Below are 60948 nucleotides of genomic sequence, written 5' to 3'. Positions count from 1 at the left end.
GCTCATGGTAACTGAATACGGTCCATGACAACAAATCAGATATTTAAAAGTTATTACAAGTGTAAGATATAGCTTAATAACCATGTATGGAACAGTAATCTTTGCCAATGGAAATATATTTTCAAATATTGTACAGAAACAATTAGTTGTCAACAGCTTACTACTCAACAATTAGAGAAAATTTTTCATAACAACAGCTAAATGTGCATACATGAAAGAGCATATAGGAGAAAGGCACATCACATTTCAAATATACCAATTATTGAAGAATTATAAATAACTGAAAGTTATACACTGTACATCACTTTATATAAGCTTCAAAGAGACTTATTTAATGAAGAGGCACTAGGACACACATAGGTCCTTTTGTGTGGGACTTTCCACATGTCAGTCATTGTATTTACTGAAACCTCCTGTGCCAGTGTCATGTTCATCTTACTGTCATTACTAAAAATATAAATTTTCACCAGAAAATTCTGCAAATACAAGGAAGAAAATAGTCTAATGGCCTATCCAGTCAGCAATATACACTGTAAAACTTTTCTTGATCGCTTACATAGCAAACTCGTAACAGGTGAGATATTGAAAATCCACCTGCTTGCAGTTTTACGATTTTTTTTTTTTTTCATTGTCATACTACAGGCTTCAGCTCCTGAAAGTGAAGTGAAAGGATGCTCATTCTACAGCTCCTAACTATTTCACCCTGAATGCTAAAAATGCATTTATAACTACCTGCATAACTACAGTATTTATTTCGCCAAACCACAAATATCAACCAGCACTGGCCTGTACAGTTGTACAGAAAGTGTCTGCTTTTTCCTGACATCAGATCACCATTCTGTCAAATAATGAGGCAAAAATAACATGAAAATGTAACAGAGATGTATTATTTGTGATATGCAGTAATTATCATGAGTCAATCAACTTTTGTTGTGTTATACTGACTGCTTTTTAGAAAAATGTAATACACTCAACACAAAAGAGTTTCTCACCATTATAGTATCAATTACTGAACTTCTTATACTCTGGGCATTAATCATAATTGTAGCATTTAAGTACTTACAAAAGTGATATGTCAATATACAGAAAAAGAAGTAAGGAAAAAGAGTGAGGAACTTAGAAAATCAAACTAACAGTGAACACATCACAGTTATTTTGCTGCATCTTGGATGTCATATTAATTATGCCAATGAAAACTTCAAGCAGTACAGGTCATATAGGCTTAATTACAGGTCTGAATGAAGTGTATATGCACAAAATACACGCTACTGGAGTTCACTGTATGACAAAAAACTGCCTTCCAACATTTCCCATTTATGATAAAACCTGGGACGGATTTGAACAATGACAGCTTTATTTCCTTATTTCTTGCTGTGTCCATCTCACCTGCTGTTCTCCCAAGACACATAATGTTACAATAAGAATTATCAGAAATGCTCATTCATGATAATATTCCTCTCCAATAGAATACATGTTTATACAACTTTTATTTTATTTTTTCAGTACACAATTGTAAGACAAAATGTATAAACCTAAAAGAAGCACACACAGATTTATAGAGTAACACAAAATAAAACTAAGCACTTTTTAGACAGTACATCCTATTTAATCTTCAAAAGATTTTTTTTAAATTTTCCAATGACTACCTCTGGAAGGGCACAGCTCTTACAGACACACTGTTTGTTGAAATCCGAGGGTTGGGCTGTCACACTCTGATTTTTGATGTTGACATACTGAGGAATCCTCCCTGTGCAAAAATACACTTTGCAGCATAATAAATGAGAATAAAAAACCACAATTTTTTATTTCACTGAGAGTGATTGGCCTAGAATTTTGTTTCTATTTCATACAAAACTGGTCTGATAACCAGAGCATTTAAAATATATTTTAGCAAAACAACCAGAGAATTCAGAATTCCACGACAATTTCCTGTCAGAAATGCAACTGGCCTTCTTTGAATGTGCATATCCTTCACTCACATTCTAGTTTAACAGAATTTTCCTCCGTATTACATGTCCTGGAACATCATCCGAAAAAGACAAAATACGCAGTGTTCCTTGTAGACAAGTTTTGCAAACTTTGCAAGTAACAACCAGGATTATTCATTGTCACTGATAACTTGTAAAGTGCCTTACAATCACCTCAGTTTAACAATCTTCAGCAGAAACACAAAAGTTAGCACCTGAGTAATGCGATGAGCCCAGTACAACCTGAAAAAGAAATATTTGTCATTAAACTGTGACAGTTTCATAATATTAATTTTAAAGTGTCCTACTTATGATCAGACCTTCATATCAGCTACAGGTGTTTGTTCATTCAACTATTACAGACTTAGAATCATTACAGCAATGAAGTGATAACGCTTGGAAGTGAAACTACCAGAGAACATAAATGAATTGGTCAATATAAAGCTGAGAGCTGCTTTGTGTTATTGGTTCAAATGGCTCTGAGCACTATAGGACTCAACATCTGAGGTCATCAGTCCCCTAGAACTTAGAAGCACTTAAACCTAACTAACCTAAGGACATCACACACATCCACGCCCGAGACAGGATTCGAACCTGCGACCGTAGTGGTCGCGTGGCTCCAGACTGAAGCGCCTAGAACTGCTCAGCCACGCCGGTCGGCATGTGTTATTGGTGTAATAGTTTAATGTCAGATACAATATCAGAACACTCAAGGATATAAAATGAGTTGGCTTTTTCATTTTTAATGTGTTATGAGTCTACACACTCAAAATTTTCATGACAACAACAGACAAAGTAGTTCCTTTAGTGAACATTGCTCACAAAATTGAAACTATCTACGAAGTTGGAACCTTGTAACACACCCTGAATTTCTGCTTATCACAGTGATCATGTTGATATCCATCTGAAGTGACAAATAAAAATTTGTGCCAAGACCAGTCCTGGAATCTGCATTTCCTGAATTTTGCGAACGGTTGTGTTACTAGTAGGCTACCCAAGCATTCGACCTGGCTCAACCCCAAGTCTCACAGGCACTCAGTGTTAAGAATGCTCACACATCATAGTAACAACACCATTTCAAAGGAACCAAGGCAGAGTGCCTGGCTGACTTAACCCAACTGACGTATTCTGCAGTGTATACAATGTGACTTGAGCCTTTCGAGTCAAATTTAAACAGGTGATAATGGGCCCACATCCAATTATATTGAGATAGGGAACCAGTGGTCAGAAATACATATTTATTGTGTTATTATTATTTAACTGGATAGATAAAAAATCTACTCACCAAGTGGCGGAAGAACGCACACATAAAAGACTGTTGTGACTGACAATTTCCGGAGCCAGTGGCTCCTTCTTCAGGAAGAAGGGTTGAAGGGTGAAGGAAAAGGTCTGGGAAAAGGATTGGATTTTCGGAAAGTCACCCAGAACCATGGGTCAGAGGAGACTTACGATACGGGATAAGAAGGAAAGACTGATTGTGGGAATGCATCGGACGAGATTCTACATCGACATGACTACCACCAAATTATCAATTAGCACGAATGGCACGGGCAGAGGGTATATACTGGCAACTCGCAATATCCTGTTGCAGAACATGCTCTACAACATGACATTCATGACCCTGGAGCCTGTTTCACACACACGCACCACTGGGATTCTTCCCCCAGGTACCAGTTTCTCAGAACTCCACAGGTGGGAAGTAGCACTGCAACATGTTCTTGGTTCTCGCCACCCACCTGGCCTTAATTTATGTTAATTTCTTTCTTGAGTCTCAGCTTTTCTTCACTGTAACTGCTCTTTGCTTCACTCAGTTCTAGTTTTCTACATCTTTCATTGTCATTCCAGTCTATTTTTCACCGCCCACTCCCACTTCTGTTACATACAGTGCACTTGGCTTACTCACTCTTATTAACTCGTGCACGATCTTTTAGTAGTACTCTCTGCTTGCTTATAACCCTGTCTTCCACCTTTAAGCAGTTCTGGGTGACTTTCCCAAAATCTACCCCTTTTCCTAGACCTCTCCAGTCTTTTTCCTTCACCCTTCTGCCATCCTCTTCAACCCTTCTGCCTGAAGAAGGGGCCACTGGCTCTGAAAGCTTGCCAATCACAACAGTCTTTTATGTGTGTGTTCTGTCACCGCTTGATGAGTAGATTTTTTTAAGTATACAATTAAATAATTTCATCAACAATTGATTATTTTTGGTGTTTTATTGTGTTATGGATCCTTCGAAGCGTGTGTTTCGCAGGCAAGTTGATGGGTACTTGTTGCTGGGGGTAAGACACACGGTCCAAAACAGTCTCCTCAAAGTCTTGGCCGGCTATCTGTGGCATGAATGACACTGTCTCTCAAGAGGTGGTATTCACACAACTTCTTCCAATTAGGATGAGGTGTTGGGAAAGTGTTCTCTACACATTCATGTTGCTATACAGACACACTCCATCCCATCACACCATTCATTAAATGCACATCTGCCTGCTGTCATGACGAGTTGCGTTCTGTCTTTGACTACGCACCTTGCACTGTACACAGTAACACATCTCACCGTGGACACGACAAGCTGTCTCATACAATGGACAACTGACACCAGAGATAGTGATGTGTATGCGGCACAGGTTAACGTGCCGATGCGACACATGGGGTCATCGTATGACACATGTGTACAGTACGTCTGTTTGATGGTCAGGGATGTACATTGTTTATCACCTGCTGTCTGTTACAGTGTACAACAGACAGCCTGCATCTTTGCAAGAGTGCAGCCGAACTGCATGCTACATTTCAATACACGCATTGGGACTGGCAGTTGTCACTTTAAACAATTACTATTAACTACATTGTTCTTGTATGGCATGCACTGTATATGTCCAAATACAATAAACATGCATTTCTGACCATTGGTTCCCTATCTCAAAATAACTGATTGTGGACTCACTGTCAACTAATTTGCCCCAAAAGAATTGAGACACCCTGCACAAGATCCATTCAAAAAACAACTGAACTTTTTGAAATAACATTTTTATTCAGCTACAGATTTTCAGCACACATCTCCTTCAAAGTACTCCCCATCTCATTTCACATACTTGTCCTAATGGCGTTTTCATTTTATTGTGATTCTTTTGAATGTCCATGAAAAATCCACTTTGAGTCCTAGTCTAGGTACAAAATTTCAACTGTCACTTCAAATGTACGTTATTGCTATTAGTACATGGACTCGTGTAAACCTTTGCCTTTTGGTACTGGTTCATTTCAGACCTTTAGGATCATGAGTGATTTGTTCAATTCATCTCCTTTCTCCCCAATATCTCTTCATTCTCTCACTTCTCTTGGTTTTCTCTTCTTATTATGTTAATTCTAATAGTGGTGTCAGTCCACCACAGCTGTTCCCAAGTTTGCCAAAGGAAGGAAGAGGTGGTGTGACAAAACCTCACAAGAAATCTGCGTTTGTCATGCTCTGGACAAGAGTAAACAGTAAGAGCTCCTTGTCTCGGGTAACAAATGACAGGGGGGGGAGATATGTTGTGATGGTGGAAGGAAGTGAAAATCTCAATTGCAAAGATGGTGGAGAAATGCCCTTCATTGTAAACATGAATTTAATTCAGAGACGTCTGTTACCCCGGAGAATCTGTGCTTTGGTACTATGTAGGTGATGGCAGAATCAAATCTGTACCATCTGTACTCCATTGGTGCACATGAAAAAGTGCCACTTCTCTAAGATGACAGTCACCTGTATGAGTCCAGCAGGCTTCACTACCTCAGTTTTAACCTCATTGCTGCCACTGTGGTAACTCAAGATATGCAAAATCATCCAATTATCCACCACTCTCCATTTGGTGTATTCCCACAGTGGAAAAAACCTTTGTTTTGCCCATAGGAGGCAGAACCAGTTAATACTGAGAATTTGTATTGTGCTATGAGCTGAGGGCGGAGAGCCTAAAGTAAGGTTACTGATTGTGAAGCACACAAAATCCACAAAGTCTGGGTCCCGGCACAAATTTTCAGAGGTTGAGACATATCCGGGTGGAATTGTTCCACATGCTATAATACCACCTGTTCAATAATTTTGTTTACTTTAGTTTTTTCCACTATGCACTTAATGCATATACCATGATTACACATAATTTCTGAATTCTTATCGTGCAATATGTCACTAAACTTTATTATTCACAGGATACCGTACTTACTCAAATATAAGCCGCACTTTTTTTCCGGTTTTTGTAATCCAAAAACCCGGCTGCGGCTTAGAATCGTGTGCAAAGTAAGCGGAAGTTCTGAAAAATGTTGGTGGGTGCCGCCACAACTAACTTCTGCCGTCAAATATATGTAGCGCTACACAGGCATGCTTTGCAGGTACAAAGATAAATACTGGTGCCAAAACCTCTGCATCAGTAAAAAAAAAAAAAAAAAAAAAAAAAAGAGAGAGGTGGAAGACGAGCTTTTTTCTTCGCCCCGAGTTTCGACCACTGCATTTTCATACATTATCCAACGAAGTAAATACAAATTCCGTATTGTTCCTCTTTGAATGTAGCAGCATTTCAATGTACTACAAAAATCCGACTGGCAAGACTGTTTGGGATGTTTGTCAATACGGCCAACTCTACGTTCTGAATTTTTTCGTACCTGTGAGAAAAGATAGTTGCTAATAGGAACTTTTATGAATTGTGAATCACATGCAGTATTCTCTTCACCATAAGAATAATACGAATATAAACATTTTGCCATGTATTCTTTCGTGTTTGCTGCTCTCTCATTTAAATCCTGTCTGCCAAATAAACTACGAAACTAGAGTGAGACAAAAGCAAACGCGGAAGAGTACACATATCATGTCATGTTTATATTCGTATTATTCTTATGCCTAATAGTGATAGTCAGAAATGAAGCGCAGCAATTGACTAAATTTTTAAATCTAAGATGACTAATTTCTGTGAAGAATGTAATGTAGTAAAGAGGCGTCTGCAAAGATTTTCAAAAGGAGAAAAATTTTCGCTAAACTCTCGTTCAGAACATCATCTATCACACGCAACGATCATTATCAAAGAAAGCAGCAGTGTAAGTAACAACAAATAGCAGTCTCTTGCCATTGTTTCGCTAATGAGACTATTCTTCTCTTTTTTAAAAAAATTAGAAGCGGCGGTAGCGTGCACAAAAGCAAGCCATGCCGCGAGCAGCGACAGGTCGTAAACACTCATTATCAGAATGTGACAAACAATGCATGACACAGTACAGTAATGCATTTTCAGCTTAGAGTGACAAACGCCTATAACAAAGAGAACGGCATTTATCTGATCAAAGAAAAATAAGCAATCAATTCAAACCAGACAAAGCACGTGAAAAAGGAAGGGTACCCGTATAAATACGGAGCACCTGACGCATAACAATGGCTACCTGGTAAAGCTTAACTGCTAAGCTTACGACTCGAACCAAACTATTGTAGCTGTATCATCATCATTTGACCTAAATTGTGTCTCATATTACAATGGACCAATTTTGTTTTGATGTGGAGGTGCGGCGTAAAATTTTGCTCTCCCCTTGAATTTCGAGTCTCAAATTTCAGGTGCGGCTTAGATTCGGGAAAAATTTTTTTCCTCGATTTAGAGTCTCATTTTTCAGGTGCGGCTTAGATTCGAGTAAATACGGTAGTTACTGATATTATTATACTAATATATATTTAGTTTACTTGCAGGTGTTTTAAGGAAGTATTTACAATCTTAGTGGCTTGTAAGACTTTCTGGAATTTTATATTTCAAACAAAACAACATGGAAAGAAACGATTGCTTCTCACCACACAGAGGAGACACTGAGTTGCAGACAGGCACAATGAAAAAGAATTCCAGAAATATTTCAACCTTTGGACAAAGTTGTTCTTCTGAAGCAGAAAAAATACACATATTCACAAACAAGCACAATTCACTCACACTTGGCAAATGTCTCCAGGTGCCAGGATTGAACTATGTGTGAGTTGTGCTTGTGTAAGTTTCCTACTGCTTAAGTGAGACTCCTGAAAGCTGAAATAATCGAAAGCATTCTTTTTCATTATGCCTTCCTACAACTCAACACTTACTCAGTGGTGTGTGTAGCAAATCCATCCTTTCAATATTGTTATTCTATCCTGAACTATCTATTGTTTTATATTTTGTTATTCATATTACCTACAAATTAATGTATTCCAGAATGTTCATGTCATAAAATGCAATCCTGTCAAAATTCTACTGTTATATTTTCTAGCCATGATTTTTCTGATTCCAAAAATGTAGGCTAAAACTTTCCTAAAATAACACATTAGTTTATGAAATATCCAAATTATAAAACATTACTTTCAAGAAAATTGTTGGCGAGCTTTGGAATTGCACATTAAAATTTCTGCAACACACAACAGTATCTGCCGTTTTGCCATTTTCGAATTATACAGCTTACAGTTAATAAAAATAAATTCATTGCCTAATCTGTTTTCATATTTTTTAAATTTCTGGAGTGCTTTAAGCTAATAGCTAAAATGTAATAGTTCTGTATTTTCCCATTTTAACATTCCTGTGCTACACGCATCTTTACACAGACATTCTGCAAAAAGCTATAGTCAGTCAGAGTTTGTAAATGATCCTGTAGTCAGTCATTGCCAACCATTCCATATGCAAACATATGTTAGTCAGTCAGCCCCTGCCACCTGTGAGTTTTGTGAAACCACCCACAGTATATGTAGCTTACTGATGTTTGTTGTAAAATCTATAGCACATTACAAGCAGCTGATCAAAGGTCTAGTAACATTAAATATGAATGAACTGAAAAGTACAATCAAATGTGGTGTGTTGCATGATTATTAACTATTTGAATCACTTAACAATCGTTGGGAGGAAACTGAAAATATTCCATGAGACTTAGGGGGCACCAAATAGTTAACTCTGCAAGGTCACTTCATTTGGTTAGATTTGTAAGTTCAATATTTATTTGATACTATGACATAATGTGAAATATCTGTCAAGGCAGTAAGCTGATAACATTCTCATATAACAGATCTTCGCATGTGGCTAAATATCTTAGAATTACACCTAAATGATTGTTTGAGAAACAGCAGCAGATCATCTGTTATAATTGTCCTCTGCATTTGCATTGCTATAGAATACTCTATTTCACTTTTAAATCATAATATTAGCATTGTGTAATGAATGTTGACCATATTCTTGATATTAGTAGAACTTACCAAGTATAGCTTAACACAGATTTATGAGCTAGTCATTGTCATTTCTTTTCCCCTCTATCCAGCATCAGGCTGGGTTAGGACATTTATGATACTTCTTCAATTTCCCCGGTATTTCCAAAATTGTCCTTCTATAACTGTTTTGTTACAGTTCATATTTCTTCTTCTTACACTGGTCTTAACTGAGCCAATCCATCTTACTGCGTGTCTCCCTCTTGCCCTCATATTTGGCCTCCATCATTCACTCTTATATTCTTCCACTTTCCATTCTCTTCATATGTCCAAACCATTTTAACCTATTCTTCTCAATTCTGTCAATCAGCTTTTATACTCCAATTTTGTTCCCAACATTGTCATTTCTCAGTCTGTCCCTCTTCATTTTCCCTAACATTCTTCTTAAGAATTTAATTTCACTGGCTAAAATTCTGCTCTCTTCCCTTTTTATTATTGGCCAGTTCTCTGATGCATATATGTTAATATGGGTGTGAACTATGTCTTTTACAACACTTCCTTCCCCAGACTAAGCCCTGCTCTGTTTCACACACTGGTACACTGTATTGCTCTGTTGTACTCTTTTGCTAAGCTTTGCCTCCGTTCTTGCAGGCTCCATTATTACATTTCCTTGATATTTAAAGTTATCCAAAATTTCAATATCCTGTTCTTAAATATTAATTTATCCCTTACCTTCTCTGTCTCCCCTGGTTGCCACCATACTCTTGTTTTTCTCCACACTGTGTTTAATTCCATATTTCTTGATTTTTCATTTAAAATGTCTAGTTGTTCTTGCACCTCCTTACTGTCACTTGCCCACAACACAATGTCAAAAGCAGATAGATCACCTTTATAAATAATGATGGTGACACAACACTTTCTTGTTTCAACTCTGTAATATTCCTAAGCAAATCAGTTCTTTCAACTTGGTCTGGATACAACTGAGCTGTTATGATACATTGCTTAAATAATTTCAAGGTGTTTGCTTTCCAATTTCCTCCTCCTTTTATCTGGGGACACTATTGTATGCCTTCATTAAATCAGGAAATGTCACCACCAGATCTTTTCCATGCTCTCAATGTTCTTTCAACTGTCCCATACTAAATATTGAGTCCACTGTTGACCTCCCTTGTCAGAAGCCATAATACTCATCTTCTAACTGATCTTCGATGCTTCAATAGTTACAACATACTTTTCTGTCTCTCTTCTTGAACAATGGAATTATTATTCCCTTTCCTCATTCTTCAGGAACACATTTTTGAGTACATTTGCATCTTTGCAATCTGTATAATCTCTGTAGCCTAGTAGGTCCAGCTGCCTTTACACCTCCACACTTATTTCACCTGTCCCAGGCGCCTTTCCTGTTTTCATTTTCTATGTGCTAGTTCCACTTCTAACACAGTAACCCATTTCTCTTCTTCCATGACTATGTCCCCTCACTGTACTTCTGTTACCTTTCCATTACTGTTAATCACATTTAGTAGTTTGTCAAAGTACTCTTTCCATCTTTTCCTTATCTCCTCTGATCGTGTTATTAATTTTTCAATTTCCCCTTTCCCGGTTTTGTGAATGTGCTTTCCTTCCTCTCGCTTCTCGTACTTCCATATAGCATCCTTTTACACCACATTAAAATCCTTTTCCAATACTCATTTCAATTCCTCCAAATTTTTCCCTGTTTTCTTCTGCTAACACATTCTTTTTACTTTCCTGGTATTTCTTTTTAATCTCTTCCTTTTCCACATATGACATTCTTTCTTTTCTTCTATTGTTTCCTGCACCTGCTCATTCCACAATGGTGTCTTCTTGTCCGCTGCCCTTCCAGACATTCTGTCACAAGTGGTTCTCTGCAGAACTTACAAATGCCTCTTTGAACTTACTCCATTACAAACTAGTGCATAGCAATAACATTAAGGCATGTGAACCTTTCATTATTATTTACAAAAATTTCATAAAATTTCAAACCAGTCTAAAAAGAAAATTTATCCTAAAATGAGTGTATTCTCTGTTGTGAGTTGGACAGAAAAGCTAATTTTTATGTGACAAAAGAACAGCTCTCTTCTTGATCTAAAATAAAAGCAAATACCAAGGGGAGAAAATAGCCTGAAGGTAACAGGGACAAAGACAGGTTTCCAGCAAAAATAAAGAGTATGAAATTGCTGTAGGGATCAAATAATAATCAGCACATATATGAAATACATGGAAAAACTACACACACCTCTATACACTATGAGCAATTTGTTCAGTAGGTAAGTGTTAGATTGTAAGTCTACAATGTCATTATCTTTTTCCTCCATATAATGTGATTTCCTCTGAGGCATTCCAGTGCATGTCTGATAAATGCTTAACTGCTTCATGATTTGGATTCCACATTCAACTACATACCCCCTACCAATCAACTGGCAAACGAGATATCAAGATCAACAAGCGCATTGACAAAGCATGCACAGGAGAATACCTTGGTCTTCAGACCAGCTTTCTGGTTGGTAATGTTTTTATAACCATAAAGCGCAAATTTTCTCACAGTTCTCATAATGTTGTAAAAACAGTTCATATTGAGTACGCTGTTTTCATCGTTTCTTATTTATTTCCAAGCTACTTTCTGAACACGTATTTCATTATGCTTACAAATGTAAGAATACCGACATAAATGAATAAAGAAAGGAAAGGAAAAAAAGGATCTATGTTTGACTGATCATGAGTTAATGAATCATAGTGCTAATACTTATAGAAAGGCAGCTGCACATACTTCTGAAGTTTTCGCCGTGCTCCAGGTATAGTGTCTGCAGAATCTTTCAGGATAAATTTCCTTATTCCTAGCATATATTGTTTGACATATTGGTCCCAATCTAGCTCAGAAATGTCCACATCAAATAATGCTTTGTCCTGGGCGTCTTCCATTAATGCCATCAAATTATCACTATGAAATTTCCACTCGTGCAGGGCAAAAAATTCACCAGTCTTAGCAGCCATTTGAAATCGCTTCGAAATCTTCATCATGCTGGAAAATACGAGAATAAAATCATTATATCTAAATTAATTTTATCAAATTATCCACAAAAAGAACTAACTAAAGAGCTAATAAAATTATATTCTATGTAGATAGACTGAAGTGGTGAGTGAAAATTTGTACCAAGGCCGGGAATCGAACTTGGGTCTCCTGCTTGCTAGGTACGTGCGTTAGCCGCCTCAGTGGTTGATACACTTCATGGATTACCCGGGCATGCCTCCCTTCTCAATCCAGATTTTCACTGCCATCCCAGTCTGCTTTAAATTCCACTGTATGAGACCAGTAAAGTCTCTTCATTTGTATAAGTACCTGGACCTGGGTTTGAGGCTGGATACCCCAAATACATTTGATGCTGAGGTGCTATTCCAGAACATGGAGAGCCTCGGCAATTCTGTTGTTGTGTAAGGGAGAATTTAAAGTAGAGTGCGCTGGCAGTGAAAATTTGTATCGAAGAGGGAGGCATACCACGGTAATCTGTGCAGTGCAGTTGAACCAACCGTTGTGCCAAGATGGCTCAGTGGCCAATGCACCTACCTAGTATGCTGGGGACTTGAGTTCAATTCCTGGCCTTGATACAAATTTTCACTTGCTGTTTCAATCTGTATAAATAAAATCATATCTGCATGAGACCAGAAAAGTCTCTGAAATTGTATCATTTCATTTGTAAAACAGTGGTCACTGCATTAAATATTTCTAGTCTTTTCTCACTAGTTACTTTGAAATAATTTGTAATCCTCAGCCTATTACATAAGACATTCATAAAAAGTGTATTGATTAACAATTGATTCATTAACAGGCAAAAACAAGAAAGAAATTCAAGACATTTATTTGCAGCATTTTCAGCTACAGTTGTGAAGGGCGGACCGTGGAAAAGCAAGAAAAGGAAAAAATTAAAAGCAACAGAGATGTGGATGTGAATAATCACAAAAACATCCTGGACTGTATGACAATTTAATGAACATATTTTAGAAAGATTTAAAGAGAAAAGGACATCCTTTAATTTGATATATAGAAGACAAATTAAATTAATTAAGACACCTAATTCAACATAACATTTTCATAAAGAAAAGTCTTACAAGGAAAATTGATGGGGAAAAGCAGACATCTGCATTACAGAGTGTTATATGTTGAATGAACTGCAGCAACAACAGCCAAATATTTGACGATAAAATCAGTCAAAGATGTGTGAGAAAACTGATCACATAACAAAGTGAAACACTGAATAGAGTACATACAGTTCTTTAATAGATGAACCACAATTAATTCCATATAAAATATTGCCAGAAGCAGTAGGGCATACTGTGGTGGCATACATGATAAAATTTTGCTAAACGTAGTTAATTTGTTCAAGGATCTCTATTATTTTTGGTGCACTTCTTAGTACATTAAATATGGATAGAAACTTTAGTTACCTCTTAAAACTTTGTGTCAGACCAGGGTGTAAATCAAATTTACTTTTGCAAATACTTTTCGTACAAATGGCTCATTTTACAATAGGTCATAAACTGACTCAAAGTTTCAGTCTGCTACCTTTATAACCTCCTGTAGCACCAAACAGAGGTTTATTCATAAATTTATTTTATTTTATTCATAAATTTATTTTTTCATAAATTTATACTATGTTTGTTAATCATTCCAGTGACACACCAGGTTGGAGATATATGTTTGGTAAAACACCATGTCCTGCTGTGTGAATATGCCCACAACTGCCTGCTGCACAGGCCTTTTTTAAGAGACCAAAGGTGTGATAATCAAATGGGGAGAGAGAGAGGGACGATATGATGGATGCTTAAGTATCTCCCATTTCAGTTGGCGTAAGTTCTGTGTCACGACATTTGTGATATGGGGACATGCATTATCACAAAGTACCAGCGCCCCTTGTTGCAGTTTTCCTGGTTTTTGACAGATATGCTGCCCACACACACCCTTCATTCTCTGATCGAAGTCTACTGTTGTTTGTCCTTCAACAGCCAGGAAAAGAATAACAGCACTCTGGTCTCGTTTGGATGCATTTAGTAATAACATCGCCACAGTTCCTGTTTCCACATTTACTGCATACACGTTTGAAAAACATGACTGCCACACCAATCCCTTGCCTACACATCAATGCTATGTTGTATGCTACGTTGCATATACACTGCAGCAACAGCCTAAAACGGAAACTTTTTCATCACCCCATACATATAAAAAGCAACAGAATGAAATCAGATACAAATATGAAACATAAATCAGTTTTTACGGCATATTCTTACATTGGTTTGGCTCCTTGTAGTCGCAGAACCATGTCAACAACAAAGGCAGGCACAATATGGAAAAGTGCCTCACATATCTTGTGCATCAGCCTGTTTGTTCTGAAGGTAAATCCAGGGTACCACATAACGTGTCGTGTAGGTGATGTGCAGGCGTGTTTCTGTGTCAGCCTTCCAAACTCAGCCCACTGGACAGGGTTCCTCATTCCTGATGTGCAGTTGTAGACTCTGACTGTGTTGGGTCTGTTAACATGGTGAACTGTCAGAACAATAGCTTTCTTAAGGTTTAGCATTTTGACGTTGCAAAACTATATGAGCAGCAGCTGCATCTTACATAGCTTTTCGTATAGAAATTTATATTAACGTTACAATGGTAAATTGTTTCAACTCAGATTCTACTCTTACACTATTTTTAAAAGTATATGTATCCTAATATAAAAATGATTCCACCTTTGTTGGAGTTCTGTTGAATCCAAATGTAATTCAGCGATTTATTGGTACTACAGAATAGAAGAAAACAACATTTTTAAATTTAATAACATAAGGAAAGCTTGTAAATAAAAATGAAATTTGCTGCCAAACAGAAGGTGATTATAAAGAAAAAACCATTTCTCTATCACTTATTCTTGATTAAATATTAGTGTAGTTTGATGTTTGTTTTTATTTATTTATTTATTTATTTATTTTCAAATTCCACAGATCCACGGCACAAGAGTATCGCTAGGATGTAGAACATGTTGCACTCAGTAATACTCTGCCAATTTATTTTTCTCAATATTAATCCATAGATCTCCAATGATTTTTTAAAAAAGAAATTACTATTCAGAATAGAAAGCAATTTTCATTCTCAGAGAGCAAATTAAATCTGCCTGCTTGATATGTATCCATCATGGAATAACAAATGTTAACAGCTGTGTTCAGGACTACAGTTTTGTCAGCAGTTACACTATTAAATTCAGCACAGGAAGTAACGGAGACAGTTTATCTTTTTCATAAGTGATATTTATACCAGTAGACCTTCAAGTCCCAGGAATCTGTTTTTCCCCATAGCCAAATGGGATTATAAACCTTTTTACTTTTGTGTTATTGGTTCTCTTTCTCCTACTTTCTGTGCCCACATACTTGCTTTAACCTGTTGACCACATTTTTCCTCCTGGATGCTTTACTGTATTTTGTTCTAATCTTGTTTTCTTTGCACCTGCTACACCAGTATTCCACCAAACCTCCCCACAAATGATCGCCTGTGCTATTTTTATTTATCATGGTTTTTCTGAACCTTATTTGACAGTATCATTCATTATTAGCCTTTCTTTCCAAGCCTCATATTGCAGATCTTTGTTTATGTTGCCCAGGTGATCGTGCAACAATGTCCATGTATAAATGCATGTATATGCTACTATTATTTCTTTTTTAGATACTGAAAACTAAACAGATAATAACTTGTTCACTCTGCTCTACTAAACAGTGATAAATAAAGTTAGAGTAACACATTTTATCTACTTCTTCAAACATTTTGCTGTGTCATTCATAACTTCTGGACCTGTATGTAACTTATTTATGATTTGAAATTTTTCTGTTTATTTTGCAAAAGTTTTATTCACAATTTGTGATTCTTACTACGGTACTCATAAGTTTAACATTTCTCGGAGTACCTGTATGTCGCTGTGTGCCAAGCGACAGCAATCAATGTGTTGACAACGTAGTCGACAGGTATCAGGTCCATGATAAGTGTCTGGTCACATATGATGCTGCGAATGGTGCCGCGTCCTATCTCCATCATGATTCCTGTGATGCCACAGACATTGTCAACCCATCCAGGGAAAGGTTCACGCCACGCTGCTGTAACTGTTAGGACAATGTATATCATTATTATTGATACTCCTGATTGGCATTTTTGGTACTTACAGTGAACATTTTTTTACTGCAAAATTTGACTGTAGGAATTATAAACAAAAAGTTCATTCCATTGTAATACTGTGTTTGTGACACGTGTGTTAATTGTGCATAAAATACATACATTTTGTTATAAACTACCTATTTAGCTACAAATTTAGGCTGTAGAATTGCCACTGTTTAAATACCAGTTCAATTTAATTACAAACATTTCAAAAAATGCTGTTTGGCATTTGTTACCAAATCTGATTTTTGTTCACTTCATAGGAAAAAGAACACTTTAATACATTCAAAAATTTTGCAGGTTTGCTTACCAACAACTATATTAATCAAATGAAATGGGCAAATTAGATTATACAATATTGTAGGAACTTGTGTCAAATAGTGAGTGGTAGTAAACATCATTAAAATAAACTGTTAGGTGCTTTTAAATAACTTCCCTTACATTATAGCACAATTCATACACATATCATTGTGTAACATTCTCATAACTTCATTTTGGGGTGAGTTCCCTCCTTGAAACTCCTTTGGGTCCTCCGAAATTGAGTTCATTTGGGACCACAGTCCACTTTAGAACTATTGCAGATGAGATTGTATTACCCTCTTAAATGTATTACATTTAAATAGTTATTCCCCTACCAATAGTTATTTCCTACCAATAGTTATGTCCCACTCTCCTGGCAGTACAACGAGAATCATCCATGGTTTTTTTTCCCCCCTTTTTACTATCCTGAATTCATGATTAATTAGAAATAATGTTTAAATAAACTAGTATAGTAAGAAGTATGTTCAGTTCTCCAAATGTTAGATACTAATATAGATGTATGACATACACTCCTCTATTTCCACAATGTGGAGAGGATGATGCTATCCACTCTTTAAAATATATTTGTTTCAAAAACAATCACCCAATTTTATCCAAAAATTTGTTACTTATTAATATATCATTCTACTCACAAGCAAAAGGAGTTCCCTTCTATTTAATGCTGTGAGGACAAAACAACTGAAAGTTGAAAGTACTTTTCTATAAAAGTTATCATAACACTACTGCAAATCTCTGCAGTTATTGTTATCCATCAATTGTTATGACCTCCACTGAAACACACATTAAGCCTGAGTTTCAGACAGCAATTTCTTTTCACTCATTCACTCACTGATTCACACTTTGTGTTCCTTAGATGTAGCTTAGAGAAGTATACGAAAAATAAGTTATGATTAGTGCTAATCTATGCACATTGGTAATTATGAGAATTATTTCTCGATTAATTTTCACAGAGAGAAACAGAATTGAGGCAAATATACACACTAAAAAATTGGGTTAGCTCACAAATTTTTATTCTAGCAGGTCATATAATCATAATTTCCCCAAGGACAGACAACTGTTTCTGAAAGTTGTACGATCAGAAAACCATGAATTTTGCATATCATTTACAATGGTTGAAATTTTGAAACAGATCTTAGTATTCTGGGCACAATATCTGATATATATATAGTCGATACTGTTTATAGCAACACCACTTTTAATGATTCAGTAGCTATAACAGCGAAAGCTAACAGTTCCATCAAAATTGTTTCCATCTAAACTGGTTAGTACAACATCATATAAACGATATCATACCATATAAAACAACATATTTATTGCATTTTTGAAGAAATATATCAGCTTTAACATCCAATGTTTATTTTTGTTTCATACATATTTGGGGATTACTAACAACTATGTACCACTTATTTTCAAACTCATGTTTTCTGTACATTGTTGGTTTCATATCAGTATGTGTATTAACCAGTTAATGCCAGATGTTGCAAAAAAAGAGTAAAGCAATTAATATTGAAGAAAAGTCACAGATAATATCATGATTATAAAATGGGGGGAACAAATGTCAGCATCACGAATGAATTGAGTCTCACATTCAACAATTGCAGTAGCTACCAGAAAGATCGCGGGAGGCGCACATTGGCACGGCGCGTCACGGACAGTAGTTGTCGCAAGTAAAGTCCCGCCCACCAGAGGGCAAGCAAGAATTCGGCCGCGTCCTCTGCCGGCGGAACAACAACTCAGGCAGCATAGGCTGTGCCCAGCCAGTTCACATTGGGCATGCCTAGCAGACAGTTCCCGGTCTACACTAGGTGAAGTGCGACGGGACGGAAACGTGAATCGTGTTGCTACAGTCTGAGAGTCCTAGGTTGGCGCCCGTGGAGGAGCTCTGCGGGGCTGTGTTCTCCCATCAGTGTGGTCCGGTATGCCATCAGGAAAAACGTCAACGTCTGCCTCTGCAGGAAATTCGTGCACATACTTTTTCATCTGTATCTTAAATGTGAGCCTCCCATGATCTTTCTGGTGGCTACTGCAACAATGTCTACAATTTTGAAGGACAGAGAGAAAATACAGTACCTTTTTGAACATAATTCTTTAAAAATCAAGTGGGTGAGATCATCTGAGTACAACTATACTGAAGAAGCTTTACTTACACGGTTTAAGTGGCAAAGATCAAATAACATGCCAATCAATGGACCTATCCTGCACGCAAAAAACAATGAATCTGTGCACCTATGGGCAATTCCAATCATCAATTGTTCTTCGTCTAGGATACATTTCTGAGCTCACTATGATTTTATCACTGGGAAAATTCATGGTAAAATGGCCAGTGTCCCTGACAACACAACAGACAAGTGGCTATCTAAGAAGTAGCCAGTTACAAGCCAGATTATATATTCATTGCAGGGAACTTGGTTTGTTTTACAATATGAACCCCAGATAAGATGCTGAAATGTAAAGGTGAACAATGTTTTGAACCTAAGAGGAGAATCACAGTTATCGTTGCTGCAAATATCACAGTATCTTGTAAAGAAGAGCTTCCGGTGATTGGAAATCCAAGAAAACTTAGAGGTTTTAAAAATAGTCACTCCTCACCTACAGTTTTTGAAACAATGCAAAATCTTGGATGACATCTGACATTTCTGAAAAGTGGTCACTCCCCACCTACAGTTTTTGAAACAATGCAAAATCTTGGATGACATCTGACATTTCTGAAAAGTGGCTGCGTAACTCAGACTGGCAGCTGAAACCAAAGAAACGAAAAAGTTCTCATTGTTGATAACTGCCCCACATACCCAGTAGTTGACAATGTGCATTGCATAAAGCTTGTGTTTTCATCCCCATATGTCACTTATGCTCAATAACACAAGGACTACAGAGTTATGAAACTCAAACTGGTGTACAGAAAACGGCAAGTGATGACCAAGTTACAAAAACAACAATCTCACCGTGTACATCCCAGCAAGTGAAGAAGAAATTGTAGCTGTCATCCACAGCAAACATGTGACTGGCATACAAGAAAATGAGCAAGAAGAACAGTTTGTTGTGCCATCACTTAATGAAGATCTCAGTGCAATGAAAATTTTACAAAACTTTCTTATTTTCAGAAAACTGTTTAATACAAACGATAATAATGAAGCATTAAAATGAATGTGTCATCAAATGCATATGTACATGTCAAACACAAAAAGCAAACAGAGGTAACTGATTACTTTAAATAACAGAATATATTGTAGTTTGTGTTATTGTATTGCATTTTGAAGTTAATGCAACTGGCTAAAAAACTAAAGAACACCGTCTTCCCCGTGGTTATAGGAAACTAGAAAATTGTTCGAAAAGGTTTCTCTTTTCTTTCTCCAAACTACAGTTTCTCTTTTCTTTCTCCAAACTACAGAACTGCAATAACAGTGTATTTATTAGCAATGCTTTGTGGTTATATGTGCTGGATATTTTCAATGTGTTAGGTATGGCACATCACGTCTGTATAGAATACTGTCTTTTCATTTTGGTACTTTTGATTAATTTTTGTAATACAGTAACTGGAATGAAGTTGTGTCACAGATGCAATCATTTGCCCTGCTCTAGAGGAAGCCTCTCAGCATGCAAGAACTGCGCATCCACAGCAGGTGGGTTTACTGGTAGTTGGGAGCTCCCGTGTCAGGCACATAGTAACACCCCTTACAAGATATGGCTGCCAAGGAGGAGAAGAAATCCAGTGTGCACTTTTATGTGCACACCGAGAGGCTTCACTCTGCACGTGGAACAAGTGCTTCCAGATGCCACGTAGACCACAGGGTGCAGCCAGCTGCTAGTGGTGGCTCACGTTTGTACTAACAATGTGTGTCGCTTTGGATCATAAGAGGTTCTCTCTGGTTTCAGGTGAAGTATAACTGTCTCTCAATTAGGAAAATTGTGAGGTCATCCACATGAATGCAAAAAGAAATCTGTTAAATTCTTATTACAGAATAAATCACACAAATCTAAAGGCTGTCAGTTCGACTTAATGCCTGGGAATTGCAACTAGGAACAACTTAAGTTGAAATGATAACACAGTTAATGTTGTGGGGAAGGCAAACCAAAAACTATATTTTATTGTTAGAACACTTAGAAGATGCAACAGATCTATTAAAGAGACTGCCTACACCTTATTTGTTCATCCTCTGCTGGAGTATTGTTGCACTAAGGGGATCCCCACCAGATAGGACTGATGGAAGATATTGAAAAAGTTCAAAGAAGGGCAGTATGATAAACCAGTTGGGATGGCAATCATTAAGACAGGTGTATCTCGTTGCAGCCAGATTTTCTTACAAAATGTGTCACCAACTTTCTCCTCTTACTGTGAAGAAATTTTATCGTCACCTGTCTACTTAGGAAGAAGTGATAACCATAACAAAATACGAGAAATCAGAGATCGTACAGAAAGATTTAAGCGTTCATTTTTCCCACACACTGTTAGAGACTGGAACTGGAATGACGTCTTAATTATTGGATAACGTGGAAAATTAACAGGCTAGTAAAAATACTATCCCCTTCTGCTTGAATGAAACATGGAATGTCCCTCATGTCAGGAGTGCAGACCGCAGGACGAAGACTGCTCAACGGAACAATTCGAGCTCTCTGGACAGAATACTCACCTCCCCTTTAAAAGAGCACACTGGTCACGTCAGAGCTCTGTACTCGGTGTAGAACTGGTACCACGTGGTCAAGTGACCCTCCACCACCAGCGAGGCAGTAACTCGATGTGGATGTGCCAGTCAGTTTTACAGAACCAGTGCAGTAAGGCGGGTTGACCAGAGATGTGACACAATAACAGGGAAGAGCTGTCTCATTTCGATGTGCCCACGACCACATCACAATTTAAGTTGCCCGATTTGTTGACGTATCGACACAGGCTACATACTTGTACGACTAATGCTGTACCATTCGCAACAATATAACATAGTGTAAGAACAGTGGTTCCAAAAAAATCATAACAGAGGGGGACCAGAGATGAGTGTGACACCTTACTGATGACAGTCAGGTCTGACAGTGGCAGCTGCAGGTTCACCTCAACCACTTTCCAAGTGAACTGTGAGGGGAACTGAATGAAACAAACATTTGTAACTGTGTACCTCGTAAAGAGGCCCCTGCTCACGGCAGCACGTCTTCGGCGGGTCTAACAACACAGAAACCGGGGAACAGCTCACTGGAGGCATGTAGTTTGGTCTAATGAGCCACAATTTTGCCTCTTTTCAAACAATGCGAGGCACCGACGGCTCTATGAGGGGTTTAATCCACAGTGTGTGGAGGGTGCAGTTCTAGCCAGAGGAAGTTCCGTGAAGTTCTGGGGCCAGTTTTTGTGCCGTGCCTCGAGTGCACTCATTTAAATTATCGTGAACATCAATCACAATGTTTTTCAAACAGTTTCAGTGACCAAATGCTGCCCACTTTACTACATCTTTGTATGAGCATAGTGACTCTATACATTCCTGGTTGATGAAAAATTCAGGCATCTTATCACACCTTGACTGGTACGCTTAATGTCACAGAAAATGTTTGGAATTGTTCGAAATAGCAGGTGAGACTTAGCAACTAACATCCTTACAATTTGGTGTTTCTATGGGATTTAATCGCCAAACAGTGGCTTCAGTTGGATATGGATTTATGGCTACATTCAAACATTTTTTAAATGACTTTTCCCAAGAAAATAACTATGTTTCACTCAACTCAAAAAACAAACAAGTGGATTACAAAAGGGATACGGACATCATGTCTAAGTAAAACGAGATTGTAAAAGTACTCCAAGCAAAATATTAATACTGACTTCATTACATATTTCAAAAGATGCAAAAGAATACTAACATGAGTTATTTCAAAAGCAAAAAAACTAGAAAGTGACAAAATATTGTGTAATTCCAAGAATAAAACTAAAACAACCTTGCAAACTGTAAGAAAAGAAATGGGCACCAGGCCAGTTAATCACAGTAATGTCGAGATGATTATGAACAAAAATAAACTAACTGACCCCAAACATGTGGCTAGTGCCTTCAATCATTATTGCTCTAATTTAGCAAAGCAGTTAATAAACACACACCTTGACAAACAACCAGCCAGTCACTCAGATCAAAAATTCATCCAAACACATTATTCATGTATCCAGCAACACCTGAGGAACAGTCAAGAGCCCTAAAAGAATTACTTAATAAAAATTCAGTGGGTGTTGATGAGATACGAGATGCTATTATCAAAGTCAACACAACATTTATTCTGAAACCACTAACAGACATAGTAAATTCATCTTTTTAGAGCGGTGTGTTTCCAAATAATCTAAAAACTGCAAAAGTAACACCTTTGCATTAGAATGGTGCAAAAAGTGATATTGCTAATTATAGGCCGTTTCAGTATTGTCAGGCTTCAGCAAAATTATGGAAACAATATTCCTTAGAAGATTAACAGTTTTCTTAAATAAAGAGTGGCTGATAAGTGACTCCCAACATGGGTTCAGAGCTGGAAAGTCAACTCAGACAGCAAATTTTGTTTTCTTAAATGAAGTATTAAAAGCAGTGGATGATAAGTAACATGTATCTGGGATATTTCTGGATCTAAGTAAGGCCTTCAATGTTACTGATCATGGCATTCTCTTGCATAAATTTAATTATGGAATTAGAGGCCTGTCTGAAAGGTGGCTCCAGTCATACCTCCGTTATCGTCTGCAGATTACAGAAATAAAACACAAAAAATTTCTAGTTTTTACAGTCATGAGGAGAAAATCAAGTATGGAGCCAACAAGGGTCAGTTCTGTGATCTCTACTATTTCTGCTGTATATAAATGACTTGGCTAGTAAAATACATGATAGAACCACTGCACCTAAACAATTTAAATAAGAGACTGAGTTTACCAGCATATGCTGAAGTATCCTCATCCAGAATACAAGCTGCTCATCAGTGCTGACAATGTACCATTGTAGTATGCAGTTGCTACATATGTATGGAATAATTTTAGGAGAATTCCACAAATTCTATAAAAGCATTGAAAATTCAGAAAAAGATTATCAGGGTGATAAAAAAAGCTAAATGCAAGGATTCCTGTAGACCCCTTTTCAAAACTCTCAAAATACTGCCACTGCCTTGCTAGTATATATATGAGATACTAATTTTCACAAAAGGGAGCATCTTAAAAAAGACAAATATCTTCAGACACAACTATGATACACACACATATGAAACTAGTGAAAAGATGAACCCACACATGAACATACAAATTTAGGCAAAAGAGGAGTGTATCATACTGGAGCTATGTGATATAACCATTTGCCTTCTTATCTAAAATGCATACCAACATTAAATCCATTTAAAATAAAGTTAAAACAGTTTTTGCTTGACCACTGCTTCTATTCTTTGTCTGAATTTATGGAGCATCATAATAAGTAAATCTCATTTACCAAATTTTTTAATAATTATCAATTCATAATATAGTTTATGTTGTGCTTATAATGTGATCTCACTTAACAACTGCCATTATCACATGTAGAAGCAATGTAGTAAACCAACCTTCATTATTATGCATTTTGATTCTGTCAACAATGTAGTCAAAATGACTACTGTACTGTGAATTAACTAGGTTTACCGCTGTTCTATATCACATGTACAAACGATGTACTAAAATGATTCTTGGACAAATTAACATCAACAAAACACACACACCTCATGACAGACTCTAATTCACAGGTCACTTTTCGTTTGTATGTGTGCATTATAGAGGAACATTGACAATTCATCATAGCATTTGTTTAAAGCATAATACTACTTAAATGATGCCATCAATGATTCCAGAAGTCACAACATATGTGCATTTTGTGCAGCAGGGCAATTTGCTGGAACCAATATTTTTTTTATTTTTTATTTTTTTTCATGGGGTGTGTACACCTGTAAACTTGCTTATCAGTGATTTTTTGCATCCCAAACCATACCAAAGCAGTGTGGCAGAGAATCTACCAAAACACATTCATTCTTTCTTTGATTCAATTCTGTGACACTTAGAAGTTCTTAATGCAGTTCATTTTGATGCAGGAAAATGATTTATTTCATGCCATATTTTTCACCTATACTGAGCACCGCATTTGAAAATTATTCGAAAATCTCAAAAATGTAGCAAGAAATGAAATTATAATCACTGGAACATGAAGAGGGACACCATACCAGCGTCCCCAACCAAAGGATGAATCACTTCTATCACTGTCAACAGTCCTCAGTCCATGAAAAATATCAGGGAGCTTGGGTGTTTAACCCGAGACACTGAAAGATAATTTGGTGTTCAAGAAATTTATGCCCGCCTTCTCCCAGACTTCTCAGCTTAATACTCATAATGAAACACCTTGCCACTGCCAGAATTTGTACCAGCCATATCTGGATGGAATGCCACTACATCTGGGATTATGAAATAGTTGGCTGATCTGCTAGTCAGGCTGATCTGCTAGTCAGTGTCATACAGTTCACATGATTCTAGGTCAGGTGAATAAGATGCACAGTGTAACACTACAACACCGTACTTTGCTAGAAACCTCTTAACAGACAATGAGGTATGAGCTGGTGCATCGTCTTGATACAGAACTCATGACTTGTGCTTCCATACTTCGGGTCATTTTTTCTTATTTACTCATGGATTTAAGCAAGAACCTCATGGTTGTAATGTTGATTAATAGTTTGACCTCCAGGAACCCTACGAAGATACACAGTTCCATGAATATCGGGGGGAGAGAGGGAAACGATCAACACCAATTTCAATCTTGCTGTGCTCATTCGAGCTTTTTTTGCTTTCAGTGGAGTTGGATCCTTCCAGTGCATGGATTGGCATTTAGTGTCTCGGTCAGATGTGAAAAATCAAGAATCGTCACCATGTTATCACTCTTTCCAAGAAATCAGTATCATTTTCAATGGTATTAAAAGTGTGAGTACAAACATCTTCACAAGCTTCTTTTTCTTCAATTGTGAGAATTTTCACCCCCAGTTTTGCACACACTTTTCTCATGTTAAATTGGTTATGCAAAATTTATCTCATGAGGTCTTTATCAAGTCTTTATCAATTCCTATAGTTTCAGCAACTGAAAACTCAACCAATCGACAGATCAAATCATATTACCTGCTTTTTCGATATTCCCACCTGTTTTTGATGTTGAAGAGTTTCCAGGGTGTGTGTCATCTCTAACATATTTTCGGCCATCTTGAAAATGCTTGAACTACTCAAAAACTTGCATACATGATAAAAAGTCTACACAATACATTTCTTTTAGTAACAGATAGATTTCAGTAGCAGTTTTTTTTCCAAGTTTCATGTGAAACTTTGTGATAATTTTTTGCTCTGTTGTTATACTCATCATTTTTCTGGCAAAACGAAATAACAGCTCTGAAACAAATGAAGACTATGGCCACACTGATTTGTCTTTAGACATCTTCACAGCTATCGGTTGTTCATCTTTGGTGCATGCATACTTACCCCGTGACAGCATCAGTCCTGTTATTTTATGTCCACACATCTTAAACTTCTAATCAGTTTTATTAGATTATCAGATAAACCTTTTCTAATCACAATTTCCCACAGCATGAGTCTATCCAGGCTGTAAATGCCTTTTCAAAATCATTGAAGGTGATGCAAGTTTCCAAACTGAATTTTCTTCTTTTCTCAATCACTATGAAAATGACATTTGCTGTAGAGCAGTCCCATCTAAATCCCACCTGTTCCTCGGTAACGATATTGTCTGGTATGCCCCTGAGCCTATTGTTGATTATTCTGGACTATATTTTACAGACACTGTTCAGTAAACTACTGCCTCTATACTTTTCACGTTTGCTCTCATCACCTTACTCATAAATAGGGATTATTTCACTTTTAGCCTGTTCCCTGGTATTCTTCCTTGTCTCCAGCACATATTCAGCAAATGCATGAGGCTAACATGTAAGGGGCTTCTGCCATATTTCCAGCACTCTGTGTTAATCCCATATATTCCTGGTGCTTTTCTGTTTCTTAAATCTTTGACCTTGCCAATAAGGGCTTTGAGCATGCCCATAACCTCCTCAAGAGAGATGTCGTCTAACCTCCGAGGTTCATCTACATATATCTCTTTTTTCTGATATTTATGCCAACAATTTCCATACTAGGGGTGCCAAGGTAATTCATCGATCACAGTTAGTTCGCTAGTTAGTTAGTTACATGTTCCATAAATCATCTGAACAATTCTTTTATCAAAATAATGTGGAACGAGTCAGTTTACAGGATATGTAAACATAATTAGTGTTAACATTAGTGAACACATTTTTTGTCCTATTCATGTAACTACATTCAGATACAATTTTTTAACCCTGTATTTTTGGCTCTAAACCTTATTCTACATAAAATTAGGTTCATAGCTGTACATTATATGTTAGATTTGGAAAATACAGGGTGTACATAAAGTCCAGGAACACTTTCAATTATTCACTGCGCAAGAACCAAACATGGTACAGATATCAAATATATGTCATTTTGAAGAGAAACCCTGAAACTTTCTTTTTTTTTTCCATGTATACAAGACAGCATAGATTCGTAATGTGCCGATAGTCAGCGCTAGTCGCAAACATGGTGACTTCAGGTGTGGAGCGAGCTTATTGTGTGTTGGAGTTTGACAAAAACAAGTGTGCTTCAGCTATTCAACAGATGTTTAGAACCAAGTATGGTTAGAGGCCACCAACAAGGAAGGCCATTTACCATTGGCACAACAAATTCGTTATAACGGGTTGCTTGTGCCCAGCAAAGAGAGGTGGACATCCCAGTGTGAGTGATGTGAATGTGGAGCACATATGAGAGAATCCAAAGTAATCACTGCGTCGTGCAACCTGTGAACTTGAAATGCCTCAAATGCAATTGACTCTCCATTCATCTTTCAGCAGGATGGGGCTCCATCCCATTTTCATCATGAAGTTAGTGGGTACCTAAACAAGGAGCTGCCACATCACTGGATCAGCCGTGCTACAGAAGGGGACAGCTGTTTCATGAAATGGCCTCCCTGATCACCAGATCTCACTCTGTGTGACTTTAGTCTGTGAGGACACATTAAAGATGTGGTGTATGTACTGCCTCTACCACGTGATGTAGCAAAGCTCTGGGAGAGAATAAGGAAAGCAACTTCCACAGTTGACGATGATGTGGTGGGACGAGTGTGGCAAGAATTTGATTACTGTATTGATGTCTGCCGAGTCACTCATGGTTCGCGTATTGAATGTTTGAAAAAAAAAAATCAGTTTCTCTTCAAAATTATGACTTCTGTACAATGTTTAGTACTTGTGCAATAAATAATTGAAAGTGTTCCCGGACACTATGTACACTATTTCAGTAATTAGAAATTATGTGTTTTATATTTCAGAAAGGAAATTTCAGACAATTAAGTAATTTTAGTGCATTTTTTGTTGTGCTAATAGTTTGTGTGCGAAAAAAGTGGGTTATAACATTATTTACACATTAAAATCAGAGATTGTAAGACACCTCCATTTGATGGTGATGTTGCCTTCTATTCTGTTACATTGATGTCTTGTGGGAATCAGCCTGTATGCCTTAAGGGGATACGGAATCGGATTTTGGGTTAAAAAATCGAATTTTTTTTATTGGCGTATTATATTCTGCCATGTTTCCTCTTTAAAATGACGTATCATACATAGCTCTACTACAATTATAACTATTTTATTTTTATATATTTGTGAGATCGGGTATTGCGCTTTAGTTATACACGTCTCTCGTGACTGACCATGAACTTTTTGGCAGTACCTTTAAAGTGACATGAATTCAAATATCCCGGTTTCCAGCGACTATTTATACACTAGTTGCCCGAAAATGTTTCTCTCTGGTTTCCTCAAGTTACTCTTTGACTTTGTGGCGGGACTGTTTTGTAAACAGTGTGATATAAGAAAGTAGTTGTTGTTGAGTTATTTCGTATTTAGTGCTTCATTTTTCGCAGTGAAAATAACTAGAGCTAAAGCAAAAGTATTTAAAAAGCGTGTGAACTGGCAAAAGAAAAGAAATAATGATTCATTATCAAAGCAAAGCAGTTCATCATCATCACTGTTGGAAAATGTGAATCCACTTATTACTGATTTGCCGAACGAACTTACACCAAATGAAAACAGTGCTTCTCATAAAAAACTAAGAGATTTGGAAGAGAAATATAATTTACTTGATAGAGGGAATGAAGTTTTTGAACTCATTGATACGAATATATTGTGTGAAGCTCTTGAAAACAGTTTGTGCTGCAAAAAATGTCATGGAAACGTTTCTCTGAAAGTAGAATCCCATGTTGGCCTGGCTGCCCAGTTTAATTTAATATGCAGTGTTTGTAAATACAGCTGTAAGTTTCCAAGTTCGGTTTCAGTAACTGTAAATAATGGATACAAGAAAACTGAACTTTATAGTGTAAATATTAGGTTAGTTTATGGATTGCGAGCAATTGGTAAGGGCAAAGCAGCTGGTGATATGCTATGTGGTGTTCTAAATCTTCCAAGTGCACCTTCAAAGTTTGAAGCTTACAATTATGTACTAGGATCTGCAGTTGAAGATGTAGCACAGAAGTCAATGCAGGTTGCTGTGGAAGAAGCAGTGGAAGAAAATGACGGCAGTCGTGACCTCACAGTGGCGTTTGATGGCACGTGGCAGAAAAGGGGCCACACCTCCAACAATGGTGTTGTAACAGCAACTAGTGTTGATACTGGCAAGGTTATTGATGTTGCAATAATGTCTAAATACTGTAGGTGCACAGGCAGGCTGAAAAATGAACACAGTGATGACTGTATTGCTAATTATTATGGTAGTAGTGGTGGCATGGAGGTTGCTGGGGTGAAGAAAATTTTTCATCGCTCTTCACAGTGGTATAATGTTCGCTATGTCAAATATCTGGGAGATGGTGACTCTAAAGCATTCAAAGAAGTTTTGGAAAGCAAACCATATGGGAACAGTGTAAATATAAGCAAACTTGAATGTATAGGACATGTGCAGAAGAGAATGGTTGCCAGGCTGAGAAGGTTAAAATCAGTTATGAAAGGGAAAAAACTAGATGATGGGAAAACCTTGGATGGCAGAGGAAGATTGACTGATTCCATAATAGACCACATTCAGAACTGCTATGGCCTTGCAATCAGGCAAAATACAGGCAATCTTGAAGAAATGAGGAGAGCTATATGGGCTTTATATTTCCACACCGCATCCACGGATGAGCATCCACAACATGGTTTGTGCCCCAAAGGTGAAAACAGCTGGTGTAAATACAATAGGGGACTAACAACAGGAGAGAAATACATTCACCACCACAGTCTACCATCAGCCATCATGGCAGAAATAAAGCCCATTTTGAGAGATCTGGCTGACAGAAGTCTTCTGATGAAATGTCTTCACGGAAAAACGCAGAACCCCAACGAGTGCTTGAATAGTGTGATATGGCATCGTCTCCCAAAAACAGTGTTTGTCGGAATTAATACACTACATTTTGGTGTGTATGATGCTGTGGCAACCTTCAATCTTGGAAATATAACTAAATGCCAGGTCCTTCAAAAGTTGGGTATGTGTGTTGGTTCCCGTACGGTACGTGCTATGTTCTTTTTAGATCAGCACAGACTAAGGCATGCTGATAATATAATCAAGACATTAGTGAAAAAAGCAAGACAGGTGCAGAGGGGTGCGAAAAGAAGACTTGAAGATGATTATGAAGACTGTGAAGGGGGTATTAGCTACGGATCAGGAATGTTTTAATCTTCTTTCTCCGTTTCCCGTAAGTTTACTTTTTACTTCATCTAGGAACATTATCTCAGGTACTGGTCAACCTAGAAGTCTGAAATTTTTATGACGTAGTGACATAGGTCCCTATTACATACTGAAACAACGATTTTTTAATTACTTGATTTACAAAAGACTTAGGGGTGATAGTCTAGTAAAAAGCGATGGAAAAAATTTACTTAAAAATAAATGTACAATATCTCTGTAAGAAAATACTTTGACAATAAACTGTTGTTTCAGTATTGTTGTAACATATGAATGCACATACAGTAAAATTTTTACCTCTCTGTCTCCAGTAGTTTGTGAGAAAATGTTCCCTATAGTAGGCATATATTAACATTGCGGGGATAGGTGATTCCGTATCCCCTTAAACCATCAGACATTGGCAGTACTCTACGTACGACATTTTGTACCAGCCATCTTGACTCAAGCAATGTCACTGCACCTAGTAAGATATGTGTTTTGGGCACTTTACTGCATAGGCACATCCATGGGTTAGCTTTTTTTTTTAATGAGGGAGTATCACAAAAATGGGGTGACATTTAACTTTTTTGTTGTCTAAATAATGATTTTTCCTCGGTATATGAATGAAGCTAATAAGAGTCAACTGTGATGGGTAGTTTTAGTGTCCTGACTAATGTTTTCTATACAAGGCACCATACCAGGCGGTGTGAGGGATGCGCTGCACATGTGTGCCAGCTGCAGAAGGGTGTTGAAGGCTGGGTGCACCATTCCTAACTAAGCTAATTATTAATTCATGATCACAGCTACTACATTGCTAATTTTACCTTATATATAAGCATGGGCCACAGATTCATTTCACACGAGAAAGATTTGTGAGTACTTGTAACTCACATGTTTAATAGGGCCTCCCTTTGTAAGTTGAATTGAAATTAGTGATGCTGTCAAGAATTTTCTATTAATAATGCTCAGAAAGTAGATTTTGTGTAAATAATTTTGTTATTTCTAAAAGTGAATGGCTAATTACATGTTTAGGTTGTATGTGTGATAAATTTTTGAACACTAGTGGTAGATTAGCAACTCAACCTAATTGCAATATCAACTGGGGGGGGGGGGGGGGGGGGCAAGTTAGTGCTTGCACCTCGGTGACAGATGGGCTTGGGTTGCCTCTGTTCATTCTACTGATTGGATAATAATTTAAAAAATCCAATTTGACAGTGTCTTTTAGAGCTTAACTAGCATCCTGGCCTTCCCAACAGACAGACATATTAATTCAGTATCAGTTTAAAGAAACCGAGAACAGATACTGTATACTGGCTAATAGAAAGTGTAGCTTGGAGTGTAGCGAAATTAAATCAGATTATGCCAAGGGAAATGAGAAACTAAAAGTAGTAGCTGAGTTTTGCTGTACAGACAGCAAAAAAAGCAACAATGAGTGAAGCTGGGGGGAAGTAAAATGTAGATGAGCAATAACACGAAAAAGAGAAATCCCGAACATCTATTACAAATTTAAGTGTTTGGAAGTATTTTCTGAAGCAGTTTCTCAGGAGTGTAGGCTTTTATGGAAGTGAAACATGACAATAAGCAGTAGATCAATAAAATAGAAGAAATGAGTTGGTACAGAAGAATACTAAAGATTAGATGGGTGTATCCACTAAAGAATGAGGAAGCACTGAATCAAACTGGGGAGAGAAGTGTTTGACTAAAAGAAGGGATCAAATGACAGGACACATCCTGAGGCATCAAGAAGGATAGGATATAAAACTTGTAGAGAGATAGTAAGCATTTGCTACAGGAAACAAGTTCATATGGATGTTGGTTGTAGCAGTCATGAAGAATCTAGAAGCTTGTATAGAATACGCTAGCACACAGAATATGTAATGAAACTGGATATCATATCAGACTTGTTCTAATGATGAACACAGTCAACCTCTTTAATGAAGACTGTGATGCATTAACAAGTCATATTTGGGAGGTGAGTGTGCAGTTTCTGAATACTGTAAGATTACTCTACTTACATGTGGTATTCTGCTATTGTTATTTATCCACACATCGATGATTCATTAAATGCCAAAATTATACTGAAATAACAATTGAGATTGAGTAAATTAATAACAGCCATTATTAAAGAATGCTTTCATATAAAATTAATAACTTTTTATACATTCTTTGTTTTATATTTAGAGAGAGAACCTTTTCTTTGGTTCAGTGACCATTTGAACCTGCATGACGCAGACCTACCAGTAATTATCTTCTTTCTTTAGTGACAGCATTTGTTTGATATTTCTTATGTAAGATTTTGGATCATTCTTACAATAGTACTTGATAGTAAATTTATCATCTACTTCAAAACATAGTAAATTGACAAATTAGAAAAATAGTGTTATGCCTATTTTTATATATATCAGAGGCTATTGTGAGTAGTTACTGTTTGTAAAACAAAATAATTAAGATTATTATTATTACAAAAATTTCTCAGAAGAATTTTGGTACAAGAACCACCTAAATAAAAGGATGAATACATTTTTTATATGTGATTTATATTAAAATTACCTGAATGAAAATATATAAATAGTTACTTAGAGTAATATTTTATAAAATCATTGGTTGTCAAGAAATTCCTGTGAAAAAGTAATAGCATTTAGAATGTGAAATTATTAGTGCATACTGATTTGAAAGATCACATGATACTATTATGTAGGTCTTGGGAGTTAACTGGGATCGGAAGGACAACAAATAGGATGTGTATACAAAACATGCAATGTATTGTATATGAAGATAGCCTGAGCGAAGTTGACAATATTGTTACTAAAATATTGACAAAGTTGTAAATGTCACTAAAACTGCTAATGAAACAGCAACAGAAAAATTCTTTATTTATTGAATGGATGTTTAACTGTGATGAACCTCAGCAATAATTACAAAAAACAATCATCCCCTAGATAGCTACAGTAGAAAATATTTATGGTGAAGGTAAGTATAACACAAAAGTATTTCATTATTCGTATCAGCTGTTCTACGCTACAGGCGACTTGCAGTTATCAGGTGATCTAGCAGTTAAAAAACCAGTAAACTGCCATCCTGACTCTTTAAAGAATTGATCTACCTCGTATAAAACAGTTTCAAATGTCTGATTACTTTATAAATGAATTAATATGTTGCAAGTTTGATGTTCTGCATGTACATAGAAAAAGTTTATACAAGATTTGAAATTAGGTTAAGAGTCTGTTGAACTCTCATTATGAAACACTGGACAAATACAATTTGGGTAATTTGCACTCTGATTCAAGTAAAAGATAGTTTTTCTCACATGTAAATACTTATAATGTCATATCTCCTGAATCGTGTACTGTACAATGATATAATTTTCCAAATACATTCAGTGGTATATGTGGGTATTACGTGTTGTGAATACTGTTAGTAGTAAAGAAGCAAGAAATTAAAATGCCTTATCTGACACTCAAGTTTTACGGTGCGAACAGTGAAAATGTTCATTTTGTGATGTCGGCGAGAAAAAGTTCTGTAAATATTTGAAATTACGTGTAAAGTTTGTTGGGAGTCGCAACATGCCCTGATTCTCAAATATTGGGTGAATATAGTTTCAGTAATTTATGTGCCACGAGATCCTATGTCTCAAAACACATACACTGTTTCTAATTTGTTTTACTGTGTTAAACATTTAACAAAGATTACACTTATTAATGAGAAGATTATGACAGCATTTAAATTTTTAATTTCGGTCAATAACTGTATGAAATATCTAAAATAAATTTCTGTTGCCTCTATAAGTTGTTAGATAGGCAACTTGCAACTGTGTCGGTGCCTGGGGTGAGAGTCTATTTGGAAGCTGCAGAAAAATAAAATTAATCTTAAAATTTATTATCTTTCTTAATATTTGCTACTCAGCTTATACTTCCATAGTAAGCAAGAGCATTGAGACTGATATTCGGACCGAAGACCGCTTCAACCTGAACATATCATACAGAAGTAAACACAGGTGAGCAGGGTCCCCAACTGTCGCGTATACACACCGATGGACGGCCGGACGATGGCTGCGGGTATCTCGCCCGCGTGCTCTGCGACGACCCACTCGGCCATGGCCTTGGTCAGCGTGTAGGTGTTGGGGTGGCGGCCCTGCAGGTACTGCGACACGACGTCGAGTGCGTCGTCGCTGAGTGCGTCGCAGCACTGGATGACGCGCGCCGGGTCCGCCGGCGGCCGGTACACCACCTCGCGCACCTCCCGCCGGTCCGCATTGGAGTATGCCGTCGACACGTGCACGAATGCCTGAAGCACACGTGACACGCTTACACTCGAGGCACACAATTCACACTGTCATACAGTTCCATTTTATCCTCTGTTCTTCCCTAGTGACACAATACCCAACAAAAAATAAGGATACTCTACTCAGGAGTAGTATCTTAAGAAAATTACTGTACTGATTATTAGAGTATTGAAATAAAAGTATCTATACTTGTCTTTGCTAAAAAGATTAAGAGTAGATCCTATCTCAGCTTGAGAAAAAAAAGTGAAGCACCTAAAGAAATGGTCAGAGGGCACATTAATTTCTTATACAGTATAACGATATGTTTACGTAATGTGTATACATAAACATACAGTTATAAATGTCCCCGTTCGTAGTCGATAATTATAACAATATGTTTACTTTTGTGCTGTAACGTATAGCTATAATCAGCGGTGGAAATATATATGCGATCGCCGACCGTGTGCGGCTGTTTCTTGTTGGATCGTCTGATCAGTCGGAAGTTGCATTGCAGAGGAGAGTAAATGCCTATTCGAAATAAAATTATTTTTGGATAGCTCGACACGAATTTCCTAATGGACCGTAGTTTATCATGCATTTACCAGTAGAATATGGCGCGGAGAAAATATTTCGTCGCATGCAACTTTCGTGCGATTTCGACGAAAGAATTCGTGACTGCGAACTCTCTATGTGGCAGAAAAATAAAGAAAATTAAATAACTTCGTGAAGGAGTGAGACATAGATTCTATACTAAATAAATAGTCCATATACCAGTTCCATTTAACTCTGAATTTATGGCAATTAATAGATGAACTTACACTGCAATGAAGGATTTAACATGGATGCCGTTTTGACTGGCGCGTCTCTTCTCGTATTGAAAACAATCCTTTGACGTTTTTCACATACACGACGCACAATAAATCTACTGCTATGCAGTATTGCACTTTTAGTATTGCACATTTACTTTACACCAAAATAATATCATTTTTAACAATAATAATACGGCGGCAAGACATGCGCGTCCGACACAAGTTACAAGAGACAAGAGAAGAAAAAAATGAGTAACTGAGTAACTGTTAACCGAGAATATCTCGTACATCAAAAGAATGTGTAAAAGCGTTCTTCTTCTGTCCGTTTTTCGCGCCGCGGTTTTCAAAATCAGTAACTCAGTGCATCTCTGACGGCGCTTCGACAATAAACAAGTTACGTCACAGGTCGTTCACCTTTTACATTCTCGCAACATTATTTGCTAACTGTAGCTGTTGCCGAGCAACTGCTCGATTAGTGAATGATTTAAAATGTTAAGGCAATCACATAACGTTACAACATGCACACGATCAGCCAGTATGTAAATGATTAAGAGTTGCAATCCTCTGTCACCACACAGCATTAGTACCGTTTGTGTTTAGTGTAGTTGCCAGTTCTGATAGGTGCACGAACAGCACCAGATGCTGAGTGACCACTGTGATGGATACAGAGATGCCACACACTATTGTAAGACATTAGCAACAACTGACATTTTGAAACTTCCTGGAAGATTAAAACTGTGTGCCGGACCGAGACTCGAACTCGGGACCTTTGCCTTTCGCGGGCAAGTGCTCTAAAGACTGAGCTACCCAAGCACGACTCACGCCCCGTCCTCACAGCTTTACTTTGTCAGTACCTCCTCTCCTACCTTCCAAACTTAACAGAAGGGTTCGCAGATGACAATCGTCGTTGCGTACGGTGGTGACCAGGAAAACTGTCTCATTCATCTAATGTTTTGGAGAGGCTCATGTCGCAGTGGGGTTTACTGTAGGGTAGGAGTGGGCAAGCAGTTCTCTGCTGGAGCTTGGCGAAAGAGTGGGCAGAGAAGCAACCAGTCAGCTGATAGAACGCATTACTGATGAACGTGAGTAGACACTGTTTAGGACATTTAAACAGCAGACTGCAAACGACGGAAGGTGATCCGCGGTCTCGAGCACACCCGTACGGGCATGCCGATTAAGGCAAGTCCTGTGGACGGTGGCAGCAGCTCGGCTACCACAGCACGCCAGTGTACGGTGGTCGACAGTGTCCGAGCGCCCAGGTCCGACACTCGGGCAGTGAATGTCATTTCACGGCCCGGCACAGCCACTGTCAGACATTTGGCGATGACTGACACACGCAGCACAGCAGCGGCCAGTCCGGCTGAGACTACCTGCTGACGGGCTGGTCCCGGTCATTTAAATCCCGTTTCCAAATGCCGACAGTTGTGGAAGGTCCCCCATTTTGAGACAGCATCAAGAGATCTGGAGCGGCGTCGGCGGTCCGGTGTGGCGTAAGTGGTAGTTCAGTCGATCGTGTAGCGGGAGACCTGAGTTTCTCCTGGCGCATACATCTTTCAAATAACTTCCGGGAATTCAGCCAGGTAACACTTTCAGAGACCGCCGACATTTCGGCAGGAGAACACCCCGCCATTTTCAAGGCAAACTGCAACAGACAGGCGGCGTACATGCAAATTTAAAACCTCGGTTCTCCGACTGAAGCAGGAAAGATAACACACACACTGAACACAAGTGCCACCAAAGATGACCAAAGTCAGAGCTATCGATAGTGAGACTATGAATTCGCAGGTGAGGTAGCATTGACTCTGTCCCTCTGTTTTTTGACAAGGGAGAGAGCCGGATTCCAAACAGAGTTTAAACACAAACCTCCGTCCCTGTTAACGAGGTTGCTCGCTAATTTAATCTCAACTGCCTCCCTAAAAACACTGTTCCAATAGCTGGACGTGCATGCCAATATCTCGGTGTTATTATATAACATGGGGTGATCAATATCCGAGCAATGTTCGGCAATAGCAGATCTATTTGGCTCCTGTAATCGTGTCCTACACGGTCCTGATACTTTGATCAATGTATGCCATGCCACAGCTATAGGGAATACGGTATTCACCCGCCTTACGCAGTCCAAGATCATCCTTAACGGAACTCAAAAGTGCTCTAATTTTAGATGGAGGTCGGAAAACACATTTCACATCGTATTTCCGTAAAATACGACCGATCTTGTTGGACGTGTTTCCTATGTAAGGCAAAAAGGCATTAGACTTAGGTGTCGACTCAGAATTATCATCAATCACCCGATGTACAGTTGGTCGATAGCGCAACGCACGTTCAATCTGCCTATCACTATAACCATTTTGACGAAACGTAACTTCAAGATGGGACAGCTCAGCTGGCAGAGTCTCAGCGTCAGAAACGACATGTGCCCTGTGTACCAAGGTGCGAAGTACCCCTTCACGCAGAGCCGGGTGGTGACAACTATTAGCCTGTAAGTACAAGTCGTTTTACGATGGACGTGGAAGAGGATGGTTGCCTTACCTTTCTTGACTTGTTGATTAGGAGGAAGGATGATGGATCATTGGGACATGCAGTCTACAGGAAACGTACTCACACCGACTTGTACTTACAGGCTAATAGTTGTCACCACCCGGCTCTGCGTGAAGGGGTACTTCGCACCTTGGTACACAGGGCATATGTCGTTTCTGACGCTGAGACTCTGCCAGCTGAGCTGTCCCATCTTGAAGTTACGTTTCGTCAAAATGGTTACAGTGATAGGCAGATTGAACGTGCGTTGCGCTATCGACCAACTGTACATCGGGTGATTGATGATAATTCTGAGTCGACACCTAAGTCTAATGCCTTTTTGCCTTACGTAGGAAACACGTCCAACAAGATCGGTCGTATTTTACGGAAATACGATGTGAAATGTGTTTTCCGACCTCCATCTAAAATTAGAGCACTTTTGAGTTCCGTTAAGGATGATCTTGGACTGCGTAAGGCGGGTGAATATCGTATTCCCTGTAGCTGTGGCATGGCATACATTGGTCAAACTATCAGGACCGTGTAGGACACGATTACAGGAGCCAAATAGATCTGCTATTGCCGAACATTGCTTCGATACTGGTCACCCGATGTTGTATAATAACACCCAGATATTGGCATGCACGTCCAGCTATTGGAACAGTGTTATTAGGGAGGCAGTTGAGATTAAATTAGCGAGCAACCTCGTTAACAGGGACGGAGGTTTGTGTTTAAACTCTGTTTGGAATCCGGCTCTCTCCCGTGTCAAAAAACAGAGGGACAGAGTCAATGCAACCTCACTTGCGAATTCATAGTCTCACTATCGATAGCTCTGACTTTGGTCATCTTTGGTGGCACTAGTGTTCAGTGTGTGTGTTATCTTTCCTGCTTCAGTCGGAGAACCGAGGTTTTAAATTTGCATGTACGTCGCCTGTCCGTTGCAGTGTGCCTTGAAAATGGCGGGGTGTTCTCCCGCCGAAATATCGGCGCTCGCTGAAAGTATTACCTGGTTGAATTCCCGGAAGTTATTTGTAAGTGTAGCGGGAGTCCGTGTGGCAATCCGTCACACAGAAACACTGGCTGAGGAAGCCGTGTCTGCTGGTATTGCTGAAGTGTCAGGCCATTGGCCAGTGGACTGCAGCCCAGTTTCAGTTGCCAGGCTGCAGTCCCACCTGTCGCTATTTGAGCCATTACAGTGTGACAGAACACTTGTGGGACCGGCACGGGTGTCAGCTTCATCTCAGTGCCAGTATCCGAGGTGCTGAAGATCAGTTGATGCACAGCCTGCCCCAGGAAAGGGTACAGCGGCTATTTGACATCCTTTCTAAGAGAATCGACTCACGCACTCCCAGGAGAGAGTGGACCGTTAAGTGGTCTCGTACTGCCAAGTTCCTCTAAGTTTGACTCGATACTGTAAACAGTGAAATAATGCACACACCCTCTAAACCTGTGGAGTTTCATTTCGTTTCCTCATTTCCTACTGGGTGCTTCACTGTTATTGCCAGGCTGTGTGTAACAGACAGAGATAGTGGATTTTCACGTGTTTTGAACATAATAATACAAGCAATAGATCAGGCGGTGTTTTAATTTTCATTATAGATCACAGTTTTTAAGATTAGGAAATCAAAATATTGAAGTACAGAACAGATCATCTTAAAAACAGCGGAATGCTACGCAAATGTACATCAGTAAATCTTACCTAAACTGCCGGCCGCGGTGGTCTAGCGGTTCTAGGCGCGCAGTCCGGAACCGCGCGACTGCTATGGTCGCAGGTTCGAATCCTGCCTCAGGCATGGATGTGTGTGATGTCCTTAGGTTAGTTAGGTTTACGTAGTTCTAAGTTCTAGGGGACTAATGACCACAGATGTTAAGTCCCATAGTGCTCAGAGCCATTTGAACCATTTTACCTAAACTCTGTACAGTCATTCAAAACAATATTTCGACATTTCACTGACAATCTGTTAAGTGACTATGCACTGCCCACTCGGTACATAATAAAAGCAATATTATAAATCATTACTAGGATCATTCATACCATATCTGCTATAAGTACCGATAAAAGTATCAACTGAAAGGTAATGAGAAAAAAATATCGGTATTGGGGTGAACATTCTCTAATACCAAGAAAAACTGATACTTTTTCCATGCCCCTACTCTTTTCGTAAATCGAGGATTGATTGTGACCACTCGAACTATTCCTAGACGCTGTGTCAGAAGTAAGGCCCTCTTGTCGTAATAATCTGAGTTTTTGAGTAGTAAAGTTGCTTCTGACGAAACATAACACACACTTTTTGCTACTACATAAAACTGCATCGAATTATTCGTCTCTGCCTTGATAGATCGTGTTTCTTGTTTTTACTTCATACGCTTTCTTGTTATTCAAGTTTTCGTATTTGGTTTCTGTCTCAGAAAATATCCGCAGCATTACTCACACGTACGGAAGTCAGAACGACCTCTTATTTGGAGTGAGAGTTACGTTTCGTGGTGACTGCTTCCACGAACAAAACTTGAAAAGCCTGGTTCGAGAACTGAAGTATCACGAGATCTAAATACCTCAATGCAATTAATTTGTATCATCCAAATGACAATGTTCCAATTAAAAATAGTCCGTTAAATCGTTCATACAAGTGCATCTGTAAGTTACGAGACACTTTCTTCTTGAAAGATTAAGTTCAGATTTGTAATCTATGATTAAGATGTGATCTTTTCGTGTGCACACAACTTGTGTTTCGCAGTGTCTGTGACAGACGTCTAAGGGTGACAGACCACGCCATGGGTAACGACTTTTGTTACAGACAAAATGTTTCGCTGACACTACTCGTCTTGTGCGACTGGCCACGCCCTGAGAGGCAGCACTGCATAGGCACTCTGCGGCGCTCGCACGCGATGCGTGTTGCCTATCGCCCAGTCATCTGCTCGGTATCAAACGCGGTAGGATGAGCAAAATTCCAAGTTAATGTTTAGCTCCTAAAATATCTTTCTTCACTCAGAGAAAGTCACTCTCGTGGCTTTCTTGTCGACAACCACTATCAGTTCATTGGAGGTAGGCAGATACTGCACACGTGGTTAGTAGAAACCTCGTCGTCCCAGGGTCGGCGAATACCCAAGGCGTCCGGCCATCCTGATTTAGGTTTTCCGTGATTTCCCTAAATCACTCCAGGCAAATGCCGGGATGGTTCCTCTGAAAGGGCACGGGCGACTTCCTTCCCCATCCTTCCCTAATCCGATGGGACCGATGACCACGCTGTCTGGTCTCCTTCCCCAAAACCAACCAACCAATCAATACCAAAGGGCTCATAGCATCGCCGTGAGGCCTCAGCGAATATTTTGTCTGTAACAAAAGTTTTTCTCCGTAACGTGGTGCATAACCCACAGACGTTTGTCAGAAAGACTTTGAAACATAATATAAAATATATACAGGGTAGTTCCGTGATGATGATGCAAACTTTCACGTATGATGGAGAAAGGTGAATGTACCAATCTGAGGTCCGGAAGCGACCGAGTCGAAAGTTGTAAGTGAAAATTGTTCTGATATCTCTGACAGTGGAATATACTGTATATACCAGTACTGTTGTTGCTAAGGTTGCAGGATAAGTAATCCCGACGAGCGCGTAGGTGTAGAGGTTGCCATAATTACTCATCCCAATGCAGATGGCGTACTGCGTACTGACACGAGCAGTCCTGGTGTACAAGGTCGACACTGCAGCAGAGACTGCAGTCTGTCCCTACTAACGTCTATCAGGCCTCACCAAATGAAGCAGTATCCGGTGACGGAACTTGCAGACATGATTTTCGTGTATGGACAAGCGAATGGAAGCAGCAGAGAAGCGGTAAGGTTGTGCATGACAAAATATCCATGTTTCCGAGACTGAGAGGGCAATTGGTACAACACTACAATGACCGAAGAGGACGAAGAACTACACGGACTCACGACTTAGAAGATGGAGTGCTTGGTTGAATGGATGTAGCACCTGCAATCAGAACTCGGGCATTTGCACGCGAGATGAATTTTTCTTTCAGCACTGTGTGGCGAATATTACGGGAAATGCAGCTAAACCCCTACCGTTCAGAGAAAGTGGACTTTCGATTCCTGCTGACTTCGCACTTCGTGTCATGTTCAGCCGATAGTTCTTGCAGTGTCTTACAGTCGATTCCCACTTTGCTGCGTATGTACTTTTCACGTATGTAGCGTGTTTCACCAGAGACCGAATGATAAATAGTCGTAATAGTTATGTCTGGGCCAGTGAGAATCCACATGCTACAGTTGTGAAGCGCCATCAGCACGGATTATAGGTCAACGTGTGGAAGTCATAGTCAATGACTGTGCGCTAAGCCCATATTCAGCAGCGTACTCAGTGTTTATCAGAGGCATGCCACCTAGGTTCCTAGACCATATCTCACTTGTTATTCATCATGATGGAACCCCCACCTCACTTTGCACTTGAACACTCGGATGACACTTCCCTCAAGAGTGGATAGGCAGAGGAGGTGCTGTTTCATGTCCAGCAAATTCACGTGATCTGACACCACTTGAGTCCTTGTCGTGGGATCACGTGGAATGTCTTGCGTACGAGATGCCTGTCGAGACTGAAGAGGATCTCCTGCCAATAATTATCGCTGCCTGCGACTCCAAATGACACTTGGGATACCAGAAAGTGTACGACTGAACTTGGTGCGACAATGCCATGACTACTCAGATGCTGGGGGACGTAAGTTTGAACAATTGTAAATGTAGCAGCTTGTGCAAGTAGAGCGTGTAATGGGATTCATGATTAGTGTACCTCAGAGTTAGGATTTTTGGTCACTCTGACATCAAGTTATGTGCGTCGTTACTGGTCGATCAACAGAGGAAATTATCAGAGGGTATTATGGAGAATTCAGCGGGAATTCCGTAGGGATGTTGAGACCCTTACTTTGAATGCTGCAAGAGACGGAATTTGTATAGATTTTCGCTTATACTTTTCCACTCAGTCGTTTCCTTACTTCAAATTGACACATTCACCCTTCTCCATCATCGTTGAAAGTTTGTGAGATCGTCACGGGATTATCTTGTATGTACAGGATGAACCAGAACTCCACTGGCAAAATTTCAGACGTTGATGAGAGGCATATTTTCTAAATATTTTGGTGTAACGGGAGGCCTCAAATCAAAAATGTTCAAATGTGTGTGAATTCCTAAGGGACCAAACTTGTGAGGTCATCGGTCCCTAGTCTTACACGCTACTTAAACTAACTTATGCTAAAACAACACACACACCCATGCCGGAGGGAGGACTCGAACCTCCGGCGGGAGGGGTCGCGCAGTTCGTTTGTCATCCCAACTATCTAAACTTACGGGAAAATACCTTCACTACAGTGAAAAAGTCTACTATGACAACACAGAGCAGTAATGCAACAACCATGAAACAGATGCAAAAGTCGTGTAATGCAACAACCTTCAAACAGATGCAAAAGTCGTGTAATGCAACAACCGTCAAACAGATGCAAAAGTCGTGTAATGCAACAACCTTCAAACACAGGGAATGGGCGCGGACCACAGAGGAAGCGCCTGCAGCCGTTGGTGGAGGGGGAAGGCCATAGGCATAAATACTGCACCAGGTCCACTCGAGGAGCAGTCTCAGGTCGTACCTGATGAAGGTCTCGAGCTACGTGACCGAAATATCGTGCAAGTACGACGCTGATATCCGGCAGAACACCCGACAACCCAAGATGTCATTAGATCGCCGGGAAAGCCTGAAGAGTTACAACCTTCAAACAGATGCAAAAGTCGTGTAATGCATCAACCTTCAAACAGATGCAAAAGTCATGTAATGGGAGAGCATTTCCGCCACTCTACCATTGCTGTCAGTGTACTCAAAACACGAGGTGCACATCAGCCAAGTCTCCATCGGCGAACGTGTCCGTACTGCTGTGCATCACTGTAAAGGAACAAATAACTCGTCCAGCGAAAGAAAGAAAAAGCGAGCGGTACTGAATGCAGTCTTGAAGTTGAAAAGTAAAGTGGGCTTCACTGCTGTCAACAACAAGTACCGTCAGTGAATCGTACAAGTGCTTCCAAATAACACACACAGCGCTTACCGCCGACATTTGCAGTGTTGTGCATACGTCTTCGATGCAATACGGTTAAGAAGATAAATGAGGGCAAGAAATCAAACGAAGATTAGTGTGTAACGAGCCGCCGGAAACAACGTGCCCCTTGCGCCAAAATACTGGAATAATATGGTGAACAACATCTGAAATCTTGTCGATGGAGTTCTGGTTCACCCTGTACAGGGTGTTTCGAAAAGGACTTTACAATTTCAAAAATCCAAATAAATTCATTGAAGGAAGGTATAGACCTGGGTTTAGTGTTATTCTGTAGAGAAACAAATAAAGCTTCTTTACCTTACACTACAGATGTTGTATGTGGCTTCCGTTGGTTATCCTGCACACATACCATCGGAAGTCAATTGCTTCCCAATCTCGCTATAGCATTGCAGATGCAACTTGCTCAGTGGCTGCGTAAATCCTTGCTCTCAGTTCAGGTAGAGAAACCGGCATAGGAGGTACAAACACGATATCCCTCATGAATCTACATAAAAAAAAATTGAGTGGAGTCAGGTCTAGGAAACGTGGGGGCCATGCAATTGGCGCATCACGGCCAATCCATTGACCTGGAAAGCGGTCACTGAGAAAATCTCGGACATCAGACAGCTACTGGGGTAGTGCACCATCTTGCATGACGTACACATTCCGTTCTTGGTCACCCTCATCGATCTGTTGTATCAAAAATTGTTGTAACATATCCAGGTACACTATCCCGTTGATGGTTCTCTCATCGAAAATAAGGGGCCGTACACTTTGTTCTTGCTCAGTGCACAAAAAACGTTCAGTTTATGGCTATCGCGAGCATGTTGCAATGTCTGATCTGCGTTTTCACTGCCCCAAATCCTACAGTTATGTGTGTTAACGATTTTGTACAAGAAATGTTCTTTCTCATGTAATCGATTTAACATATCCGCACAGAAGGTCTTGCGAGCAATCTCATCAGTGTCTTTAACTGATTGTACGATCGTCATTTGTACGGTTTCAGATGCAAACCGTTTCTCAAGACACGCCAAACTGTCACATGTGGAATTTGCAGTTCACGAGATGCACGCCGGGTCGATTTCGTAGGGGATGTTGACAAAATGTTGTCTCACTCGCTCAACGACGTCGTCAGATGTGGTTGGACGACCTGATGATTTCCCACGTCTTACCGAGCACCCTGTTTCTACAAAACATTTATGCCACACATGAACTGTACGCCTACTAGGAGGGTCTTTAGCGTACTTGGTACGGAAATTAGGCTGAACTGTTGTCGCCGACTTGGATTCTTCAAACAAAAACAAACAGCTAGCACGCTCGGGTCCAGTGAAGGCAGCCATCTTTAACGCCAACTGCCGCTAGCGCTCCTTGCGGTGCGATTCGGCACTAGCGAACTACGCGAAACAAAACTTGATGTATTTCCCTACAAACTGACACTACAATCACCTCTGTAGGTACAATGAATTAATTTATACGAATTTTCAAAGTTGTAAAAGTCATTTTTGAAACAGCCTGTGTATAGACTTCTAATTGCGCTCCTGCAGCTGGCGTACGTCATGCTTTTCCGCGACACTGACTGCAGCGCTCGCAGACGGGTGTGCGGTGCCGGGCCTACCTGCAGCTGGCGCATCTCGCGGCACAGCTCGATGACGCGCTGCGTGCCCAGCGTGTTGAGCGTGACGGCGGCCTTGAGCTTCTCGTTGAAGCGGACGGTGGCGGCCGAGTGGAAGACGACGTTGACGCAGGCGGCGAGGCGCTGTCGGTCGGCCGCGCTGAGCCCCAGCTGCGGCTCCGTCACGTCGCCGCTCACGCTCACCACCTTTTGGAACGCCGACGGGCACTCCTGGCGCACGCGCTCGAACACCTGCCGGCAGACCGCACGCCGTCACCGAACACTCAGCCTGCCTGTGCCAGCCGTGACGTATTCGAAAAAATGGCTCTGACAAGGGAACCTCCCCATCGCACCCCCCTCAAATTTAGTTATAAGTTGGCACAGTGGATAGGCCTTGAAAAACTGAACACAGATCAATTGAGAAAACAGGAAGAAGTTGTGTGGAACTGTGAAAAAATAAGCAAAATATACAAACTGAGTAGTTCATGGGAACATATGCAACATCAAGGACGATAGGATCACAGCAGCGCCATGGTCTCGTGGTAACGTGAGCAGCTGCGGAACGAAAGGTCCTTGGTTCAAATCTTCCATTGAGTGAAAATTTTTATTTTTATTTTCAGTTTATGTGACAAACTCTTATGTTTTCATCACTTTTTTGGGAGTGATGATCACATCCACAAGAAAACCTAAATCGGGCAAGGTAGAAGAGTCGCCAAGTGTACAAGTTAGGTGGGTCGACAACATATTCCTGTCATGTGGTGCACATGCCGTCACCAGTGTCGTATAGAATATATCAGATGTGTTTTCCTGTGGAGGAATCGGTTGACCTATGACCTTGCGATCAAATGTTTTCGGTTCCCATTGGAGAGGCACGTGCTTTCGTCTACTAATCGCACGGTTTTGCGATGCGGTCGCAAAACACAGACACTAAACTTATTACAGTGAACAGAGACGTCAATCAACGAACGGACAGATAATAACTATGCAAAAATAAATAAAGTAAAATTTTCACTCCAGGGAAGACTTGAACCAAGGACCTCTCCTTCTGCAGCTGCTCACGCTACCACGGGACCACGGCGCTCCTGAGCTCACATTGTGCATGATGTTGCCTATGTGGCCCATGGACTACTCAGTTTGTATATTTTGCTTATTTTTTCACAGTTCCACACAACTTCTTCCTGTTTTCTCAACTGATCTGTGTTCAGTTTATCAAGGCCTATCCACTGTGCCAACTTATAACTAAATCTGAGGGGGGTGCGATGGGGAGGTTCCCTTGTGAGCACTATAGGACTTAACATGTATGGTCATCAGTCCCCTAGAACTTAGAACTACTTAAACCTAACTAACCTAAGGACAGCACACAACACCCAGTCATCACGAGGCAGAGAAAATCCTTGACCCCGCCGGGAATCGAACCCGGGAACCCGGGCGTGGGAAGCGAGAACGCTACCACGCGACGACGAGCAGCGGACGTGACGTATTCGAAATGGCGGACAATTACTCGTCAAAAGGCAGATTTCAGAGTACCTGATGGCTCAACACAAAAGTTTTGTCTCAAGTACAGATAGTGTTGACGATCAGTGGACAAAGTTCAAAACCATCGTACAATATGTGTTAGATGACTATGTGCCAAGCAAGAGCGTAAGAGATGGAAAAGAGCCACCGTGGTACAACAGCCGAGTTAGAAAACTGCTGCGGAAGCAAAGGGAACTTCAAAGCAAACATAAACATAGCCAAAGCCTTGCAGACAAATGTAAATTACGCGAAGCGAAATGTAATGTGAGGAGCGCTATGCGAGAGGCGTTCAATGAATTCTAAAGTAAAGTTCTATGTGCTGACTAGGCAGAAAATCCTAAGAAATTTTGGTCTTACGTCAAAGCGGTAGGTGGATCAAAACAAAATGTCCTGACACACTGGGACCAAAATGGTACTGAAACAGAGGATGACAGACTAAAGGCCGAAATACTAAATGGCTTTTTCCAAAGCTGTTTCACAGAGGAAGCCGCACCGTAGTTCCTTCTCTAGATTGTCGCACAGATGACAAAATGGTATATATCGAAACAGACGACAGAGAGATAGAGAAACAATTAAAATCGCTCAAAAGAGGAAAGGCCGCTGCACCTGATGGGATACCAGTTCGATTTTACACAGAGTACGCGAAGGAACTTGCCCTCCTTCTTGCAGCGGTGTACCGTAGGTGTCTAGAAGAGCGTAGCGTTCCAAAGGATTGGAAAAGGGCACAGGTCATCCCCGTTTTCAAGAAGGGACGTCGAGCAGATGTGCAGAACTATAAACCTATATCTCTAACGTCGATCAGTTGTAGAATTTTGGAACACGTATTATGTTCGAGTATAATGACTTTTCTGGAGACTAGAAATCTACTCTGTAGGAATCAGCATGGGTTTCGAAAAAGACGATCGTGTGAAACCCAGCTCGCGCTATTCGTCCACGAGCAGAGGGCCATAGACACGGGTTCCCAGGTAGATGCCGTGTTTCTTGACTTACGGAAGGCGTTCGATACAGTTCCCCACAGTCGTTTAATGAACAAAGTAAGAGCATGTGGACTATCAGACCAATTGTGTGATTGGATTGAAGAGTTCCTAAATAACAGAACGCAGCATGTCATTCTCAATGGAGAGAAGTCTTCCGAAGTAAGAGTGATTTCAGGTGTGCCGCAGGGGAGTGTCGTAGGACCGTTGCTATTCACGATATACATAAATGACCTTGTGGATGACATCGGAAGTTCACTGAGGCTTTTTGCGGATGATGCTGTGCTATATAGGGAGGTTGTAACAATGGAAAATTGTACTCAAATGCAGGAGGATCTGCAGCAAATTGACGCATGGTGCAGGGAATGGAAATTGAATCTCAATGTAGACAAGTGTAATGTGCTGCTAATATATAGAAAGAAAGATCCTTTATCATTTAGCTACAATATAGCAGGTCAGCAACTGGAAGCAGTTAATTCCGTAAATTATCTGGGAGTAGGCATTAGGAGTGATTTAAAATGGAATGATCATATAAAGTTGATCGTCGGTAAATCCGATGCCAGACTGAGGTTCATTGGAAGAATCCTAAGGGAATGCAATCCGAAAACAAAGGAAGTAGGTTACAGTACGCTTGTTCGCCCACTGCTTGAATATTGCTCAGCAGTGTGGGATCCGTACCAGATAGGATTGATAGAAGAGATAGAGAAGATCCAACGGAGAGCAGCGCGCTTCGTTACAGGATCATTTAGTAATCGCGAAAGCGTTACGGAGATGATAGATAAACTCCAGTTGAAGACTCTGCAGGAGAGACGCTCAGTAGCTCGGTACGTGCTTCTGTTGAAGTTTCGAGAACATACCTTCAACGAGGAGACAAGCAGTATATTGCTCCCTCCTACGTATATCTCGCGAAGAGACCATGAGGATAAAATCAGAGAGATTAGAGCCCACACAGAGGCATACCGACAATCCTTCTTTCCACGAACAATACGAGACTGGAATAGAAGGGAGAACCGATAGAGGTACTCAATGTACCCTCCGCCACACACCGTCAGGTGGCTTGCGGAGTATGGATGGAGATGTAAAATCCAGTACGCTGAATGTGTTGAAGACAATGATATTCGACATCTGGTTAGCTCCGTGATTAAATATCACACAAGTGCAAACAGGGAAAGAAAAGAACAATGACAATATTTTCTCTCTGTATTATTGTTTGTAATGTAATTTGTCGTGACATACTGACCTACACAATAGTCTGAGATCTAGTTTAGGTTGCAAGATGACAGGTAGATAGTGCGTTATTGAGGCCAACAGATGGGACGGAATGTGATGAGAGTAAGTATAATTCTTATTATGGTACACACACTCTATGACAAAAAAGTATGTATGCGATGTATCACGTACGAATTATCCAAATGGGACGGGAATCAGTAGATGTGCAGTACATATACAGAAAAAAATATCATTACAATTTCAGAAAAAATTGGGTGATTTATTCAAGAGAATGAGCTTCTCAAGTTGAGCAAATAAACAAGACGTTGGTCCACCTCTGACCCTTATGCAAACAGCTACACGATTTGGCACTGATTGATGGAATTGTTGGATTTCCTCCTGCATATCGACCCAAATTCTGTCCAATTGGCGAGTTAGATCGTCCAAATTCCGAGCTGGTTGGAGGGCCCTGCCCATAATGCTCCAAACTTTCTCAACTTGATAGAGATCCGGTTAACTTGCTGACCAAGGCAAGGTTTGCCAAGCGCGAAGACACGCAGTAGAAAACTCAGGCCGTGTGGGGGCAGGAATACCCTGCTGAAACGTAGCTCCAGAATGGCTAGCCACGAAAGGCAGCAAAACGGGGCGCGTAGAACACTGTCGACGTACTGCTGTGCTGTAATGTTAGGGTGCTCTGCATCATTGCTGGTTGTCGGGCGACAGTCACGTTGGCATCCCAACGCTGTCTGGGACGCCTTCAGACACGTCCTTAACCTGGAATCTCATTGACTGGAGTAGGACTGTCTTCAGAGATGAGTCCCGTTTTGGACTGAGCCCTGATCACCAGTGAAGACGTGTCTGGAGACGCCCCATACAGCGGTGAGATGCCAACCTCACTTTCCCCTGCCATACAGTCCGGCAACCGGGAGTGGTGGTCTGGGACGCCATTTCATTTCATAGCAGGCCCTTTTTGGTGCACACCCGCAGCACCCTTACAGCACAGCAATACCTCGACGCTATTATATGTCCCGCTCTGCTCCCTTCGTGACAAACCATCTCGGGCTGACATTTCAGAGAGATAACGGCTGCCCGCACACGAGACTTTCTCCTGATTCTCCGCGTGTTTGCCAAACACTACCGTGCCCAACAAGGTCGCCGGATCTACCCCCAATTTAGATCGTTTGGAGCAATGAGATCACCAATTTAGTATTAGAGAGTGGTGTGGAGTGTAAAAATCGTAGAGGGAGACCGAGAGATGAATACACTAAGCAGATTCAGAAGGATGTAGGTTGCAGTAGGTACTGGGAGATCAATAAGGTTGGACGGGATAGAGTAGCAAGTAGCGCTGCATCGGACCAGTCTCTGGACTGAAGACCACAACGACAATAAACGCGCCAATTGGACAGACTTTGGCACGATATCCTCCATCGATCGACGCCGAGCTGAAGAACTGCTCGCATACCGCTAGAGAGGAGATGCGAGTGTCCCGGCAGTGGGCACGTACCGGGTGCTTGAGCAGTTCGTGGTGGCGCGAGTCGACGTCTAGGCCGCGCTTGGGCCGGATGAGCAGGAAGACGGTGGCGATGTCGGGGCAGCAGCGCAGCAGCTTCTCGACCAGCGCCTTGCCCACGAAGCCGGTGGCGCCCGTCACCAGCACGCACGCGTCGCGGTAGAAGCCCTGCACGGGGCCGCCCGCCTCCAGCGGGTTCTTGTTGCTGCTCTCGCCGTCGTTGTTGTTGTTGTTGTTGCTGCTGGTGAGCGGGCTGGCGTCGCCGGCGCTGCCGGAGCTGCAGCTGCTGGGCCCCATGGCGGGGGCGGCGCTGGGGGCGGAGGCGCTGGCGGCGGCGGAGTCCTCGGGGGCGGCCTCAGCGGCTACGTGGCCACATAGGGGCGGCGCACCTGCAACACGAGCGGAGGCGCCGGCTCAGCAGCGGTCCGACGACACGTATCGGAGCTCCAACTGGTATCGAGCGCTACTCGACCATTTACTCGACACCTGACGAGGGCGACCTGAGTGCGAACGACACGCGAGAAAGTACGAACTATGTACAACGACGGGCTACATCTCTGCTAAAACGCAGAAGGAGATATAATAAAGCACACAACCGTAGAAACTCTGATTTCAAAAAATCTGCAATAAGAATTCTCATGCAGTATGTGATCCAAAGTATGCGGACACCAATCAGTAGATAGTAATATGAGGTGTACCCAAAAATGGTTCAAGTGGCTCTGAGCACTATGGGACTTAACTTCTGAGGCCATCAGTTCCCTAGAACAATAAGTGTCCAAGGAATAGAAAAGCAACTGGAATCACTCAATAGAGGAAAGTCCACTGGACCTGACGGGATACCAATTCGATTCTACACAGAGTACGCGAAAGAACTTGCCCCCTTTCTAACAGCCGTGTACCGCAAGTCTCTAGAGGAACGGAGGGTTCCAAATGATTGGAAAAGAGCACAGATAGTCCCAGTCTTCAAGAAGGGTCGTCGAGCAGATGCGCAAAACTATAGACCTATATCTCTTACGTCGATCTCTTGTAGAATTTTAGAACATGTTTTTTGCTCGCGTATCATGTCATTTCTGGAAACCCAGGATCTACTATGTAGGAATCAACATGGATTCCGGAAACAGCGATCGTGTGAGACCCAACTCGCCTTATTTGTTCATGAGACCCAGAAAATATTAGATACAGGCTCCCAGGTAGATGCTATCTTTCTTGACTTCCGGAAGGCGTTCGATACAGTTCCGCACTGTCGCCCGATAAACAAAGTAAGAGCCTACGGAATATCAGACCAGCTGTGTGGCTGGATTGAAGAGTTTTTAGCAAACAGAACACAGCATGTTGTTATCAATGGAGAGACGTCTACAGACGTTAAAGTAACCTCTGGCGTGCCACAGGGGAGTGTTATGGGACCATTGCTTTTCACAATATATATAAATGACCTAGTAGATAGTGTCGGAAGTCCCATGCGGCTTTTCGCGGATGATGCTGTAGTATACAGAGAAGTTGCAGCATTAGAAAATTGTACCGAATTGCAGGACGATCTGCAGCGGATAGGCACTTGGTGCAGGGAGTGGCAACTGACCCTTAACATAGACAAATGTAATGTATTGCGAATACATAGAAAGAAGGATCCTTTATTGTATGATTATATGATAGCGGAACAAACGCTGGTAGCAGTTACGTCTGTAAAATATCTGGGAGTATGCGTGCGGAACGATTTGAAGTGGAATGATCATATAAAATTAATTGTTGGTATGGCGGGTACCAGGTTGAGATTCATTGGGAGAGTGCTTAGAAAATGTAGTCCATCAACAAAGGAGGTGGCTTACAAAACACTCGTTCGACCTATACTTGAGTATTGCTCATCAGTGTGGGATCCGTACCAGGTCGGGTTGACGGAGGAGATAGAGAAGATCCAAAGAAGAGCGGCGCCTTTCGTCACCGGGTTATTTGGTAACCGTGATAGCGTTACGGAGATGTTTAATAAACTCAAGTGGCAGACTCTGCAAGAGAGGCGCTCTGCATCGCGGTGTAGCTTGCTCGCCAGGTTTCGAGAGGGTGCGTTTCTGGATGAGGTATCGAATATATTGCTTCCCCCTACTTATACCTCCCGAGGAGATCACGAATGTAAAATTAGAGAGATTAGAGCGCGCACGGAGGCTTTCAGACAGTCGTTCTTCCCGCGAACCATACGCGACTGGAACAGGAAAGGGAAGTAATGACAGTGGCACGTAAAGTGCCCTCCGCCACACACCGTTGGGTGGCTTGCGGAGTATCAATGTAGATGTAGATGTAGATGTAGAACTACTTGAACCTAACTAAGCTAAGGACATCACACACATCCATGCCCGAGGCAGGATTCGAGCGGTAGCGGTCGCGCGGTTCCAGATTGTAGCGCCTAGAACCGCACGGGAGGTGTACCCACCTCTCGCCTTTATGACGGCTTGAAGTACGCTTGGGAAACTGTCAATGAGACGTCCGAATGTCTCTGCTGCAACGTCAGCCCGTTCTCCCCAAGAGTCGAAATCAGAGATGGTAGTGATACTGGACGCTTCATTCTGGAGCCAAGTCGACTTTCTGACTCATTCTCCAGGTGTCAGGTTGGGACTCTGGGCAGACCATTCCATTTGAGGAACGTTATTGCTAAGAAGCGAGTGCGTCACAGGGTGCGTTGTAATGCTGATACAAATGACCATCGTCTCCGAGGTGTTCGTCAAGTGTAGGGGCTACGCAGTGCTGTAAAGTGTGTTCGTATCTTTCTGGATGTAACGTTTGCGTAAGTACGATGAGGGGACCACACCCTAACCAACAACAGCACTCCCCATATCGTAACACCAGCTCCTCCCAACTTGACTGCTGGCACTGCGTATGACGACAGGTGAGGTCCTCCAGCATTCGCTAAGCACAAACCCTTCCCGTGGACTGCCACAGGGCACAGCGTGATTCATCACATCAAATCACCATTTTCCAGTCCACCACTATCCAGCCTCCTTTTATAATGTCAGGTACGCATCTCGCGACCCCTCGTGCTCAGTTCCGCAATACGAAGGGGTGTCCGGGTACTTCTGATCACACACAATGTACAAACAGCCATGGTTATTTCTTAGCAAAGGTAGCACACAAAAGTGAAAACCATCTTCTTCAACAATACTCCCTGTCACTGATCCCAGTGCAACATTTTATTCGCTTATTAGAAGCTGTAATCACTTACCGAGTGGGCTGCATAAGGCCATTTCGATCCCTGTTCACCCATTAGAATAATAAGACAACGAGTTACAGTTTGAGTCACCGTGAAGCAGAAAAAGGTAATAATATTCAGATGAAACAAGAAAGGAAATTAATTCAAATTTAGATGTGGAATAATTCGTGTTATACTAATTGCCATCTTTTATTAATTTGTTAGTTGCTGTTTTACATAGGACTTGCACCTTAGAAGATATTGCAATCCACGTTTCAAAGATGTTATTATTATTATTACTGTTCAAAATCCATAGTACAACAATAAAGCTATGGCGGGTCGTGGAAATACGAGGTATGTCCACAAAGTAAGTTCCGTTTGGTTATATAAAGGAAACGTGTACGGATACAGAAAAAAAAACATTTATTGTACAAAAATCTACAACTGTTAAACTACTTTTCTACATAGCTCTAGAAATTTTGTAGGCACTTGTTATGGCGTGGAACAAGTTTTTGTATGCCTTCTTCATAGAAGGTTGCCGCCTGTGATGCAACCATTTGGTAACATGTTCTTTCAGCTCGTCATCATCGTTGTTGAAGTGTTCACCACCAAGGACAGATTTTAGCTGTAAGAAGAGATGAAAGTCGCTAGGAGCGAGGTCCGTACGGAGGATGATCAAACGCGTCCCAGTGAAATTCCCGTTAGAGTTGTTTGCTCACATTCGATGTGTGAGGTCGGGCGTTATCGTGGAATAAAAACAACGCCTTTTGGCTCTAACCCTCGCCGCTTGGTCTGTATAGCGCAGCGCAATTTCTTAATGGTCTCGCAGTAACCGTGTGTATTGATTGTTTGGCTCGTGGTAAGAAATCAATGAGCAAAATGCCTTTTCTGTCCCAAAAAACGGTGCACATGACTTTTCGAGGTGTCAAGATTTGCTTAGGCTTCACGATCGTTGGGGATGAAGTGTGCCTCCATTCCATTGATTGCCGTTTTGTTTCAGGGGTGTCGTACGATACCCGAGTTTCATCCCCCGTCACTATCTGAGAAAGGAAACCATCGCCTTCTTCATTGTAGCGTGTCAGAAACTGAAGTGCACTGCCCATCCGTTGTTTTTCGTGTTGTTCAGTAAGAATTTGGGGTACCCAACGTGAGCAAAGTTTTCGAAATTTACTTGTGCTTAATCTTCTGTTCAATTGTGTGAACCAGTTCATCAGTAACCACAGACGGGCGTCCACTTCGTTCTTCATCGTGCACTTGACCACGTCCTTCATTGAACATTCTGACCCATCTTCTGACCATTGAATCACTCGTAGCATTTTGTCCGTAAACCTCGCAGATTTGCCGATGAATTTCCTTTGGTTTAACTTTCTTTGCATTTAGAAAACGAGTCACAGATCCGATTTCACACGCGGCGGTATTTTCAATTACGGCTGACGTTATAAAGAAGCACTGCAAAGCACACGTCGCCAGCAGTGGTCAAACAGTGGCGTACATGTCTTCTCCTCCTCGAGTCAGAGTGACTGCCGAGCATGCTCGGAACTGCGATCGTAGCGTTGCCGCGGATAGAAATAGAAACGGAACTTACTTTGTGGACGACCCACGTAGTACTAAGAAAAGTTGCTGGACCGCGGGGCAGTCGAACAGAACCCGAGATTTCTCAGGCTGTGACATAAACAGCTCGAGCAGTTCCAGTCACGCGCAAACGCCGCACTACCTCAGTTGCTTGCAGCGTGCCGTCGCAGTAGGGACCGTCTGGGGGGTTCGCTGGAGGTGGCCGACACCGCCGTGTGTGCGACGCGCGTCTTGACAGGCCGTGCCGGCACGCACGTGCGTCTGCGCAGTCGCAGAGTCCGCGGCGGCAGTCCGCTCCACTCACTGACCACTACACTACACCCCCCCCCCCCCCCCCCCGACAACGTGTTGTCGTCACGTCGCTGGCCGCCATATTTTCTTAGCCACGTAAGGAGCACACGCAAACAAGTACACTACTGGCCATTGAAATTGCTACACCACGTAGATGACGTGCTAGAGACGCGAAATTTAACCGACAGGAAGATGCTGTGATATGCAAATGATTAGCTTTTCAGAGCATTCACACAAGGTTGGCGCCGGTGGCTACACCTACGACGTGCTGACATGAGGAAAGTTTCCAATCGATTTCTCGTACACAAACAGCAGTTGACCGGCGTTGCCTGGTGAAACGTTGTTGTGATGCCTCGTGTAAGGAGGAGAAATGCGTACCATCACGTTTCCAACTTTGATAAAGGTCGGATTGTAGCCTATCGCGATTGCGGTTTATCGTATCGCGACATTACTGCTCGCGTTGGTCGAGATCCAATGACTGTTAGCAGAATATGGAATCGGTGGGTTCAGGAGGGTAATGCGGGACGCCGTGCTGGACCCTAACGGCCTCGTATCATTAGCAGTCGAGATGACAGGCATCTTATCCGCATGGCTGTAACGGATCGTGCACCCACGTCTCGATCCCTGAGTCAACAGATGGGGACGTTCTCAAGACAACAACCATCTGCACCAACAGTTCTACGACGTTTGCAGCAGCATGGACTATCAGCTCGGAGACCATGGCTGCGGTTACCCTTGACGCTGCGTCACAGACAGGAGCGCCTGCGATGGTGTACTCAGCGACGAACCTGGGTGCACGAAGGCCAAAACGTCATTATTTCGGATGAATCCAGGTTCTCTTTACAGCATCATGATGGTCGCATCCGTGTTTGGCGACATCGCGGCGGCGAACGCACATTGGAAGCGTGTATTCGTCATCGCCATACTGGCGTATCAGCCGGCGTGATGGTATGGCGTGCCACTGGTTACACGCCTCGGTCACCTCTAGTTCGCAATGACGGCACTTTGAACAGTGGACGTTACATTTCAGATGTGTTACGACCCCTGGCTCTACCCTTCATTTGATCCCTGTGAAACCCTACATTTCAGCAGGATAATGCACGACCGTATGTTGCAGGTCCTGTACGGGCCTTTATGGATACGGAAAATGTTCGACCGCTGCCCTGGCCAATACATTTTCCAGATCTCTCACCAATTGAAAACGTCTGGTCAATGGTGGCCGAGCAACTGGCTCGTCGCAATACGCCAGTCACTACTCTTGGTGAACTTTGGTATCGTGTTGAAGCTGCATGGGCAGCTGTACCTGTACACGCCATCCGAGCTCTGTTTGACTCAATGCCCAGGCGTATAAAGGCCGTTATTACGTTCAGAGGAGGTTGTTTTGGGTACTGATTTCTCAGGATCTATGCACCCAAATTGCGTGAAAATGTAATCACATGTCAATTCTAGCATAATTTATTTGTCCAATGAATACCCGTTTATCATCTGCATTTCTTCATGGTGTAGCAATTTTAATGGCCAGTAGTGTATATAATCGACACAGTTATGCTGTCTATGCGTTACAGCATCTTGGGTGCCAGCAAACAAACAATACTGTCAAATTTGTTACGTCACACAGACCGAACATTGAAGTTGGACAGATGGCTGGAAAATTCCGTTTTCGAGATAGAAAGACACTAACGTTCACACACACACGCGCGCACAAACAGCTTCAACGACTAGAGATACGACGTTCATATCCACAGGACGTGTACATTAGTATATTGTGCAGAAATCATTAGCATTTCAGTCACCTCGGTACAGCATGTGCCCTGCTACCTAGGAGGCACACGGTCTGGCAGTGGCCCTGGTAACTTGATCCATGTGTGATGCCATCGATGTGTATAAGGCTCGTATGGCCTCCTGTGGTTTAGCCATTCATGCTGCATTCACCCGATTGCAAAGTCCATCTGTGGTGGCTTCACCACATTCCACACATTGGCGACAAGTCCAGTGTCCAGGCGGGACTGCGCAAATGGCTGACATCCTGTGACACCGAGAAGGCGCGCGTTGGTGCAACATGTGGTCGTGCATTGTCTTGCTGAAAAATGGCGCCTGGAGTGTTATGCAGAAAGGGCATGGCTGTGGGTCGCTGGATGTCATTCCCGTAGGTCATACTGTTCACAGTGCCCCGGACACGCACCAACTGTGGTTTGTGACTGCACCCAATAGCACCTCAGACCATAAGACCTGGAGTTGGTGCCGTACGTCTTGTCCGAATGCGGTTACCGTGATGCCGCTCCCCCTGTCTGCGGAGAACTAAAACGCGGCCATCAGTTTCAAACAAACAGAACTAGATTCGTCCATAAACATTATCTGATGCCACTCGTGTCCGCAGTGACGTCGTTCCGTACACCATCGGCATCTAACATCTCTCTGCACATGCGTCAAACGTAGACGGAGAAGTGGACGACGCGCACGTAACCCGTCTGCGTGGCGGCAACGGACTGTCACCCCTGATGGTATGCGTTGTGTTCCACTGTTCCACTGCTGCGCCAGTGCCGAGGAGGACGCAGATCTGTCCTGCAATGCCATTCGTATGCGGTGTCGATGTTCTCGCAGGATGGTCTGGGTGGTGAGAGCTGACCCACCTCGTCGTGTTCCACAGCCTTCCGTCAACCATATTCCACACCAGTTGCACTGCTGAAACATTTCTTCCCAGCAGCAATTTCGCCGACGGATACATCACATTCTCTCGTGCCAATAATGCGCCCTCCTTCAGAGTCACTGAATTGACGGTACGGTTCGCATATACCGGGTGATCAAAAAGTCAGTAGCCGGCCGGGGTGGCCGAGCGGTTCTAGGCGCGTAGTCTGGAACCGCGCGACCGCTACGGTCGCAGGTTCGAATCCTGTCTCGGGCATGGATGTGTGTGATGTCCTTAGGTTAGTCAGGTTTAAGTAGTTCTAAGTTGTAGGGGACTGATCACCACAGCAGTTAAGTCCCATAGTGCTCAGAGCCGTTTGAATCATTTGAACCAAAAAGTCAGTATAAATTTGAAAACTTAATAAACCACGGAATAATGTAGATAGAGAGGTAAAAATTGACACACATGCTTGGAATGACATGGGGCTTTACTAGAACCACCCCATATTGCTAGGCGCGTGAAAGATCTCTTGCGCGCGTCGTTTGGTGATGATCGTGTGCTCAGCCGCCACTTTCGTCATGCTTGGCCTCCCAGGTCCCCAGACCTCAGTCCGTGCGATTATTGGCATCTCTAGGGATGCTGAAAGACAACATCCGACGCCAATGCCTCACCATAACTCCGGACATGCTTTACAGTGCTGTTCACAACATTATTCCTCGACTACAGCTATTGTTGAGGAATGATGATGGGACATATTGAGCATTTCCTGTAAAGAACATCATCTTTGCTTTGTCTTACTTTGTTATGCTCATTATTGCTATTCTTATCAGATGAAGCGCCATCTGTCGGACATTTTTGGAACTTTTGTATTTTTTTGGTTCTAATAAAACCCCATGTCATTGCAAGCATGTGTGTCAATTTGTACCCCTCTATCTACATTATTCCGTGATTTATTCAGTTTTCAAATTTATACTGAGTTTTTGATCACGCGGTACACCTGCGAGGCATCCAGCACGTCTGCTCAAGTCAGAGTGAGCCATTACCGTCAGCTTACAGCGACAACGAGAGCGGCAGGCACATTTTACCGGTACGCGCTGCGCCGTGAGATGGATGTTGACCTTGAGCCCCTGGGTCGATATAGTTCAAATCCTAATCATTTCTGCAGAACATACTAATGTGCATGTCCTGTGAATATGAACGTCCTATCTCTAGTCGTTCAAAGTGTTCTGTTTTTTTTTTTTTTCTGAAGATGAGTGTATAATTAAAAACAATTTTAGCTGATAATAAATCTTGGCCAGTGTACAGCTGCATTAATGACAGTAATGAGATGTTAGAATGTCGTACTTCAGCAGAGTATCTGCATGCTTCACACTTCTAACATTCCTTCTACGCAACTGTCTTATTTGCCACATTTCTACATCGCTTTTCTCTGAACCTTCACGGTCAGCTGGAATGACACGCAGACGACTTTTTTAAAGTACACCTATATAGTGCACTGAATTTGTCACAATGTATCGAGATTAGCCTGTTTGTCCAGAGTAATGTTCAAATGTGTGTGAAATCTTATGGGACCTAACTGCTAAGGTCATCAATCCCTAAGCTTACACACTACTTAACCTAAATTATCCCAAGGACAAACACACGCCCGAGGGAGGACTCGAACCTCCGCCGAGATCAGCCGCACAGTCCATGACCGCAGCGCCCTAGACCGTTCGGCTAATCCCGCGCGGCTCTCCAGAGTAAAATTACGTGTTAAACAAAACTCGAATAAGTATACTGGCTAGGTATGTACATAATCTACAATTAAGACAGCCTTTTTATGTACGGAATTCCTTTCAAAAACGTGCACCTAACACAACGATGGGAATGCAGCATAAGGCTGGACCAAGCTGCGGCGTACGCTGTAGAGTTATGCGCGCCCTTCATACCTTAGAGGTTCTGGCAGTTGCTCTTTTCTAAGAAACAAAAGCCCTAACGCAATGCCGGCCTCTGTGGCCGAGCGGTTCTAGGCGCTTCAGTCCGGAACCGCGCTGCTGCTACGGTCGCAGGTTCGAATCCAGCCTCGGGCATGGATGTGTGTGATGTCCTTAGGTTAGTTAGGTTTAAGCAGTTCCAAGTTCTAGGGGACTGTCGACCTCAGATGTTAAGTCCCATAGTGCTTAGGGCCATTTGAACCATTTGAAACTAACGCAATATGTCATAAACATGACCCTTCTATCTTCGATTTGAACTGCTGAATGCCGCACAAACAAAGACATGACTCTTGAAGAAAAAAACTCCAGCCCACATATCTACAATCCTCCTCACAAGCAACGATAACGCGAGCCTCCGAATTACATATTATTTACAGCTACTATATAAGTACCAGTGTATAGTACAAATATATGTCTCTCTAAATACGTAAGACAACTTGCTAAATGTCATTCAAGTAAATGGTGGAGTAACTGTAAGTAAAAGTTCCAAAGAAATTCGCCA

At 41.2% G+C, this 60948-nt stretch overlaps 1 protein-coding gene across 1 annotated transcript; it reads right to left on the bottom strand.

The window, feature by feature from the left end:
* Positions 1–562: 562 nt before the first annotated feature.
* LOC126418538 (putative fatty acyl-CoA reductase CG5065) lies at positions 563–51201 on the bottom strand. Its single transcript, XM_050085351.1, has 7 exons — positions 50807–51201; positions 45608–45856; positions 34374–34629; positions 16054–16246; positions 14405–14644; positions 11892–12143; positions 563–2210 (listed from the first exon to the last, which is right to left on the bottom strand). The coding sequence occupies exons 1-7, from the start codon at positions 51107–51109 to the stop codon at positions 2138–2140; spliced, it is 1566 nt and encodes a 521-aa protein (XP_049941308.1). The 5' UTR covers positions 51110–51201; the 3' UTR covers positions 563–2137.
* Between the last annotated feature and the right edge of the window lie 9747 nt (positions 51202–60948).

Source organism: Schistocerca serialis, chromosome 9 (genome assembly GCF_023864345.2).
Source record: "Schistocerca serialis cubense isolate TAMUIC-IGC-003099 chromosome 9, iqSchSeri2.2, whole genome shotgun sequence".
In the NCBI taxonomy this organism is placed as follows: domain Eukaryota; kingdom Metazoa; phylum Arthropoda; class Insecta; order Orthoptera; family Acrididae; genus Schistocerca; species Schistocerca serialis.
Note: the sequence above shows the minus strand (reverse complement) of the source record. Positions and strands in the feature narration are given on the sequence as shown.

What these genes read in the sequence shown, in the direction of transcription:
- LOC126418538 (XM_050085351.1), bottom strand. Translation starts at nt 51,109, where the DNA reads ATGGGGCCCAGCAGCTGCAGCTCCGGCAGCGCCGGCGACGCCAGCCCG. An exon ending in ACGAACTGCTCAAGCACCCG is followed by an intron (nt 45,857 to 50,806) that starts GTACGTGCCCAC and finishes GTCTGCCGGCAG; the next exon opens with GTGTTCGAGCGCGTGCGCCA. An exon ending in GCGAGATGCGCCAGCTGCAG is followed by an intron (nt 34,630 to 45,607) that starts GTAGGCCCGGCA and finishes CGTGTGCTTCAG; the next exon opens with GCATTCGTGCACGTGTCGAC.